Source organism: Pelophylax lessonae, assembly GCF_965119305.1.
Source record: "Pelophylax lessonae genome assembly, chromosome: 11".
Lineage (NCBI taxonomy): Eukaryota > Metazoa > Chordata > Amphibia > Anura > Ranidae > Pelophylax > Pelophylax lessonae.
Window position 1 is genome coordinate 56,430,979 of NC_138778.1, and position 60,948 is coordinate 56,491,926.

Consider the following 60,948-nt stretch of genomic DNA (forward strand, 5'->3'; position numbering starts at 1 on the left):
GTGACATCTCGGTCATGTGACACACAGGGATGACAATGATTGGTTGAACCTATTGCAGTAACTATGTGACTGCATTTACTCCCAGCTGCAAATAAAAGTCATTAAGGACCGGGCCTATTTCTGAAATTTGTTGTTTACAAGTTAAAATCAGTATTTTTTGCTAGAAAATTACTTAGAACCCACAAACATTATATATATATTTTTTAGCAGAGACCCTAGAGAATAAAACGGAGATCATTGCAATACTTTTTGTCACACTGTATTTGCGCAGCAGTCTTACAAACGCAATTTTTTCGTATAAAATACAGTCTTTTCAATAAAAAATAAGAAAACAGTAAAGTTAGCCCATTTTTTTCTATAATGTAAAAGATAATGTTACACCGAGTAGATTGATACTTAAAATGTCATGCTTCAAAATTGCACACGCTCGTGAAATGGTGACAAATTTTGGTACAAAAAAATCGCCATAGGCGATGTTTTAAACATTTCTACAGGTTACCAGTTTTAGAGTTATAGAAGAGGTCTAGTGGCAGAATTATTGCTCTTACTTTAGCATTTGTGGGGATACCTCACATGTGTGGTTTGAACACCGTTTACATATATACATACATATACTTGCGTATGTGTTTGCTTCTGCACGCGAGCTCAGGAGGGACAGGGCGCTTTAAATTTTATTTTGTCATTTATTTTACTTTTAATGTTTACACTGTCCATTTAAACGTTTTTTTTTTTTTATCACTTTTATTCCTATTATAAGGAATGTAAACATCCCTTGTAATAGAAATAAGCAGGACAGGTCCTCTTTAATGCGAGATCTGGGATCAAAAAGACCTCAGATCTCACATTTACACTTAAAAGCAATTTTAAAAATAATGTATTTTTTTTTTTTAATTCAAAAAATAAAAAAGAAATGTGGCCCTTTAAGGCTGTTGGGCGGAAGTGACATCGCTCTGGTCCTCCAAGGGCATAAAGTCGAGTTAGGGGCCATCCTGCCTTCACTCAACTTCCTGCCACAGCCATACGCCCACCCACAGCAGCCTGGTGCCAGCCAGCCAGCCACCCACAGACCCTGTACCAGCCAGCTAGCCACAGGCACTGTATCAGCCAGCCATCCATCCATCCACAGGCCCTGTACCAGCCAGCTAGCCACAGGAACTGTACCAGCCAGCCACCCACAGGCCCTGTACCAGCCAGCCACCCACAACCCCTGTGCCAGCCAACCACCCACCACAGGGTGCCAGCCAGCCACCCACCACAGGGTGCCAGACAGCCAGCTAACCCACCACAGGGTGCCAGGCAGCCAGCCAACCACCACAGAGTGCCAGCCAGCCAGCCAGCCACCCACCACATCTGTAGCTACAGATGACACCCAGGGGGATGGCGAAACGCGTCTAGCGAGCCAGAGCGCACAACGTCATTTCCGGTCGGTGGAACACACGCTGCAGGAGCATAAACCACCAGACCGTACACGCTGCATATCAGTCTTTTTATTGTAAGTGGATTTTCTTATATTCAATAAAATTATTTATACATACTTCACCATGGCAAGCTTAATTTCCTTATATCACTGAGGAGAAAATACAGCCAGCATTCCCTACTGGCAGCCTCCCACAGTCCTTCACAGGAACAGCAGTTGAGACACAGGCTCTGTGGACAGCTTTAAAGTGGCATAGCAACCCCGTAAAATCCAGACATCCCAAGTCTCCCGCAAGTCGCGGGAGACTCCCGCTTTCCGCCCTGAGCTCACGGACACCCGCGAGCTCAGGGCAATATCCCGGCTCTATCTGTGTGTGAGTCAGATGACTCATCGATGCAGGTAGAAGAGTGTGTCAGCAAGCCTGCACGGAGCCGAAGTAGATCCGGCTCACAGGCGGAGTGATATGAGTCATGCACTCCGCCTGTGGGAGGAGCTGCAGAGAGCAAGCAGAGGCTTTGCTCTCTAATACAGCCACATCTTATACTCCAGGAGGCATTTTGGCGCGCGGGGGGACCAATCATCGTGACACCCCACTCTGTGACAGACACAGTGACCTAACCTGAGAGCAGCACCAGAGAGCCAGCACCTGAGACCAGTACTAGCAAATGACCAGCACCTATGACCAGCACCTATGACACGCGCCAGTACCAGCACCAGTAACCAGCACCAGTAACCAGGCCAGTACCAGCAACAGTGACCAGCACCAGTGACCAGGCCAGTACCAGTACCAGCACCAGTGACCAGGCCAGTACCAGTGACCAGGCCAGTACCAGCACCAGTACTAGCACCAGTGACCAGCACCAGTGACCAGGCCAGTACCAGTACCAGCACCAGTGACCAGGCCAGCACCAGTGACCAGGCCAGTACCAGCACCAGTACTAGCACCAGTGACCAGACCAGTACCAGCACCAGTGACCAGGCCAGTACCAGCACCAGTGACCAGACCAGCACCAGCACCAGTGACCAGGCCAGTACCAGTGACCAGGCCAGTACCAGTGACCAGCACCAGTGACCAGGCCAGTACCAGCACCAGTGACCAGCACCAGTACCAGCACCAGTGACCAGGCCAGTACCAGTGACCAGCACCAGTGACCAGGCCAGTACCAGCACCAGTACTAGCACCAGTGACCAGCACCAGTGACCAGGCCAGTACCAGTACCAGCACCAGTGACCAGGCCAGCACCAGTGACCAGCACCAGTGACCAGGCCAGTACCAGCACCAGTACTAGCACCAGTGACCAGACCAGTACCAGCACCAGTGACCAGACCAGTACCAGCACTAGTGACCAGGCCAGTACCAGCACCAGTGACCAGACCAGCACCAGCACCAGTGACCAGACCAGCACCAGCACCAGTGACCAGGCCAGTACCAGCACCAGTGACCAGACCAGTACCAGCACCAGTGACCAGGCAAGTACCAGCACCAGTGACCAGGCCAGTACCAGCACCAGTGACCAGGCCAGTACCAGCACCAGTGACAAGGCCAGTACCAGCACCAGTGACCAGACCAGCACCAGTGACCAGACCAGTACCAGCACCAGTGACCAGGCCAGTACCAGCACCAGTGACCAGGCCAGTACCAGCACCAGTGACCAGACCAGCACCAGTGACCAGGCCAGTACCAGCACCAGTGACCAGGCCAGCACCAGTACCAGTACCAGCACCAGTGACCAGGCCAGTACCAGCACCAGTGACCAGACCAGCACCAGTGACCAGGCCAGTACCAGCACCAGTGACCAGGCCAGCACCAGTACCAGCACCAGTGACCAGGCCAGTACCAGCACCAGTGACCAGGCCAGTACCAGCACCAGTGACCAGGCCAGTACCAGCACCAGTGACCAGTACCAGCACCAGTGACCAGACCAGTACCAGCACCAGTGACCAGGCCAGTACCAGCACCAGTGACCAGGCCAACACCAGTGACCAGGCCAGTACCAGCACCAGTGACCAGGCCAGCACCAGTGACCAGGCCAGTACCAGCACCAGTGACCAGGCCAGCACCAGTGACCAGGCCAGTACCAGTGACCAGGCCAGTACCAGCACCAGTGACCAGTACCAGGACCAGCACCAGTGACCAGTACCAGCACCAGTGACCAGTACCAGTGACCAGCACTAGCACCAGTGACCAGCACTAGCACCAGTGACCAGCACCAGTACCAGCACCAGTGACCAGGGCCAGCACCAGCACCAGTGACCAGTACGAGCACCAGTACCAGCACCAGTACCAGCACCAGTGACCAGGTATACTGATTACATTTCATTTCATTATTCTCTGGTGGTGTTAAATTGGAAAGGGGGGGGGGGTGCGGCGCGTGCGTGGGGGGGGCGGCGGCGTGTGGGGGGGGGGCTCACCTCCCTGAAATGAGTTTTTGCAGGTTGGGATGTCTGTAAAATCTTTGTGTCATAAAGGCTTGAATTGCATATTGTTCAGGTGAGTAGGGAACCAAAGAGGGAGCACGAGCAGTTTCTTCAGATTGGAGCACTGAAGCACTTTTTGGCACAGTTGCACATATGAACAGTAGTACTAGTGTTCAGTCCACTGTCTTTTGCACTGCAGCGCAGCTACTAGATTTAATCATTGCAGACAGTGAGTGCACTACTGCAGCAGTTTATGGAAATGTTGTTTTGGGAAGCCTTTAGTTATTATTTTCCAGCACCAGCACCAGTGACCAGACCAGCACCAGCACCAGTGACCAGGCAAGTACCAGCACCAGTGACCAGCACCAGTGACCAGGCCAGTACCAGCACCAGTGACCAGACCAGTACCAGCACCAGTGACCAGGCAAGTACCAGCACCAGTGACCAGGCCAGTACCAGCACCAGTGACCAGGCCAGTACCAGCACCAGTGACAAGGCCAGTACCAGCACCAGTGACCAGACCAGCACCAGTGACCAGACCAGTACCAGCACCAGTGACCAGGCCAGTACCAGCACCAGTGACCAGGCCAGTACCAGCACCAGTGACCAGACCAGCACCAGTGACCAGGCCAGTACCAGCACCAGTGACCAGGCCAGCACCAGTACCAGTACCAGCACCAGTGACCAGGCCAGTACCAGCACCAGTGACCAGACCAGCACCAGTGACCAGGCCAGTACCAGCACCAGTGACCAGGCCAGCACCAGTACCAGTACCAGCACCAGTGACCAGGCCAGTACCAGCACCAGTGACCAGACCAGCACCAGTGACCAGGCCAGTACCAGCACCAGTGACCAGGCCAGCACCAGTACCAGCACCAGTGACCAGGCCAGTACCAGCACCAGTGACCAGGCCAGTACCAGCACCAGTGACCAGGCCAGTACCAGCACCAGTGACCAGTACCAGCACCAGTGACCAGACCAGTACCAGCACCAGTGACCAGGCCAGTACCAGCACCAGTGACCAGGCCAACACCAGTGACCAGGCCAGTACCAGCACCAGTGACCAGGCCAGCACCAGTGACCAGGCCAGTACCAGCACCAGTGACCAGGCCAGCACCAGTGACCAGGCCAGTACCAGTGACCAGGCCAGTACCAGCACCAGTGACCAGTACCAGGACCAGCACCAGTGACCAGTACCAGCACCAGTGACCAGTACCAGTGACCAGCACTAGCACCAGTGACCAGCACTAGCACCAGTGACCAGCACCAGTACCAGCACCAGTGACCAGGGCCAGCACCAGCACCAGTGACCAGTACGAGCACCAGTACCAGCACCAGTACCAGCACCAGTGACCAGGTATACTGATTACATTTCATTTCATTATTCTCTGGTGGTGTTAAATTGGAAAGGGGGGGGGTGCGGCGCGTGCGTGGGGGGGGCGGCGGCGTGTGGGGGGGGGCTCACCTCCCTGAAATGAGTTTTTGCAGGTTGGGATGTCTGTAAAATCTTTGTGTCATAAAGGCTTGAATTGCATATTGTTCAGGTGAGTAGGGAACCAAAGAGGGAGCACGAGCAGTTTCTTCAGATTGGAGCACTGAAGCACTTTTTGGCACAGTTGCACATATGAACAGTAGTACTAGTGTTCAGTCCACTGTCTTTTGCACTGCAGCGCAGCTACTAGATTTAATCATTGCAGACAGTGAGTGCACTACTGCAGCAGTTTATGGAAATGTTGTTTTGGGAAGCCTTTAGTTATTATTTTCCCAGCACTTTATTTTTCACAGTTGTCTATAGTTGTCTACTCTTCTAGGACGTGTTTGTTCACATGATGTGAAACTGATGTACCTGCAAGTGAAAGCTGTGCGGTTTTCCTATCAGTTTTCATGCAGGTAAGGTATGAAAAATTAGCCTTTCATGTTAAAAATGTTAATAAATAAACATTAACATGTTCAGTACCAGATTTGTGTCAAAAATTTTCTTTATTTTTCAAAACTTTAAATGTACCAAATATCGGCCAATACCGATACTCAGTGACTAGGGATGAGCTTCGAGTTCGAGTCAAGGCTAAGTTCGACTCGAACTTCGGCCATTTGTTTGTTCGTGGAATGACAAACAAATGTGCTTCTTCGCGGGAAATTCTAGTTTCCCATAATGCACTGCACGCGCGTCGCGCGTGCAGCGCGTTATGTGATTGGCCAAAGCATGCACCCTGACCTCATGCTTTGGCCAATCAAATGATCTCTGCCATTATTGCACAAAAGGTAGGCTGCCTTTAGCCAATCATGGCTTAGGGGCCAATTACACGCCCCACACTACATAAAGGCTGCTTGCACAGCCGCAACGTGTAGTGTCATTGTGTGGGCGATGAGACAGGGACAGGCACGCGATTGAGGCAGGGCAAGAGTAGTTTTTTTGGAGTTTGTAAAACAGTGCAGAGACATTGCTAGCAGTGTAGGGAGGGCTAGGTTTATGTGTGAGGTAGGGACAGATATCTTTCTTTACATCAGATATTGTTCATTGATCAGTTGTGGGACATTCTATAATCATCACAGACCTGTAGGGTTCTAGATCACTTCAGATATCAGTCAGTGTATTCATTGATCAGTTGTGGAACATTCTATAATATTCACAGACCTATAGGGTTCTAGATCACTTCAGATATCAGTCAGTGTATTTATTGATCAGTTGTGGAACATTCTATAATTATCACAGACCTATGGGTTCTAGATCACTTCATATATCAGTCAGTGTATTCATTGATGAGTTGTGGAACATTCTATAATTATCACAGACCTTTAGGGTTCTAGATCACTTCATATATCAGTCAGTGTATTTATTGATCAGTTGTGGAACATTCTATAATTATCACAGACCTATAGGGTTCTAGATCACTTCAGATATCAGTAAGTGTATTCATTGATCAGTTGTGGAACATTCTGTAATTACCACAGACCTATAGGGTTCTAGATCACTTCAGATATCAGTCAGTGTATTCATTGATCAGTTGTGGAACATTCTATAATTATCACAGACCTACAGGGTTCTATATCACTTCAGATATCAGTCAGTGTATTTATTGATCAGTTGTGGAACATTCTATAATATTCACAGACCTATAGGGTTCTAGATCACTTCAGATATCAGTCAGTGTATTTATTGATCAGTTGTGGAACATTCTATAATTATCACAGACCTATGGGTTCTAGATCACTTCATATATCAGTCAGTGTATTCATTGATCAGTTGTGGAACATTCTATAATTATCACAGACCTTTAGGGTTCTAGATCACTTCATATATCAGTCAGTGTATTTATTGATCAGTTGTGGAACATTCTATAATTATCACAGACCTATAGGGTTCTAGATCACTTCAGATATCAGTAAGTGTATTCATTGATCAGTTGTGGAACATTCTATAATTATCACAGACCTACAGGGTTCTATATTACTTCAGATATCAGTCAGTGTATTTATTGATCAGTTGTGGAACATTCTATAATTATCACAGACCTATGGGTTCTAGATCACTTCATATATCAGTCAGTGTATTCATTGATCAGTTGTGGAACATTCTATAATTATCACAGACCTTTAGGGTTCTAGATCACTTCAGATATCAGTCAGTGTATTTATTGATCAGTTGTGGAACATTCTATAATTATCACAGACCTATAGGGTTCTAGATCACTTCAGATATCAGACAGTGTATTCATTGATCAGTTGTGGAACATTCTATAATTATCACAGACCTATAGGGTTCTAGATCACTTCCGATATCAGTCAGTGTATTCATTGATCAGTTGTGGAACATTCTATAATATTCACAGACCGTTTTGATTATAGATCACTTCAGATATCTGTCAGCGTATTCATTGGTCAGTTGTGGAACATTCTATAATATTCACAGACCTATTTGATTATAGATCACTTCAGATATCAGTCAAAGTGGTCAGTTGTGGAACATTCTATAATATTCACAGACCTATTTGATTATAGATCACTTCAGATATCAGTCAGAGTATTCATTGGTCAGTTGTGGAACATTCTATAGGCATCACAGATCATCCATCTATAGGATTATAGATTACATCAGATATCAGTGAGAGTATTATTAATCGGTCTCTTGCATACATCTATAACCACCACAGTTCATCTATAGGGCTATCAATTACATCATATCAGGTCATGGAGTATCTATTGGTCAGTTGCGTATACCCTTTATTGATCTTAATCAACATCATGCCCGAAAGGCCGACAAGGAGAGGCCGACGCTCACAGGCCACGAAAAGTGGGCAAGCAGCCTCTATGTCCATTGTGAAAAGTGGTGGTCACAGTCATAGTGCATCCTCTGCAGGTGGATCATGCCCGTCCTTTATTTATGGTGCTGCCCGTGTTATTCAGACACAACATGTGGAAGAGTTGGTGGAGTGGATCAATAAGCCGTCCTCATCCTCTTCTTCCTCTGACACCCACACTCCTAGTAGTTTGCCTTCCACCACAACTGCCAAAGCGGCCCATTCCACAGGCTCCTTCTCCAGAGCTACTCCTTCAGTCGCCCCACCATCATGCGCGGAGGACTCACCTGAACTATTCGATTATAGTGTCAGTGACATGCTCCTTGAGGATGCGCAGTAATTTGAAAGCTGTGATGTTGGTTCCCAGGTTGATGAAGGGAATAAAGTGAGCCTAGAGAGAGGGGTTGACAATGTCTGAAAAGAAACCAGCAGTCATGTTGCCACACTGAAGCATATTGCCAAGTTGGTCCAACGATGAAGAGAGAGGGGATGATTAGGTCACTGACTGTACTTGGGTGCCTGACAGGATAGAGGTGGGAGGAGGAGGGGGGAGGAGGGGGAGGATGAGGAAGACATACAACTCCAACGAGGCAGGATGTGCTCCAGGGGCCGCCATAGCATTAGCCAACCTATTGCGTTACAGCACAGAGCTCCACAGGTGCAGGGTGCTGCAAAATCCCTGCGGACTCCAAAAAGTTCATTAGTGTGGGCTTTTTTCAGCATCTGTGCAGTAGACTGCAGCGTTGCTGTTTGCAACATCTGTCTAAAGCGGATCAAGCGTGGCCATAACACCAGCCGCTTGGGCACCACATGCTTGATAAGGCATATGATGACCTGCCATGCAGTCCATTGGCAACAGCACCTGAAAGAGGCACCGGATCAAAACAAGCATGCATCACCTTGCTCCTCATCTGCGATCTCTAACCCTCATAACTCACTATAACTCATGCCTTCTCAAATACCAGCATTGAGAGGGATGATGGTATAGCAATGAGTGGCACAGAGACTTGCACCCAATCTGCTAGCAGTACACAACCGCTTGATTTGAGCAGCAGGCAAATTTCATTACCCCAGTTGTTGAACTGCAGAAAGAAATACTGTCCCAGCCATCCACAAGCTCAGCGTCTTAATGCTAGCTTGGCCAAATTGCTAGCATTATAGTTGCTGCCTTTCCATCTGGTAGCCTCGGCTCCCTTTCTTGAATTTGGGGAATGTGCTGCACCACAGTGGCAGGTCCCAAAAAGGCATTTCTTTTTGCGTAAAGGCCATTCCGGCTCTCAACCGTCATGTGGAAGGTAGTGTGTTGGCCTCGTTGGACAAAGCGGTCAGCAGGAAGATGCACATTACTGCTGACTCTTGGTCCAGCGGGCATGGACAGGGGCATTGCATTTCTTTCACGGCGCACTGGGTAAATCTGCTGGCATCTGGGAAGGATGCAGGACAGGGTTCGGTGTTGCAGCTTGTTTTGCCACCATGCCTCCAAAAAGCTGGTGCTGGTTCTGCCACATCTGGCTACTCCACCACCTCATTCTCCTCCGCCTCCTCCTCCATGTCCTCTTCTGCTCAATTGTCCTCTGAAGCAGCAGTGCTCCCTAAGCGTTTAAGGGGCTACGCAAGCAGTCAGGCTAAAAGATGCCATGCTATGCTTCAGTTGGTCTGTCTAGGGGATAGGAGTCACACCGGTGCAGAGATTCTGTCAGCTCTGCAGGGGCAGGCTCAGAGATGGTTGACGCCATGACAGCTTGAGCCAGGAATGGTTGTATGCGATAATGGCACCAACCTTCTCTCTGCCCTCCGACAGGGACACTTGACACATGTTCCATGCTTGGCACATGTTCTGAATCTGGTGGTGCAGCGTTTCTTGAGCAGATACCTGTGCTTCCAAGATCTCCTGAGGCAGGCTAGGAAAGTCTGTGGCCATTTCCGCCGTTCGTTCAATGCCAGTGCTCGCTTATTTAACATTCAACGGGAATTCAAGCTGCCCACCAACCGCCTCATTTGTGACATGCCCACCAGGTGGAACTCAACGTTGGCAATGCTGCAGCGGCTTCACATGCAGCAGAGAGCCATCAATGTGTACCTGTGTGAGTATGGCACAAGGACAGGGTCAGGGGAGCTTGGTTTTTACTTTCGCCATGCCAGTGGCTTTTGATTAAGGATACATGCATCGTCCTATCACCATTTGAGGAGGCCACAAGGATGGTGAACCAGGACAATGCAAGCATCAGTGACACTATTGAGACAGAACATCGGGAAGAAGAGGAGGACTTCCTTTCCGCCCAAGGCCCCCTTTATGCAGATATCATTCCTGCAGGGCCACAAAACACACAGGAGGAAGAGGAGGAGGAGGAGGAGGATTTCGGCAGCATAGATGTAGAGGAAGAGGATAGCATACAGCAGTCTTCAAGGGATGGTTTGAATTCCCCAGAAACCACAGGAGTTGTACGTGGTTGGGGAGAGGTTGCTCCTGCTGACAATGTCATCCTTAGTGACCCAGAGGACTCAGAAGCTCATGCCTCCTCCATCTTACATTTCATGGGCTCCCTGATTCTGCAAAGCCTGCGAAAGGACCCAAGGATTCGTGCTATCAAGGAGAGGGATAATTACTGGTTGGCAACAGTTCTTGATCCTCATTAGAAGGGTAAAGTTGCAGAGCTCATCCTGCCTTCGCAGAGGGAGCAGAGGATGAAACATCTTGAGGAGGCCTTGAAAAAAAAATTGTGTACCGCCTTTCCAGACACTGGGAGGTCAACATTCTCTGGATATGTTTCAGAGGCATCGTTCAGCCAAAGGAGGAGCGGTGGAGAAGGCGGCCGGCTGACCGATGCCTTTAAACAGTTCTTTTGTCCTCAGCAGCACTCAGGGCATTTAGGTTTAAGCAACCATCGCCAGTGTCTCCATCATATGGTGCATGATTATCTAGGTGCAAGAGCAGACTTGGAGACCTTTCCAGCTGAGCATTCACTTGCTTACTGGGTCTTGAGGATGGACCACTGGCCAGAACTTGCTCAATATGCAATGGAGCTACTGGCCTGTCCTGCTTCCAGCGTGCTTTCCGAACGGACATACAGTGCTGCTGGAGGTTTTATGACGGACAAAAGAGTGCATCTTTCCACAGACTCTGTTGACCAGCTGACTTTTATCAAAATGAACCAGTCCTGGATCAGCAAGAGCTATCATGCCCCTGATGCTGATGTAACTGATTGAATTTGCTAGGGGTCTGCCATCCCTTGAAGACTGCATATGCTGCCTATCCTATTCCTCTACCTTTATTCTGCTAGCTTCCAACAATGTTTTTGGTTTAGGTCACCACCAACCCCCAAGGCCTAATTTTTCTGCCTGACAGATGCATACAATTTAAATGTCTTATGTCTTTTTTAACGGCAGGTCCTTGTGCCCTGCTAACTGTAAGGGGTTACGGTGTTCAGGCACCACCAACAGCAAAGGCCCAGTTTTTGGCACCTGTGTAGTACATGCAATTTCAAATTTGCATGGAATTCTTACCAGCAGCTCCTGTTCCTGCTCCCAGCAAGAGTAACTGCGAGGCCTTGGTTACAGTGTTCAGGCACCACCTACAGCAAAGGCCCAATTTTTGGCACTTGTATAGCGCATGCAATTACAAATTTGTATGGAATTCTTACCAGCAGGTCCCGTTCCTGCTCCCAGCAAGAGTAACTGCGAGGCCTTGGTTACGGTGTTCAGGCACCACCTATGGCAAAGGCCCAATTTTTGGCACTTGTATAGCACATGCAATTTCAAATTTGTATGGAATTCTTACCAGCAGGTCCCGTTCCTTCACCCAGCAAGAGTAACTGCAAGGCCTTGGTTACAGGGTTCAGGCACCACATACGGCAAAGGCCCAATTTTTGGCACTTGTATAACACATGCAATTTCAAATTTGCATGGAATTCTTACCAGCAGGTCCTGTTCCTGCTCCCAGCAAGTGTAACTGCGAGACCTTGGTTACAGTGTTCAGGCACCACCAACGGCAAAGGCCCAATTTTTGGCACTTGTATAGCACATGTAATTTCAAATTTGTATGGAATTCTACCATACAAATTTGAAAATTGCATGTGTATAGCACATGCAATTTCAAATTTGTATGGAATTCTTACCAGCGGGTCCCGTTCCTGCTCCCAGCAAGAATAACTGCGAGGCCTTGGTTACGGTGTTCAGGCACCACCTATGGCAAAGGCCCAATTTTTGGCACTTGTATAGCACATGCAATTTCAAATTTGTATGGAATTCTTACCAGCAGGTCCCGTTCCTGCACCCAGCAAGAGTAACTGCAAGGCCTTGGTTACAGGGTTCAGGCACCACATACGGCAAAGGCCCAATTTTTGGCACTTGTATAGCACATGCAATTTCAAATTTGCATGGAATTCTTACCAGCAGGTCCCGTTCCTGCTCCCAGCAAGTGTAACTGCGAGGCCTTGGTTACAGTGTTCAGGCACCACCAACAGCAAAGGCCCAATTTTTGGCACTTGTATAGCACATGCAATTTCAAATTTGTATGGAATTCTTACCAGCAGGTCCCGTTCCTGCACCCAGCAAGAGTAACTGTGAGGCCTTGGTTACGGTGTTCAGGCACCACCAACAGCAAAGGCTTAATTTTTGGCACCTGTATGACAAGTAAATGGGATTTCAAATTTGTATCGATTTTTTAGCAGCAGGGTTTGTTCCTGCGCCCAGCAAGAGGAACTGTGAGGGGTTACGGTGTTCAGGCACCACCAACAAGCAAGGCCTAATTTTTCTGCACTCGTATGACAAGTACATGCGATTTGAAATTTGTATGTATATTTGTATATGACATTTTTTGCTTTAGAAATGTCAGTATTGCTGCAGCAGGCTACATACATCGTAGAAATGCACTACTTTACAGGCACATTCAGGGGGCCCCCCAGGCACGATATTTGAATGAATTTCTAATTTTTTTAAAAAAAATAAGGAATGTTTGGTTGGAAAGACAAACCATCATTCCACAGAAAACGTGGACTTTCAAAGGCACATTGTAGAGTGAACCAACGCGACTCACAATTTCTTGAAAATTATAATTTTTATTACATAGAAAATGCATTAAAAAGTGATGGAAAAAGGGAACAACCCTCACTTGAAGAAAGTAGAACGAAAGAAAAAACAAACAACTAAAAAGCATTATCCAAAACAATCCTAAACCAAAGTGTGTTCGTTGGAACAAATGGTTTGGCGTATGGAGTAATACTTAACTGTTACAGAATTATGTCTGATCAACGGGTCGTCCCCCTCAGCTCAACTCAGCACTCTCTGGATTCTCAGGCGACACCCAGAGACACCAGGCGACCACCTTCCTCAGACAGGAGGAGAGACAGCCGCACTCTCCTTCCTGGGACTCTGCTCCCACCAAAGACACCTTGTCATGCACTTCCCCCAAACTTATACCCACTCCCAGAATCCTTTGCGGCAGAATCTGCCTTTTGGGGTAGTTACAAGCTGGGATGTGTCCCCTGATTGGGCTTCCAACACTGCCCTATGAGAAGCCTCTCACAGGAGCCAGTGGGGAGACTCCCCCTTCAGCAGGCACATCTGGAAACCATGACACCCTGACTAAAAGAAATCATGGCCCTGCTGTTAGGCAGACAAGGCCTACTATACATTTACCTAGCAACTACCTGTAGGGTGCTACATATATAAGCTGCGAAAGGGTTTAAATTGCACAGGTGTGATTGGGCCCCTAGAAAATAAATCTTACAATATTTTTATATATAATAGTGATCTTCTCTCATACATTATTGTGCATACTGCATAACATCGCATCAGTGTGTTTAGTAATGAGAATTTAATTGTTCTTTCTAAAATGTGTGTCTGTCCGGAATCAGACAGGAATGCTATTTTTTATTGTGCTTTACTTTACATTTACACCCATTGCTTTTGTTTTTGCACAAAAACCCAATAAAGAGTTCAAACATAAAAATCGCATCAGTGTGAGCTGATATTATTACAGATCCAAAGCACACAACGCTGCTTATCTCTGAGAGGTCGCACTGCATCTGGAACCAGCTTTGTATTTTTTGTATGGAGAGGAACTATAAATCCAAGCACGTACTTTCAGGCTTAGCTATGCTAACTCCTGTGGCATTTTTTGTATGCAGAGGAACTATAAATCCCAGCACGTACTTTCAAGCTCAGCTATGCTAAGTCCTGTGGCATTTTTTGTATGGAGAGGAACTATAAATCCCAGCATTCCCTTTCAGGCTTAGCTCAGCTAACTCCTGCCTGCGACTCTGCCCATTCAAACAGCACATAGGTACGCTCACATTTGTACAAGTAATGTGGGGGATAGCACTGTGTACATGTTTTTATTTGCCAATAAAATAAAATGTGGACTGCGGATGCTCACATTTGTAATAGTACTCTGGGGGATAGTACTGTGCACGGGTTTTTATTAGACAATAAAATAAAATAGGGACTGCGAATGCTCACATCCCGCTCTCCAAACTGTTGTGTTTAATTTTTGCTTCAGGAGCCGCGGGCGCCTGCACAGTAGCATAGATTGTCCTGCTAAAAAATCCAACCGCGGACACTTCCGCAGTAGCATACATTGTACTGCCGAGAACTCCAAATCTTTTGTGCACTGCTCAGTACTTCTCTGTGCATGGGCATTTGTTGGCGCACATGCACAGTATAGGCAACTTGCCGAGATCTCCGACCAGAGGTGACTTGGGTTGGAGATCTCGGCAAGCACCTACCCTGCCCCACCCTTCAGTTGGTATGCCCCTGACTCCACCTGTGTCCCCCGCCATCATGCAGACTGTGTCCCCATCTCATAGCCTGTGTCCCCGTCATCCAGCAGCCTGTGTCCCCTGTCGTCCTGCAGCCTGTGTCCCCATCTCGTAGCCTGTGTCCCCCGTCATCCTGCAGCCTGTGTCCCCCGTCGTCCTGCAGCCTGTGTCCCCCGTCGTCCTGCAGCCTGTGTCCCCATCTCGTAGCCTTTGTCCCCCGTCATCTCGTAGCCTTTGTCCCCCGTCATCCTGCAGCCTGTGTCCCCTGTCGTCCTGCAGCCTGTGTCCCCCATTGTCCTGCAGCCTGTGTCCCCCATCATCCTGCAACCTGTGTCCCCCATCGTCCTGCAGCCTGTGCATCATGCCGGCACATCTTGAAAGAGCTGCCACTCCTCTCAGCCAGCTATATCAAATGAGGGCTGTTCTTCTGATCAAATGTATATATATATATATATATATATATATATATATATATATATAAATATATAAATGTGAGGATTAAAATATATATGTATATTTTGTGTGTGTGTGTGTGTGTGTATATATATACACCAAAGTGTCAGGCACTGGTATTTATTTATTTAGGTTTTTTTTTTTTAATCAGTCCATTTTTATAGATAGATATAAAAATAAATAAATGGGAGGATTAAAAAAAAAAAAGCTGTATATATATATATATATATATATATATATATATATGTATTTATTTTTTATATTATATTAGCTGTAATATACATATATATATATATATATATATATATTTTTTTTTTTTTTTAATCTTCACAATTATTTATTTTTATATATATCTATAAAAATGGAAGGATTACAAAAAAAACCTAAATAAATACCAGTGCCTGACAGTTGAACATTTTGTGTGTATATATATATATATATGTGTGTGTGTGTGTATATATATATATATATATATATATATATATATATATACAAAAGTTTCAACTGCCAGGCACTGGTATTTAATAAGTATTTTTTTTTTTTTAAATCCTTCCATTTAAATAAGTAAACAAATATATAGCAGTGGCGTTAAACATGCTTGCTGCCGAAGATATATATATAAGCTCCAAATGTCGGGCGCAACATCTTGCCGAAAACTCCAACTATATACAGCAGCTACAAATGTCACATCTTGCCGAAAACTCCAACTCTCGTGCACAGTGTTCTCCACTGTGCACGGGCATTGACTCGCGGCCAGGGCATTGCATTGACTCGCGGCGAAAGTGACGCGGGTGGTTGGAGTTTTCGGCAAGTTGAAACTTTCGGCAGTACACCGTATTGTCTTGAGAGCTGAGCGATCTGTCTGCCAATCACATGATGTACAGAAGCTGACCTATCGCTTGTATCTTTCACATATCTGATGACAGACTCCTCCCCCACAGTCATGTGGTTCCGGGCGGTGGTATTGCTTCCGGGTATTGGTAGGAGTACACGTGCAGTGCTGAGAGTTCCGGATGGTATAGAGGCATGTCAGCGGTGTGATCAGCCCTGACTCTGTACACAGCAATCTGTTCCTGGACATCGGCCGCAACATGTCTGATCTAGATCTGATCAGAACTATCGATGACGATGAGGAGGTTCCGGAGGAGCCGGAGTCTGAGGAGGAGGGGGAGGAGGTAAGATCGGTGGGGGCGAGGAATGCTTTCCCTAGTAATGCGTGCAGTGCACAGGGCTCCAAAGTAAATCGATTGGAGAAAGAGGGGTACCTGGGTGGTGCAGAAGTGGGGGGTATGGGGGGCGCAGAGTTAAGAGTTGGAAAAGTGGGAGTTGTGGGGGCACAGAGGTGAGTGTTGAAGTGGAGGGTACAGGGGGCGCAAATGTGAGCATTGGAGAAATTGGGGGGCAGAAGTGAGCATTGGAGAAGTGGGGGGTACGGCGGCACAGAGGTGGGCGTTGGAGAAATGGGGGGGGGGAGAGGTGAGTGTTGAAGTGGGGGTACGGGGGCGCAGAGGTGAGCGTTGAAGTGGGGTACAGGGGCACAGAGGTGAGCGTTGGAGAAGTGGGGGTATGGGGGGTGCAGAAGTTAGCGTTGGAGAAGTGGGGGTATGGGGGCCACAGAGGTGAGCGTTGAAGTGGGGGTATGGGGGGCGCAGAGGTGAGCGTTGGAGAAGTGGGGGTATGGGGGCCACAGAGGTGAGCGTTGGAGAAATGGGGGTACGGGGGGGCAGAGGTGAGCATTGAAGTGTGGTTATGGGGGGCCACAGAGGTGAGCGTTGGAGAAATGGGGTTATGGGGGGGCAGAGGTGAGCGTTGAAGTGTGGTTATGGGGGGCCACAGAGGTGAGCGTTGGAGAAGTGGGGGTATGGGGGGGCAGAGGTGAGCGTTGAAGTGTGGTTATGGGGGGCCACAGAGGTGAGCGTTGGAGAAGTGGGGGTATGGGGGCCACAGAGGTGAGCGTTGAAGTGGGGGTACGTGGGGCGCAGAGGTGAGCGTTGGGAGAAGTGGGGTTTTGGGGGGCAGATGTGAGTGTGGGGGGTATGGCGGCACAGAGGTGAGCGTTGGAGAAATGGGGCGCGGAGAGGTGAGTGTTGAAGTGGGGGTACGGGGGCGCAGAGGTGAGCAATGGAGAAGTGGGGGTACAGGGGGCGCAGTGGTGAGCATTGGATTAGCGGGGGGGGTACGGGGGGCGCAGAGGTGAGTGTTGGAGAAGTGGGGTACAGGGGCGCAGAGGTGAGCGTTGAAGTGGGAGTTACGGGGGTGCAGAGGTGAGCGTTGAAGTGGGGGTTACGGGGGGCGCAGAGGTGAGCGTTGAAGTGGGGGTACGGGGGCGCAGAGGTGAGCATTGGGAGAAGTGGGGGTACGGGGGCGCAGAGGTGCGATTCATATTTTTGCGATTCGGCACTGCGTCAACTTAACGAATAATTGCGCGGTCATGCAACGCTGTACCCAAATAAAATTGATGTCCTTTTTTTCCCCACAAATAGAGCTTTGTTTTGGTGGTATTTGATCACCTCTGCGACCTCCTTTTTTTTTTTTTTTTTTTTTTTTTTTACCAATTCTGGAAAAAAAAACAACAATATTTTTCACATTCTGCTATATAACATTCCCAAAAAAAACATTTAAAAATCTAATTTTTTTTAAGATTTTAGGCCTATTTGTTTTCTGCTACATATTTTTGGTAAAAAAAAAAAAAAATCGCAATAAGTGTACTTTGATTGGTTTGTGCAAAAGTTATTGGGAAAGATTTGTCGTCGTCTTTTTTTTTTTTTTTTTTTTACTAGTAATGGTGGCGATCTGTGATTTTTCTGTGGGACTGCGACATTTAGGCGGACAGATCGGACCCCTGACTGACATTTTGGGGGTACCAGTGACATTACTAGAGTAATCAGTGCTAAAAATATGCACTGTTACTGTAATAGTGACACTGGCAGGGAAGGGGTTAACATTGTGGGTGATCAAGGGGTTAAATGTGAGCCTAGGGGAAGTGATTCTAACTGTGGGGGATGACCACAGAGACATGTGATCCTATATAGAAGGATCACAGGTTTTCTGTGATCATTCCAGGGAGAAGAATGGTCAGCTGTGTTTACAACAGCCGGCCGTCCTTCTCTCTCGGTTGGGAACGATCGCGGATGTCAGGCGGCAATCGGAGCCACCTGACCTGTTCATCGGCTTCCCCGCTGCCAACTGGGGCGTGGGGGGGCACGCTCGCTCCCTGCTCGCGACTGATAGCCCTACGTCGGTTTGCCTGGGGGAGCCACACTGCCACAGTAAATACATGGTGTGTGGTCAGCAACCGGTTAAAGCGGAGTTCCGGGCACAGATGTCATTTTTCAATAAGCATACCCCCGGGACAGTCAGGGCTAGCACATTCCACAATGGCTAGCCTCTGATCGGTCCCGGTTCGCACTTACCTTTTAGAAGAAATACTTAGTTATAAAATTTCTTCCACAGCGTTTCCATCTCTCTTGTGGGCAGCTGAAGCCGGCGCGGTCCTCTTCTCTGTCTTCTTCCGCGTCTTCTTCTCCCAGAATGCGACGGCACCGGCCCCTCTCGTCACTTCCGGTGCGGCGTCGCCCGGAAGTGACGAGCGGGGCCGGTGCCGTCGCATTGATTCCTGGGAGCTATGACGTTCAGCTCCCAGGAATCATCGTGAGGCAGGAAGTGACGGGGTGAGCCGCGGCTCCGAGGGAGGAAGTACCCTGAGGTGAGTATTTACGATCTACAATTACAAGGTGAGTTTTTAAAAAAAAAAAAAACCTAACTATCCAATTCCTTTTCAGGTTATCCAGAACTAGCGGACGGGCACAAAAAAAAAACATCGATTTTGTGCCCGGAACTCCGCTTTAAATCAAATCCACCCTGATACACGCTTACCTCACTTTTCTCCTGGCTGATTGGAAACACTTCTCCACAAGAACAATAAGGCGCCATTCACATCTGTGTGTTTCCAAATGCATGGCAAACAGCACTGGAAATGCACGCTATGAGCTGCACCAAAAATCGTGTTAAGAAATGCACCAAGCTCCACCCTAAAAGAAAAAAAAGTTCTGGAGCGTCTTTGGGGCGATTGTTGTATGTAGGGCAGCCCATTTAAGTGAATGGGCTGCCATATGCTTGTAAAGTGAAAATGCTCCAAAATGGTAATTTACCAAAACTATAGAATTGGGGTGGAGGAACTTGACTGGCCTTCAGAGTCCTGACCTCAACCCAATAGAACACCTCTGGAATGAATAAGAGCACAGACTGTGAGCCAGGCCTTCTCATCCAACATCAGTGCTTAACCTCACAAATGCTAAATACGGGGGTTATGGCAGCAGATAGCTTGCGTGCAGAAGTGAATACATGCGCAAGTTACGCCCACATATGTAAACGGTGTTCAAACCACATGTGAGGGATCACCGCGATCGGTAGAGCGAGAGCAATAATTCTATCCCTAGACCTCCTCTGTAACTCTTAAGCTGGTAACCTGTAGAAATTTTTCAAGTGTCCCCTATGTAGATTTTTAAGTATCAGTGTTTGTCGCCATTCCACGAGCGTGCGCAATTTTGAAGCATGACATGTTGGGTATCTAGTTATGTGGCATAACATTATCTTTCACTTTATAGAAAAGAATTGGGCTAACTTTACTGTTTTTAGTGTTTTTTTTTATTTTTTCCCCAAAAAATGTGTTTGAAAGACCGCTGCGCGAATACCGCGTGACAAAAAATATTGCAATGGCTGCCAATTTTTTTCTCCAGAGTCTTTGCTAAAAAAATATATGTAATGTTTGGAGGTTCTAAGTAAAATACTGATTTTAACTTGTAAATATCAAGTGTCAGAAATAGGCCTTAGGGCTCTTTCACACGGTCCGTCTCCGTAGGCGGATCCGTGCTGCTCAGCGGGGATCGATCCACCGATCCTTGCTGAGCCGGCGGATGACAGCTCCGTCTCCGCTTGCAGTCCGGAGAGGGAGGTGTCACAGCTCCCGCTGCTCTCTATGGGGGATCGGATGGAAAAATAGGGTTTCCATCCGTCCAGATTTCACGGACAGGATTGAAAACGGATGGCAGCGGAGGTGTCTCCGCTGACATCCGCTGCCCCATAGAGCTGCATGGAGGATCCGATCAGTTCCGCCTAAAAAACTGACAGGCGGATCTGATCGGATCACCCGTGTGAAAGAGCCCTTAGGTGGTTAAGCTCTCTAGCTCCACTTTAACTTCTGTTATGTAATGACAGCCCAGTGCATGAAAAGGCTGCTGTAGACCATGAAATTGTGTGAGCCTGGCTAAAGTGGGGTACAAACTAGTAGAAAATCTGCCGAAAATTCCCGTCCGAGGTAAAATCGTACGATTTTCGGCTAGTGTGTACACAACTTTCAGCAGCCAATGCTGACATTTTCAACGAAAAAAAACGGAGGGACAAACACCAAAATGTTTATCGTTCGTCCCCAGACGACCAATTTTCGTTTAATGTGTATGCAGTACGTCTGCGAAAAATCGGATACGAAAGACCGCTCATGATCTGAAGTTGCTGACGACCCGGAAGGTCCCAAAAAAAATAAAAATTCGGACGAGAAATTTAGTAAACATTATGCGCTGTCAACTAAAAACGGTTATGAACGCTGAGCATGAGAGAGAAAATTCGGAGAATATTCCGTCCGATTTTCGTCAAGTGTGTACGAGCCTTTATGCTGACGATTGTCTGCCCACCACCTGTCAGTCCTGGCTGCTGTTGAGTGAGGTGTGGTGGGTGGGCACAATAATCGGCTGCGCTCATGGCTTTTGCCAACTACGACCTTTTTTTCAGACACGGACACCTTTGTTGTGGCCTGTAGATTCTGCAGGCAGGAAACTCTTTAGCATGCCACACATATGATATCTGCAGGTGTATGACATCCCTAATATATAGTCATTAAAGTGGAGTTCCACCCATTTTAGTAACTTTAGATGTATGTAATCCCCTTTAAAACTACTTTTACCAATGGAAACTTTTTTTTTTTGCTATTTTCTTCTTTATTCATCCTCTCCTCACTTCTGGGTCCGGCCGCCGATCGGCAATTGCGTAATTCGGCGATTCGCAGGGGGTGCTGGGATGGCATGAATTCTCGCATTATTACACAGGAGCTGAGCTGTTTGTATTGAGGCCGTGCTCTGCCACGCCTCCGCCCCGCCTCCTCTCAGTGAGCTGTACTGTATGTATTGTATTGAGGCCGTGCTCCAGCCCGCCTCCTCTCAGTGAGCGAGAACTGAAAGCATTATATCCTCACTGAGAGGAGGCGGGGCAGAGCACAGCCTCAATACAATACATACAGTACAGCTCACTGAGAGGAGGCGAGGTGGAGCACGGCCTCAATACAATACAGCTCACTGAGAGGAGGCGGGGCAGAGCACAGCCTCAATACAATACATACAGTGCAGCTCACTGAGAGGAGGCGGGGCGGAGGCGTGGCAGAGCACGGCCTCAATACAATACATACAGTACAGCTCACTGAGAGGAGGCGAGGTGGAGCACGGCCTCAATACAAACAGCTCAGCTCCTGTGTAATCGAGATTTCATGCCATCCCAGCACCCCCTGCGAATCGCCGAATGACGTAATCGCCGATCGGCGGCCAGACCCGGAAGTGAGGAGAGGATGAATAAAGAAGAAACTAAGGTATTTACTAGCAAAAAAAAAAAAAAGTTTCCATTGGTAAAAGTAGTTTTAAAGGGGATTACATACATCTATGTAATCCCAAGTTATTAAAAATGGGTGGAACTCCACATTAAGTACGATAGCCAGTCACATAGCATTTTTTATAGGACAGGTTTCATTTTTAATAAAATAATGGGACGAGGTCATTGGTAAACATTGGTTGCTGTGAAGTGATATCTTGTAGACAGGGAGCTTTGTGGTTCCAGTGACCCCGGACTACTAAATACAGCAAACACTGAGAGCTGAAGGGTTCTGATGTTGTCATTGATTCCATTTTATAACAGGAGCAGCCAATTGTCCTCGGAAAGAAGAAGCAAGCCAACCATAAACGCAGCGAGGACTTCAACGCAGACTTTGTGTTCGCAGAGCGGGATGGACAGGGTGATGACAGCTGGGTGATGGATGATGTTATGAAGCAGCTTAAAAAGGTGCTAATAAAAGACATTCCTCATAGCATGTGTAGGTGATGAGGCCTTTCTATAGCTCCTCACTGCATTGATCTTCTTTCTAATCTAGAGAACTGCAACCAGCTTAGATGAGAAGATTGAGACGGTGAGAAAGAAGAGGAAGAACCAGGTCAGTACCTGTGCCTAGATTTGTATTGGCCTCCCAGGATCCGCATTCTGATGTCTTTCTATTTACAGGAAAAAGCAGAGAAAAACACTCAACAGTCAGAAAAAGAGGAAGACGTAGAGGAGGAGGAGGAGGAGAATGAAGAAAGCGAGGAGGAATTCTCATCTGAGGAGGAAACTGTTCTAACTAAAGCAGGTAATTCTTTACTGGCGCCTTTTCTCTAGCCTCACTTTTACAATTGAATGGCTGTTGGGTTAACCTTTTGCTCCTAAGGCCTTGTTCACACGGGGTTACTACAGCGTATACACATGTGAGAGCTTTGTTTGCCCACAAAGGGATGCACAGGTGATCCATAAATCCCTCTGCTGGCTGCCCGTGTGTGTGTATGTATGTATGTATGTATGTATGTGTATATATAATGTGTATATGTGTGTGTGTGTATATATTCAAGGAACACTTTTTAATCTTAATCAGATTATAGCATCAAGTCAATGAAACTCTTGGGATGTTCTTCTGGTCAGTTAAGTAGCAGAGGGGGGTTGTTAATCTGTTTCAGCTGCTTTGGTGTTAATAAAATTAACAGATGCACTAGATGGGCAACAATGAGACAACCTCCAAAACAGGAATGGTTTTACAGGTGGAGGCCACTGACATTTTTATCCCTAGTCATTTTTTCACTAGTTTTGCATTTGGCTAGGGTCAGTGTCACTACTGGTAGCATGAGGCGATATCTGGACCCTATAGAGGTTGCACAGGCAGTCCAACTCCTCCAGTATGGCACATCAACCTCTGCTATTGCTAGAAGGTTTACTGTGTCTCCTAGCACAGTCTTAAGAGCATGTAGGAGATTCCAGGAGACAGTTACTCTAGGAGAGCTGGACAGGGCCATAAAAGGTCCTTAACTCATCAGCAAGACCGGTATCTGCTCCTTTGTGCAAGAAGGAACAGGATGAGCACTGCCAGAGACCTACAAAATGACCTCCAGCAGGCCACTGGTGTGAATGTCTCTGACCAAACAATCAGAAACAGACTTCATGAGGGTGGCCTGAGGACCCTACGTCCAATGTGGGCCCTGTGCCTGGCACCGTGGAGCTTGAATTGGCATTTGCCATTAAACATCAGAATTGACAGGTCCGCCACTGGCACCCTGTGCTTTTCACTGATGAGAGCAGGTTCACCCTGAGTACATGTGACAGACGTGAAACAGTGTGGAGAAGACGTGGAGAATGTTATGCGCCTGTAACCTCAATCGGCATGACCGATTTGGTGGTGGGTGAGTGATGGTCTGGGGAGGTATATCCATGAAGGGACGCACAGACCTCTACAGGCTAGACAATGGCACCCTGACTGCCATTAGGTATAGGGATGAAATCCTCAAACCCATTATCAGACCCTACAAGTGGTGCAGTCCTGGGTTCCTCCTGGTGCAAGACAATGCCCGGCCTTATGCAGCCAGTTCCTGAAGGATGAAGAAATTCATACCATTGCATGGCCCCTATGCTCACCTGACCTAAATCCAATAGAACATCTCTGGGACATTGTATTGGTCAATCAGACGCAGCCAGGTTGCATCTCAGTTTGTTCAGGAGCTCAGTAACGCCCTGGTTCAGATCTCGGAGGACATACCCCAGGACACCATTTGTCATCTGATTAGGAGCATGTGCCGGCATTGTCAGGCATGCATACAAGCACATGGGGGCCATACAAATTACTGAGTACCATTTTAAATTGTTGCAATGAAATTTCAGCAAAATGGACTAACCTGCTGCATAATTTTTTCACTTTGATTTTTGGGGTGTCTTAGAATTCAGCCCCGTGTAGGATGATGATTTTCATTTCCATCAAGCGATGTGACATCCTTTCGTTCTTAACTCAATACCCAGTCCATATCAGTATGCCTATCCAGCATGATATTTTTCCCCAATGAGATCTAATGTGGTTTCAAAGTGTTCCTTTCATTATTTATAATTTATTATTTACTAAAGCAGGAGAGTCCAAAATTAGTCACACTTCTGCAGAGAAGCCACTCCGCTTCTAACCTCAGCTTGATAAATTAGGCTTTGGCAATAAAACCTGGAAGCTGATTGGTTTCTATGCAAAAATGTGACTGATTTTGCACTCTAGCTTTAGTAAATCAACCCCTTTGGGTTCAGTCTTTCCCCAGTTTGATGACAAACCATTTTTCCCATAAGACTCAAATAAATGAAACTTGCTTTCATCCCTAAAGTGAACTTTGGACCAGTTCTCCTCTGTTCACACAACATGCTGCTCAGCAAAGGTTGGTCTAGCCTTTGATTCTTTCTGCTAATGAGAGGTTTGGTCACTGCAGAGTAGGCTTTCAGTCCACATTCTCTTAAACGGCGAGGCACTGTATGACGAGACAGATCCTTAAGCCCCGTACACACGTAGCGATTGTTGGCCGTAAATATTCGGCCACCGGCCGATTGTCGGCTTGTTAGTATGATGCTTCCGACAACCGACTGCGACTTTTCGGCCGAACAGAATCTGGTGTGCAGGCATTAAAATTTTTGTTGGCCAACACCAGAACGGCCGATTGTTCCTCAGTCAGTACAGAATTCGGCCGACAAACAGCAGATGAGCAAGACTGGGCATGCTCAGAGAAGAAAAAACACACGGAAAGTTAACCATCACATGACATCACTTCTGCAGTCGGCTGTTGTTGGTCGACAAAATTTGTGTGCAGTCTTTAGCACTTTTCAACCGACAGGACAGCACCGGACAAAAGATGGCCGATCGTTCGGCCGACATTCGGTACGTGTGTACGGAGCTTTACTCAGCGCTGAAATGGCAACAATCACTCCTGCAGTGTTGAACCAATTTCTCCTTGAGATTCTCCGCATTATCCTGTCCTCTCTTGCATTTGTCTTTTGTGGACGACAGCCTTCTTGGGGGACTTGAATGAGTTTGTGATGTAAAGATGCAATATTCTTAGATATAGGGCTGAACAAAATTCGATGTATCATCGAATATCGTGCTGCAGGAGTGGGCGATATTCACATCCCCGGATCAGCCGATTTTGGGGACTCACAGTGATGGAAGGTAGAAGAATACAGCCCGACTGTCCCGCATGTGAAGTCCTTCAGCTCTCCTGACTGAGCGGTGAGCAGCGCGTCGTGAACAGCGGCACAGGGAACCAATCGCGCGTGCTTGCACACCTGATTGGTTCGTTTTGCCACTACTCACGACGGGATTGGTTCGCTGTGCCGCGCTCACCGCTCGGTCAGGAGAGCTGCAGGACGGACTTCACATGCGGGACGGATGTCGGCATTGTCGGGCTGTATTCTACCTTCTACCACAACTGTGGGTCCCGATTTCTCTGCTTGTAGATCTTCCCGTCCAATGGCAGGCACTGATTTCTGATGGTTCAAGTTCTCTCTCCGCTGTGCCAGTCTTTTATGTCTTTTTCTATTTGTCTCCGGCTCCCCGTCTGTCTCCTCCAATTTCTTCTGTCTTACCGTGTCATTCTGATTTACCTTCTCGCCGTACAATCGCACAGTTTACCATTTAGAATCGGAATTATTTGAGCATTGGGAGGGTGGGGATTGTGTGCAGTGTTAGCTCTGTAAAGTTGAACTAGCCCTTCAAGTGCAGAAATGAAACCTATTGCAGCTCACCGGTCTGTAGAGGTGGGGGAGGGCTACAATTGTTTTTTTACAATTTATTTTTCTTCATTTTCACCTGCTGATCATGCTAGGAACATACTTCTATTCCTAGAGTGACTACCGTACTGTATCTAGGAGGAGCAGCGTTGTCACTCTAGGAAGGAAGTATGTTAGGACTATATAACACCTCCCCCTCTCTGTAACATGGGGGGGGGGGTAGTCAATAGAGATAGCTGGGAACAATGCTGAATGATAACTTCCTATGCTCTTCCTCTGGGGACAGTTATCAGTTCACAAGACCACCTCATCATCACAATACTGCATTTTATTGTATAGTATATGTGTGTTTTAACCCTGTATTTAGCCTGGATTGACGGCTCTCTCAATATCGCAATATATATTGTTGGGGTAAAAAAAATATCGCAATGTACTTTTTTTCCAATATCGTGCAGCCCTACTTAGATATCAGATTTGGAAGGACAAACTTCTATTGCTATGGCTGAAAGGGTCATCCCTTTGGCCTTCATCTGGATAAGCTGCTGCCGGAGGGTTTCAGTCACTTTAGCATGGCTCACCATCTTGCAAAGTCAGTGGAAACTGAAAAGTTAGGCTGCCAGTTAAATAGGGTTTGTCAGATAATTAACCATTTATGGGGCGCCCACTGTGTATTTACGTCGGTACTTTGACGTTAAATACCGGGGTCTGCCATAACCCCGGGAAATTTTTTTATTTTTTTTAAACGGCGGGTGGCCCACTTTTACATAAGGGTGATTTCCCTCTCCCGCCGCTTCCCGGTGGTTTCCCTGCTTACTGGAGCCATCGGTAGCGGGAAAAACGATGGCTGTTTCTTTGCAACTTGAAGTTTTAGCTCCCTCCTATAAATTTTCTATAGGATTAAGGTCTGGAGACTGACTAGGCCTCTCTATGACCTTAATGTGCTTCTTGAGCCCCTCCTTTGTTGCCTTGGTGGTATGTGTGTGTTATATATACAGTGGGTACGGAAAGTATTCAGACCCCCTTAAATTTTTCACTCTTTGTTATATTGCAGCCATTTGCTAAAATCATTTAAGTTCATTCTTCTGCCTCATGAATGTACACATAGCACCCCATACTGACAGTAAAACACAGAATTGTTGACATTGTTGCAGATTTATTAAAAAAGAAAAACTGAAATATCACATGGTCCTAAGTATTCAGACCCTTTGCTGTGACACTCATATATTTAACTCAGGTGCTTTCCATTTCTTCTGATCATCCTTGAGATGGTTCTACACCTTCATTTGAGTCCAGCTGTGTTTGATTATACTGATTGGACTTGATTAGGAAAGCCACACACCTGTCTATATAAGACCTTCCAGATCACAATGCATGTCAGAGCAAATGAGAATCATGAGGTCAAAGGAACTGCCTGAAGAGCTCAGAGACAGAATTGTGGCAAGGCACAGATCTGGCCAAGGTTACAAAAAGATTTCTGCTGCACTTAAGGTTCCTAAGAGCACAGTGGCCTCCATAATCCTCAAATGGAAGACGTTTGGGACGACCAGAACCCTTCCTAGAGCTGGCCGTCCGGCCAAACTGAGCTATCGGGGGAGAAGAGCCTTGGTGAGAGAGGTAAAGAAGAACCCAAAGATCACTGTGGCTGAGCTCCAGAGATGCAGTCAGGAGATGGGAGAAAGTTGTAGAAAGTCAACCATCACTGCAGCCCTCCACCAGTTGGGGCTTTATGGCAGAGTGGCCCGACGGAAGCCTCTCCTCAGTGTAAGACACATGAAAGCCCGCATGGAGTTTGCTAAAAAACACCTGAAGAACTCCAAGATGGTGAGAAATAAGATTCTCTGGTCTGATGAGACCAAAATAGAACTTTTTGGCCTTAATTCTAAGCGGTATGTGTGGAGAAAACCAGGCACTGCTCATCACCTGTCCAATACAGTCCCAACAGTGAAGCATGGTGGTGGCAGCATCATGCTGTGGGGGTGTTTTTCAGCTGCAGGGACAGGACGACTGGTTGCAATCGAGGGAAAGATGAATGCGGCCAAGTACAGGGATATCCTGGACAAAAACCTTCTCCAGAGTGCTCTGGACCTCAGACTTGGCCGAAGGTTTACAGACAATGACCCTAAGCACACAGCAAAAATAACGAAGGAGTGGCTTCACAACAACTCCGTGACTGTTCTTGAATGGCCCAGCCAGAGCCCTGACTTAAACCCAATTGAGCATCTCTGGAGAGACCTAAAAATGGCTGTCCACCAACGTTTACCATCCAACCTGACAGAACTGGAGAGGATCTGCAAGGAGGAATGGCAGAGGATCCCCAAATCCAGGTGTGAAAGACTTGTTGCATCTTTCCCAAAAAGACTCCTGGCTGTATTAGATCAAAAGGGGGCTTCTACTAAATACTGAGAAAAGGGTCTGAATACTTAGGACCATGTGATATTTCAGTTTTTCTTTTTTAATAAATCTGCAACAATGTCAACAATTCTGTGTTTTTCTGTCAGTATGGGGTTCTATGTGTACATTCATGAGGAAGAAGAATGAACTTAAATGATTGTAGCAAATGGCTGCAATATAACAAAGAGTGAAAAATTTAAGGGGGTCTGAATACTTTCCGTACCCACTGTATATATGCACTTCTCTGGATCGAAAGAGGAGCCATATAAGTATTTATTGGGAGGCTGGGGGGCGCTTATCATGGAAGGTTTTTTTATCTGAAAGCTGAAACGTTCTGCCTATTTAGAGTCACTTTAAAGTTTGAAACTTGAAAACACATAGGTTTTAGCAGGAAGCAGATTGAGAATTTATATTTTTTGTGATGTTTTTTTTTTTTTTTTTTCTGGGTAAGATCATAGATAATACAACTAAAGGCAAACCTATTCTGGGAAATACAAATCTAGAACATTAATCAGGTCAGAAGGGTAACAATGCTAGAGTCAATAGAGTATACGGTAGTCTAGTACATGTGAGTAGACAGTGAGAACCAGAAGGTTGGTGCTATGGCAGGGGTTAGAAATCTTGGATCTCTTGAGATCGTTTATAACCACTTGAGCTCCGGAAGGTTTTACCCTCTTCATGACCAGGGCATTTGTTTGCTATTCAGCACTGCACTACTTTAGCAACTGCGCGGTCATTCAACACTGTATACAAATGACATTTTGTATAGGGATAATAGTGATCCTTACTGATCTACATCATAATATGCATTAGGAATAAGATTAATATCAAATAGTGTGTTCTATGAATTTGGTTTAAATGAAGCTAAAATGGACGCTTGCGTTTTTGTGATAAACAATTTTTCTGAGTAAACAACTTGTCGCAAACAGCATGTGTGACGGGAGTCCCTTTGGTTGGGGGGGCCCATGGAACACAGCTTCCCTTAGAGAGGTTTGCAAAATCCCTCTCAGCACCCTAGGCCCCTCTTATGTGGAAGTCATCCTGTGTCTATTAGGGACACAGGTTGACCAAGAAGCCCAGTCTGGCCTGCCCAGACCCGACTTCCACAGACTGATCGGCTATGAGAGCTCCATGCGCCCTGCCGGGACAAACTTACAAACTATGTGGAACTTTGTCAAGGAAGTTGCCATGATGGATTGACTCTTTAGGACTTGTTACCTGACTAACTCAGGCACAGACCGATTAGAGGTCTGGCACCTGGTTAGTCCACCTTTGGGTGGGAAGATATCTGACTGGACTCGCCGTCACTGGGAGTGAAAGGCAGGTACTTAATGGACACGGAGAACATGGTTTGGATTGCTTCAAGTGGGACATTAATATTTGTTTGCCATGTATCGCGAGAAATATGTGAGGATATTCCTGGCCTGTTTGATTCTGAACATGTTCATTGAAAGAGCTAATCACATTGGCCTCTGTTCCATGTTCTTCAGTGTCAGAGACGGACAGTTTGTCACTGGCGGTCTCTGAAGGTTCCAGAACAAGCTAAGTTGTCGGCTAGCTTTGTATGGGGGGGGGGGGGGGGGGGGAATGGCTGGAAAATCTGATATCTGTGTTCACGACTGAAAGAAGCCATATACTGACGAAAGCCCACAAACACAGTGTGGGTCGCGGTTCCGTTACAGCATGGATGGGGGATTTTTCCTAGCAGCTTGGGCACCCCAAAGTGTCATTTCTTAATGTGTGTTGTGTGATAAGAAGCCATGTTTAAGAGGGAGGCTCTGACGGAGCACATATAGAACAATCTATTGTGTGTGCTCTCCGTAATAATATATATTGCATAATAGAATATAGTTTGGAACTTTGTCTGTAAGTACTTATACAAGTTTCTTGCAAATTTGAGGAACTTGTGATAACAATCTCTATTTAATTGTATGTGATATATTTATTTTTTTTTATTTTTTTTTTTAGCATTCTTTTAGTGGTTTATTATTTTTATTATATAAATGAAAGACTGATGTTTTTGAAGAAGGAAAAAAACGGGTTTTATAACACAGTAAAAGAATTTAAATTTCTTCATAAATTTAGGCCAAAATGTATTCTGCTGCATGTCTTTGGTAAAAACAAAATCCCAATAAGTGTATATTGATTGGTTTGTGTGAAAATTATAGCATCTACAACCAATGGTGTATATGTACTAGAATTTTTATTTATTTAATACTAGTAATGGCGATAATCAATGACCTATAGTGGGACCGTGATAGTGTGGCGGGCAATTTGACACTGGATTGGAGCTGATGGACACCGACATCACCAGTAACATTAAAGCGTTAGTATACTTAAAAAGAAAAAAATCTCTGCAAGACAAAGGCATAATGAGCTAGTATGCATCGCATACTAGCTCATTATGAATTACTTACCTTAGAACGAAGCCCCGGACACCGCTGTGGGAGCTGACACAATCCCTCGGCGTCTCTTCCGGGTTCGGCGGCTCCGGCGCTGTGATTTGCCGGAGCCGCGATGACGTCACTCCCGCGCATGTGAGCGGGAGTCATTTTCCGGCAAGTTCCTGGCAAGGAACGCTGAAGGTCTGCCAGACCTTCAGAGCGCATGCGGCTGCATGCAGTGCAAATATCTCCTAAACCGTGCCGGTTTAGGAGATATTAATTGTACCTACAGGTAAGCCTTATTATAGGCTTACCTGTAGTTAAGTCGCAAAAAGCGGTATACTACCGCTTTAAGACTGCGTTCAGTTTATTCGGGGTTAATCAAGGGGCAATCAAAGAGTTAATTGCTTGTCTAACCATGTGTAAGGTGCTGCTTTTACTAGGAGATGTGGATGTTCTCTCTGCTTTGCAGGAAGAAAATTACAGCCACATTGCTGATCTGTATACAGAGCCCTGTGGTGTTGGTAAACACAGAGCACTGTACTGTGATTCGCTAAGCTGATCAGCAGGTCCCAGCCATAAATTGTGGACCGGGACCTGCTGACAGACTTGTTCTGTACGGAATGACCACACAGATGGGGGTAGTGCCCCCTACCCAGAAATGCTGGATCATGTACGTGATCCAGTGTAGAGTGGCCGCCCATCCACAGTAAGAAGGCAGTGGACGGTCCGCAACTAGAAAAGGTTGTATATAAGTGCACCCATCTTCATGAGTTGCTTTTTTTCTCATTTAGATACACTAAGAGTTAAAGAAAAGAAGAAGAAAAAAGGACTTGGGGTAAGATATTTGTATGACTGTGACCCAGCATTTCCTAAATTTCACCTAATCAAATTAAAGCAAAACAGTTTTTGTATTTTCTTTGATAGGGGACAGATTGAACATTGTTAGGTTGTTTGTGTCTTTATTGGAGAAATGTCCTCTTACTGCTTGTCATTGTAACCAGAATAGATGTTTGTGAAATCTGGCCAACGAGACCCCAGACAGCTATAAAAACCTAATCTGAGACTTCAACTGTGTTCATTGCTGTGTAAGAACTGACTTCAATAATTGTCTAAACTTCCACAAGCATGCTATCTACTGATCCGAAACCAGTTATCACCCCTTCCCACCTAGCCCCAGCTTTTCTTTAGAAGATTTTGAATGCTCAGTGCAGCAGGAAGGATCGGCCAACATGTGACCACTGTAATTCGCTGTCACAGTGGTCACAATAGCCAGGCCCGCCAGCTATTATTTGTTAGTAGAGACAGAGAGCTGTCTTTGACAGCTCGGTCTCTGCAGTGGGCATGCTCTCAGCACAGAGACATTGGCTGCCCAGTGACCCATATGTGCAGTGTGTGGGCATTGAAGCCCAACCCTTTGCCGCCGCACATGTGTGTTATGTGGGTGGCAATCCGAAGTGCGTGTGTGTGTGAATGGTCCCTTTATAATTACCAGTTAAATCGCCTTATTCATGTGTATCTGTTATTTTTTTTTTTTTTTTAGAACTCTGGGTTTTTTGAAGATGCTTCTCAGTTTGATGAAAGCTTGACTTTCCAGGACATGAATCTGTCTCGACCCCTGTTAAAGGTACTAGTATGCAACACACTGTAAAACTGAATATACAAATACAGCATTAAATACAGAATTGTACAGTACTTAGTTCTGAACCTTTTTTTTTTTTTCTGGTTCAATTTTGATTATGATCTGTTATTTTGCTATAGAATATTAGAGCTTATAAAAGCAGTGGCATACAAACAGGAGTAACGGATGTTACGGTAGCTAGCTTATTGCTTCTATAAAACCTTTCCGGTAGGTGAAGGGCATTGGTTGGGCACTTTGGGTACTCTAGGTTTAGGTACCAGGTCAGAGGCGTAACTAGAACCTTCAGGGCCCCGGTGCAAGAAACCATGAAGGCCCCCCCGGGGCCCTTCCCTTCAAGCCTGGGGCTCTTCCCACTAATCCTGGGGCCCTTTACTCTCGTTGCGGGGCCCTTTATTACGTTCCCACAGCGGGACCCTTTAACAAGTTCTGCAGTGGGCCCCCTTCATTTTTTTTTACAATGTCACTGACTAGGACTCTGTCCATTCAGAAAAGGGAGGAGCTGGTAAATTACATATTTACCGACTCCTTCCTGGTTCTCTATTGTGACACATCCCCTGCAGCAGCTGGCAGGAGAGGGGAGGGAGCACAGTGGGGTGGGGTAGCATAGTGTGTGTGTGGGGGGGGGGGGGGGACCGGGGGAGCACGCAGGGGCCCAGAGACAGCAGAACACAGAGAACTGGATAGGAGGGGTGGCGGGGGCAGCATACAGAGAAACCAATCTCCTCCATTTTCCTCCTGCAGCTACAGGAGGAAAGAGGAGGACAGCGATTTCTCTACATGCTGCCCCCACCACCCCTCCTTATCCAGGTGTACAGGGGAGCCGCATAGGCCCCTGGAGTATGGGGCCCGGTTGCAATTGCAACCTCTGAAACCCCTGTAGTTACATCCCTGTACCAGGTGTCTGCACCTCTACTAAGGAAATTATTGCTCTCTGTCTTGGGGACAAGTGACAACTCCAAAAATGTACAGTAAGTATAGTGTTTCCAATGGGAATACCTATTCTGCAGACACGCTTAATGGAATGTTTGCCTCACTTTGAAGAGCTTTCAGTTTCATTCCTGTTGTGTCTTTGGAACAAAAAGTGGCCTGAAACTGCCCCAGTGGGACAAGACGGCAGAAAATAAAATAAATTGACTGCAGTTTTAATCATTCCATACTCTAATGCTAAGAATAAAAGTGTAGATGATGTTGGTCTGGAGAAGTTGTACAGGATGGAAGCTCAGGGACCATTGCTATTGCCGCTGGGGCAAGACATGGTATGATAGCCCACTGTTGCGTAATATAACCTAGTGCAGGGATGGCAAACCTTGGCACCCCAGATGTTTTGAAACTACATTTGCCATAATGTAGTGTGCAGTGTAGGTGAGCATCATGGGAAATGTAGTTCCAAAACATCTGGGGTGCCAAGGTTTGCCATCACTAACCTAGTGGATTTACTAGAGGCCCAGTATGCTAATAAGTCTTCCTGCTTTTCGGTTGTACTTGCTTTATTTCTTAATCACAGTAAAAATAAAAGCTGCTGCTATATACTAAAGCGATTGCTAAAACTGAAATAGAAAACTATGTTCAATGCCATTGGTAGATAACCACTCGTGCAACAATTTTTTCTAATATTTTAGATACAGTAAAACCTTGGTTTGAGAGTAACTTGGTTTAAGAGCGCTTTGCAAGACAAGCAAAATTTTCAAATAAAATTTGACTTGATATACAAGCGATGTCTTGATATACAAGTAGCCTCAAGTCACAGCTGAGTATAAAAGAGAAGAGAGGCACCTCTAAGTGTAGCAATATGGTTCAATTTAATGAAGGTACCACATTTAGCAAATCACATGGTTGATGATTGGAACAGGCACATCCAATGATGCAGGCATCAGGGGTAAAGCTGTCCACATAGACCATCCTCCGCACCGCCATCTACGTCATCCCTTCCATGCTGCCCCTTGCTTTCAGATCGCTTTACTGCAGGGTGGTCTTCCCGGTCAGGATTACAGACTGGCAGACGGCGGTGCAGAAGATAGTCTATGTGGACAGCTTTACCCCGGATGCCTGCATACTTAGATGTGCCTGTTTTATTCAACCATGTGAGTTGCTAAATGTTGTACCTTCATTAAATGGAACCATTTTGCTACACTTAGAGGCGCCTCTCTTCTCTTTGATACTCTGTGGCTCCTGCTGGATTTTGCTTCCAATCCCCTTGTGGAAGGGGCTATTTGTGGATGGACATTTTATGGTTATATAACCTATCGCAATGCTATAATATTTTTATATGGACTATAAATTGAAGGATTTATGAATAAATGGTTGTGGAACGAATCATCTGAGTTTCCATTATTTCTTACGGGGAAATTTGCTTTGATATAAGAGTGCTTTGGATTACAAGCATGTTTCCGGTGTTCCGTGAAAAATCCATACCCGTGAGAAAACCATACCCTCGTCACTTCCGGTTCCGCTACGGAGGGTATGGATTTCTCACGGTAGTTAAACTTGCGGCGCTTACATTAAAACAGCTCCTCTGCAACATAAATCATCTCCGCTCTTCGCCCTGTCACTGCCCTCATCTCCGGTAATAAATATAAAAGCGGATCACGGAGCCGCGATCACCGTCACATTTACATCTCATACACCCACCGCCGCTTTTATATTTATTACCGGAGATGAGGGCAGTGACAGGGCGAAGAGCGGAGATGATTTACGTTTCAGATGAGTTGTTTTAATGTAAGCGCCGCAAGTTTTACATTAGAGACAGTGCCGTGAGAATTTCATGCCCACCGAGCATGCGCACTTGTCTAATTCTTTAATGTTCAATCACGTATCCGGGGCTCTGAGCATGCGCACTGCTGCGCTGCTCAGCTGTTTCAGCCCGGAAGTGACGAGGGTATGGTTTCTCCACGGGGTATGGTTTTTTAACGTTACACCGGAACGAATTATGCTCGCAATCCAAGGTTTTACTGTACATCACTTTTTTTTTTTTTTTTTTATTGAACTGAGCATTTTCCTTGAAATTTCATATTTCTGTCCTGACCAATTCCTTTTGAAGTTTCCATCTCCAGTTTCTCATCTTTACCTTCATTACCCAGTGATTCACTGACCTGGACAAGTATTCTGAAGATCACTGTCTGCATGCTTGTTTTTTGCCAGTTAGGGCCGGTTCACACTATAGCGATGCCAGACATTGCATGTGATTCGTACCGCAATGCTATGCAAATCACATGCGATGTCTGTACGATGCAAATTCAGCCATACTGATTTGTATGGCTCAATTCGCATCACATTCAGGCTAAAATTATGCAGGACCCTTTTTTTTTTTTTAGTCTGCATGCGATCGGATTCCTGTCCGAATTGACAGTTCGCACTGCGATATGCCAACTGATCTGGGAGTGTCATTAACTTTGTATTGACACTCCCAGCAGTTCGCATATGGCAGTGTGAACTGCCTGTGAGTCGGGTGCGATGTGGGGATTTGCAGGGTTCCCGCATCGCACCAATGTGGCCCTAGCATTACAAAGTTACGAATCAAGTATAAAGTTGACGGCTGTGTATATAAAGAAACCACAGTTTGTTCTCTTGATTAGCGTTCCTTTCTCGCATATAAAGTCTTAGCTAGACCTTAAAATGTTTCCATTGAGTTTGGTTTTCATGTCCAGCATCCACCTCTGCAAAGCATTCTGGGAATTGTTTTGAATATACTGGTGATTATGGAAGTTCTATGTCGTCTTCTGTTACAGGCAATTTCTGCTCTTAGCTTCACACAGCCAACTCCTATCCAGAAGGCCTGCATCCCTGTGGGATTGTTGGGAAGAGACATCTGTGCCTGTGCTGCTACTGGGACTGGTAAGCAGTGGATTCAGAGAGAATGAGGCTTATTAAAGTAAATGGGTCTTTTTATAATGGAATTCAATGTGGATTTTCACTTCGTGACCATATTTGTGCATTGTAACTATCACTTACAAAAGAAGCAACCAAAGTAACTATTGTGAGTGATAGTGACAATGCCAAATATAGTATCATGAGGGAGGTAAACGATGCAAATACCTATATCTAAGAGATCGTCCTTGCCCCCATCTATAACTGGCCTTCACAGCAAGGAGCACGTGGAAGGGCAAACGCATGAAGGACAAAACCAGCGAAAAATTCCCAGCTCAACTCAACAACCAGTCTGCTTATCAACCAAATGAACCTATCCAACAGTATGCGTTAAAAACGGGTTTAGTTAGCACACATTTGCAAACGCATGCGTAAGCTGCAAGGACCATTAACAGCACCCTGTATTACGTGCAGTCCTAACCCTTCTAAATGTATGAGTCTCCACAGTAGTAGCACATGCATTCTAATGGATAGAAAAGGTCCAGGTGGGCCTGGAGGTTTCCCAACCCTCCTTAAACGCGCAGAGGCACCCTGGACACCCAGCACATGGCACAATGGCAGCAAAGGTGTCCAGTGTGTCCCCTCAACAACTTTTACACCAGTAACAAAGAGATGGCCCCCTTCCCCCCATCTAGAACTGGCCTTCACAGCAAGGAGCACATGGAACGGCAAACGCATAAAAAAGACAAATACCTATTTCTCTTTCGTTCATTGACGGACACAGAGCTCCATAAATCATACCTATTGCCTCCTCCAAGAGTAGGACTAGGCAGAACAAAAAACACCTGGCTACGCCCATGGGCCATCCTCAGCTTGGTTGTATAACCCCCCTCTCTGCTCTAGGTAATCGGTTTTAATCTGTCTAGTCAGGAGTAAGGACCTAGGCCCCCGGCTAGGATTGCTGGTCCTAGCGTTTTTTTTTATCCTAGCATTTTTTTTTTTTTTTTTTCTCCTTCCTTACATCTTTTTAGTTTTTTCTCTCGGGAGATCTACGATCAACGACTGGGCGATGGGCTGGATAGTTTAGATCCAGTGGTAAACCCCCCCCCCCCCCCCCCCCCAGCCCAGCCCAGCCCAGCCAGTAAGTGCGTGCAAACCGCAGCTACACGCTGGGTCAGCTGCGACATAGCTTCACGGACAGAGGCTGGCCCACGAGTTAAACGTCTCGCAGGGTCGCATACGACTGGGCTTGGGTCTGAGTCGCAGCGGTCCCTTGGTCAACAGCTCCCTTACTTCGGTGGCGAGGTCTGGAGCATTACCCGTACCGCGGAAGGGTAAGTACAACTCGGCCCCCCGCCCCTTTTGGCAGTTTTTTGGGGTGGACCTTGGCAACCTCCAGGGACGGTTGGACCCATCCTTTAAAATTCCCTCAGTGAGCTGTGCTCCCCCCCCCCCCCCCCCCCGTCTGGACCTGGAGTCTGGTGGGGGTCCTAGGGCAGAGGATGCAGCTCCCCCCTTCTATCCCCACTCTGTAAGGGTCCTGGGATAATGTGTCCTGCCCTGGTAGTCTGGAGGGGTCCCAGTTTAGGAGATCCCTAGGTGCATGCCCCACTGTTTGCAGTGTGAGTGCTCAGCGGAGTCTCCCCTAACCTGTGTCCTACCTTCAGGAGGGGGTCCCCTTGCAGAGGGCACAGGGAAGATCCTGGCAGCATGCTGTAGATAATGGTGGCCATTTTCCCTTAGTCTGACTGGTCTCTGGTTGGCGGCCATGTTTGTGTAGCCTAATGATGTCACAGGGCCTTTTTCCCTTAGTCCGGGAGACGATGCCAAAGCTCCTCCTCTTCCTCCTAAGTTTCCTCTTCCTGTGCTCGGGACATATGAACAGGTGATGCTGGGTCTGAATTCTCTGCGCTCCCCTGATCGGTAGGGGGAGTCCTTGGGGGGTCCCTGTTCTCTCTCTCTCTGCTGATGGGTACACTGAGCTTTGAGGGGATCCTTTAGTGGTGCCAAAAGATCATTTTTTGTACTGCAAGGTCTTTGTTTCCTTATGGAGCCTCAGGGTCGCATCTCCCCCACTGACACCCTCATTGAGATGGCAGGTACCTCAGAACCCCAGCTTCCCATGGCTGCACTGACGGTAGTCCTGCAGTCCTAAGTGGCCAGTGGGCAAAGGCCCAGGAGAAAACGTCCCCCGCCTTTCCCTCCTCAGTCTGTCTCATCTGATTCTGAGCCTGATGCTGCCGTTGACGCGGCCCATCCAGGGGGGCTTAATATCACACCCCAGATCCATCTGATGGTGAGGATGATTCCTCCATGGTTGCAGCAGCGAATTTAAAAAGGTAGACGCACTTACACTACAGTGCGAGATACTTGGATTTGCGGCTGTCGGCTTGTAGTTTTAAAGGAACTACACATGGTGCTGTGTCATTTGTCTATCAGACTGTATCTGCTTACCCATATGGGATGCACGGGCAAGCAGATACACTGGTAGAGACCAGTGATCAGTAGATGCTTAACCTGTTAACGACCGCCTGCCGCAGATCTACTGTGGCAGGCAGCCGCTCCTGGGCGAATCGTCATACATATACGGCGCTCGCTCTCGGGAGTGTAGGGGGCGAGCACGTTCTCCCGCCCCGGCTCGGCAGTGGGGAAACCGATGCGTGTGTCAGGCGGTTCTGATTGCCGCCTAACACCCGTGATCGCTCCCCGCAGAGAGAGGACGGTCGGCTGTTGTAAACACAGCCGACCGTCCTTCTCCCTAAAATAATCACAGAGCTCATGTGATCCTTCTATATAGGATCACAGATCTGTTATTAATTTACAAGCCCAACCCCTATACAGTTAGAATCACTCCCCCCGGCCTAGGGTCACATTTAACCCCTTGATCACCTATACTGTTAACCCCTTCCCTGCCAATGGCATTATTACAGTAACAGTGCATATTTTTAGCACTGATTTCTGTAGTAATGTCACTGGTCCCCCCAAAAGTGTAAAAAATGTCAGTTAGGGGTCCAATCTGTCCGCCGCAATCCCGCAAAAAATCGCAGATCGCCGCCATGACTAATAAAAAAAAAAAAAACAATAAAAATGACAAATTTAGTAGACGCAATAACTTTTGCGCAAACCAATCAAAATACGCTTTTTGCGATTTTACCAAAAATATGTAGCAGAAAACAAATTGGTCTAAAATGTTAATTTTGGGGGGGGGGGATTTTATTTTTTTTTTTTCAAAATTGTCGCTCTTTTCTTTTCTTTTTTTTGTTTATAGCGCAAAAAATAAAAATCGCTCTGGTGATCAAATACCACCAAAAGAAATCTCTATTTGTGAGGAAAAAAGGAGCCAAATTTTGCTTGGGTACAGCGTCGCACGACCGCGCAATTGCCTGTTAAAGTAACGCAGTGCTGAATTGCAAAATGGGGCCTGGTCAGGAAGGGGGCAAAATCTTCGGTGGGGGGGGGGGCTGAAGTGGTTACAGCAATGCTTTTACAGGCTCCAAATAAAAAAAAAAAAATAAAATCATTTTTTTTTTTTTTTTTGAGCAGACTGAATCAGACCTGGAGGTAGCCATGTGTAAACTTACAGCCTGTCCTTAGGGGGTGAATGGACCATCTGATCAGCTTCGCCTGAAAAACTGACATGTGGACCTGATCGGACCTGCTGTGTGAAAGGGGCATTATAAGAAACTTCTGTTCTGCCTGTGGATTTTTTATTTATTTCTTACGGTGGTGGAATGCATATGAGTGGGTGGGAACACTCAAGCTTCCAGGTGGACAGGAACAGATTTTTATGGTAACGTGATCGCTGGAAGATAGCTGATTCAGCCTGCCAGGCGTTGCCTATAAATAAAATGCCTTTTGGGTGGACTGAGCCTTCAGGATGATGAGTGCCAAGTCCTGCTTCAAACCTAGCAACTGGTTTTTTTTTGTGATGACGGGTTTTGTGGGTTGAGGTATTCCTTGATTTTAATGCAATCTGTCATGAGGCAAAGCACCTGTATGGTAAGCTTTAGATAACTGCCATCCCAGCTCCTGCACTTTATTCGCATGACACTGAGTGCAATTTTTTATTTGCATAGTAATTCTGTGATTTTTCTCCGACAGGTAAAACGGCTGCATTCATGCTTCCAGTTCTGGAGCGTCTCATCTACAAGCCACGGGAAGCACCGGTCACCAGGGTCCTGGTTCTAGTCCCAACACGTGAGCTTGGCATTCAGGTGCATACAGTCACCAAACAACTGGCCCAGTTCTCAGAGGTTACCTGCTGCCTAACTGTGGGTGAGTGCACTGGGTATATTTCTTGAAACATGTAGCTTATTTCTTTAAAGTAGTTAGGCTTTAGTCTTGGCAGGCAGTGGATTAAGAAACTGCATGTTCCCTTTTATTAAATACCACTTGTGGCTCTTTTTATGGCATAATTGGTGAGGACCAATACTGTATTTAAAATGTTGCACATATATGATGGTGGGCATAGTAACGACAAATGACCCCCCCACTGTATTTTAACTACTTAAGCCCCAGCGCTATTTCGGACACTTTTTGTTTACAAGTTAAAATCAGTATTTTTTCCTAGAAAACTACTTAGAACCCCCAAACATTATATATATTTTTTTAGCAAAGACTCTGGAGAATAAAATGTCGGTCATTGCAATATTTTTTGTCACGCGGTATTTGCGCAGCAGTCTTTAAAACGCCATTTTTTTGGAAAATTTTTGAAAAATCGCATTTCGCTGCATTTAAAAAATACTAAACAGTAAAGTTAGCCCATTTTTTTTGTATATTGTGAAAGATGATGTCACGCCGAGTAAATAGATACCCAACATGTTACGGTTTAAAATTGCGCACACCCGTGGGATGGCAACAAACTACGGTCAATAGAGATCTCAATAGGCGACGCTTTAAATTTTTTAACGGTTCCCAGTTTAGAGTTAGAGTGTAGCTCTTTTTTTTAATTATTGCTCACGCTCTGGCGACCGCGGCGATGCCTCACATGTGTGGTTTTGAACAGCGATTTCATTCGCGGCTCGACTTCCGTATACGTTTTTTTTCGTACGCGAGCTAACGGTGACGGGGGTGGCTAAAATTTTTTTTTTTCCTATTTATTTTTTTTTTTAACTTTATTACTTCCATGTATGCAAAACTGCATTTTTGCATACAGCCGTTTTTTTAAATCTGCCGCCTTTTGCAGCACAGTAACCCGGAAGTGACGTCATGGATGCCGCCTCCGGGTTACGTTATCGGAGACCCGATCAAAGCCGTTTCCGGCTTTGATCGGGACTCCATCCAGCCGGCGGACGTGCCGGCTGGGTGCTCGGGGCTCCCGGTGGGACGGGAGCTCCGAACAAAGTCGCGGAAGGCGGCGGGGACGTCCCCTCCCGCTCACCCGGGTAACGATCGAGCGGCTCCCAAGCCGCATCGGTCGTTACCGACGGAAAGCCGACCGTTGGCTGTTAACCACGGTACCAGGATGGTGCTTCTAGCTAGAGGCATCATCCCGGTATAACCCCGCAAAGTCTGCCGACGTAGATCTACGTCAGTATGCGGTAAGTGGTAAATAAAGAACTCAGCTAAGCGCTGATTAAAGGTGTCTTGCTTTTACACTGGATTGAAGTTAATTTTTTATGTGTGCCTCTGGTAGGATGAATGCAGAGCAAGGATCTTCAGGTGACTGCACACACTTCACTTCTTCATTCTTTTGGCCTCAGGACCCTGAAATCCTCAAACCTAGGGAGGGGTTAACTGCTATGCAAATTGCATGGTTGTGCTCTGACCCACCGAAGTTGGCTGGTGAGCGCGCCTATCTCACTTACTGGTCTAAAAGGGTTTTGCCCTTGGCATAATCATAGATGCTGTGGTCGCAATTTGCACAATGGGGCGATCTGTGCTTAATTGGCCATGAGCTTTGAAGCCTCACTATTCCGAACCAGTGTCACATTTTACCAGCAGTTTGCGTTTCAAATTAATTCTCTAAGTATGCTGGGAATCCCCTTCAGTTTGCTTATATTGTCAGTAGTTTGCAGCTCTTGTCATGCTTTCTTTATATTAAATCTGTGTCTTCCCCCTATTTTCTTCTAGGTGGCTTGGATGTCAAGTCACAGGAAGCGGCCTTACGAGCTGGTCCTGATATCCTGATTGCCACCCCTGGGAGGCTTATTGACCATCTGCACAACTGCCCCTCATTCAGCCTCGGTGCCATTGAAGTGCTAATCTTGGATGAAGCAGATAGGTGAATATATGTGAACAAAGCATTTTGATTTTGCTTGTGCTAATCCTCCAAAAAAAAAAATAGTTTGAAATATTTTGAGTTTTGATCATTTTACGGCTCATGACAGGGAGAGGGTAATGCTCATTCAAGTATGTGCTGACCTCATGAAGACCACAAGAAAACCCAAAAAACCCCTCTTTATTTTTATATATATTTTTTTAAGACCAGCACTGTGGGGAAATATAGCACCCACGTATCATCCCCAGTTATTTTATACGAATAGTAAAATAACCTAACGTCTCAAAAGCGTTTTTATGTTGGTTGTGTTTCAACATGTAACAGATGAATAACTGGCTCATATGGACGGAGAATTAATTATTCTCTAAATTTCCTGTGTAGGATGCTGGATGAATACTTTGAAGAACAGATGAAAGAGATTATTAGACTTTGTTCCCACCAGCGGCAGACCCTGCTCTTCTCTGCAACTATGTCTGAAGAGGTGATGCTGTCATTTGTTTTTATCATGCTGTAATCTAAGACCTAAATTTAAAAAAATGGAATAAAGGGTTATTGGTGGAGCTGGAAAGCCTGATGTAACCCCTGTGTGTAATACATTATATTTCATATATCTCCCTGCCAAAGCAACAGGCAAAGAAGGAACTCTTTTTCAGTTGGCCACAAAAGGTGTGGAGAACTCAAGAGTCGTCGTAGTCATGTGTTCCCAAGAAGCTGTCAGGTCATTTAACTAAAATGACACTTTTGTGTGAACAGACTCTGGGCTTATTGGCTACAAATCCGATTTTATCTTTTAGGGTCCTTTCACACGGGCACTCCGTATGTCCGTTTTTCATCCCATTTTTTTGCGGATGAAAAACTGACCTAATGCATGTCAATGGGATTGCGGATGTCCAGGGATGGTCATCCGCTGACATCCGATTTGCGTCCTTTCCGATCAGTTCCGTTTTTTGGAACAGAAGAGAACCCTATTTTTCTTCCGTTTAAAAAAACGGATGTCAGCGGTGTCATCTGCTGACATCCGCAATCCTGTTGACATGCATTATCTCCGTTTATCATCCGCAAACGGATGGGATGATATACGGACCGGATGACACAAGTGTCATCCGTGTCCGTAAAAAAAAAAAAAAAGTGCCGGAGCGGATCAAAAAACGGTCCGCTCCGTGTGAAAGGACCCTTAGTAGTTTACTCTGAATATTGACTGATTGGCTATGGGTTATGACACTTTGCCCTTTGCTCTTTGACTTATTAAAAAGGAACTTGAGCAATCCAAACAAACAGTATTTTTTTTTTTTAACCACTTCCGGACAGCCCACCATGTATATACATCGCTACTTTGACATTAAATACTGGTTTTATGGAAGCAGATAGCTGCCAATGGCTGAGAGCGTTGACCAGAGTGTTCTGATGGGGGGGGGGGGCTGTTCACCTGTCAAAACACAATAGCTGAGCAGGGTAGATCGCTGTACTAACATCTGATTGTTAGTACAGCAGCTCCGACCTTAGCGGTCAGATTTTTTTTTTCATTCAGAAAAACTAGTAGTGTGTACGAGGCTTTAATCTCATGTTTATGTTCTGTTTATATTGCCCAGATTTCCCTGAAGACAATTTTAGGCTCCTCATTTTTGCATTCCTTTACAGGTTCAAGATTTGGCTGCTGTGTCTCTCCGCAATCCAGTGCGTGTCTTTGTAAATAGTAACACAGATGTGGCCCCATTCCTGCGCCAAGAATTTGTGAGAATCCGACCAAACCGTGAAGGGGATCGGGAAGCCATTGTGTGTGGTGTGTAAAGAACCTTTAAGTCATTAGACTGCTTTGACACATATGTCCTTTATTTGTTACGGCCAGGACTAACACAATTAAAAAAAAAAAAAAAACGGTTTTTGAAATTTGGTGAGCTGTCGGTTGTATTATATTATCATAGTCCAAATTTACAGCCAACACGTGCAGTAACCCCCTCTATGGAGCAAATCCGCTAAAACTGAGTTTTGGACATGCAGGTGACTCTCTATCAGTCAGTATAATTTTATTCAGAGCTAGAGAGTCTAAAGCATTATAGAAACATGAGAAGCAGTTTGCCTTCAGTTAGACTTCACACAGGGCATACAATACTGTACACCCCTTGCAGTGATGTGATTACCTGCATGGGGATGCACCTGCAGGGTGAGTTTAGGAACACGCATGCACCTACATGGATGTCGTATTGGGACACAGGCTGCACGCACACAGCCTCTATGTCCCAGTAGACATCAACGGAACTGCCTGCACAGGGATATACGGCAAAGAGTATAGTATGCCCTGTGTGAACAAGGACTAACACTGTCTCCTAGGTTCTACATACTCCCTGTTGTGTCTGCAGCATTTATCTCAACTACCAATTTCAGCACATCCCACACCCTTTTATTTATTTATTTTCTCTACTAATCGGTGGTTGCTGCCATGTTGGAAAGCCATACAAAATGACTTCAAATCATAAAAATCCATATCCACAAAAGTCCATGCAAGATGTCCAAAGGAGGTAATGATACTAAGGTGTAGCTACATGGCATTAGCGTGAGGAGACCACCACCAACACCAGATCACACTGGCTCTTACCCTCCAGCTTAGACCCTCATAACAAAGGTCAAATGTGCAGTGGACAGCAATCAAGATTACCTCATGAGGTTTCTCCAGCATCTCCACAAAGGCTTAATCTTATGAAGGGACAAAATGGACATCCCCCCATGGTGTAGAAATCCCAAACAGGTTTATTATTTAAAAAGAACAACACTCACATTCTAATTGTGTAATTGCTCATATCTGTGTATGACATCCAGTGTTTCCAACCGGCGACAAAATTATTTGATGACGAAACACGTAAGGAGGAGTTGCAGACGTGTGACGCTACTGCATGCTGAGGCGCAGCGACCATCTTGCTGGTTGGAAATGCTGGGTGTCATACACAGATGTGCGAGTTTACACCATTAGAATGTGTTCTTTTTTTATAGAATAAACCTGTTTGGAATTTCTGCACCATGAAGAGTGTCTCTTTTGTCCCTCCTTGAGATTTATAAAGCCTTTGTGGAGATGTTTGGGAAACCTGGAGAGGGAAAATTGATACTGGAGAAATCACAGGATTGCTGTTGACTGCGCATTTGACCTTTTTGTTATGAGGGTCTAAACTGGAGGGTAAGAGGCAGTGTGATCGGGTGTTGGTGGTCTCCTCACACTCATGCTACGTAACTACACCTTAGTATCATTCTGTTGGAAGAATTGGCTGAGTCGGGAATCTTTTATTAATGCAGCTGAAGTAATGTATATATGAACCTATAAATGTAGATAGAAATTACAGTTAGAGTGATGCTTTAGGATAACTTGATTCTATGTGTACTCATGTTGAAGGTTTCCATCCTCCCTTCCCCCTCTCCTGTAATACAAGGGGAGTTTGTATGTCTTTGATTCCTGCAGAGAAAACCTTGAGAGATAAGGAAGCGGGATGCTTACATTCTGAAGACCAACTTCCAGAACTAGTTCTGACCGGAGAGATAACCGCTAAAGGATGGGACACTTGAAGTAACCGTTACATTGCCATTTAAGAGAAGTGGACATTGATTGGATGGAAATGTACTGTTACACCTTGGACCAGCCCAGAACACACCTATACCTCATAAATATTCATCACTATAAAAAGTGCAAACCCCATTGTCTGGGGTAGATTTCTATGCACGAGACAGGCTGCTGACTGAACTCTGTATATATCTCCATGCGCATGTAAAATAAACAAATTCCTCTTGTTTTCCAAATCACCGGATTGGAGTTTTTCCTACACATTGCCTCCTCTGGACATCTCACATGGATTTTTGTGAATAAGGACTTTTATGATTTTTAGTCATTCTATTTTAGCACTGCACTTTAGCTCTTCTTCTTTATATTTGTTGTCCAGCAATATTGTGCTAGCAGCTTAAATTAGGTAGTGTTAAATTTGCTTATCTTTTACCTCGCGCAGCAGATTGATTTTGTACTGAACAAACACCATTACCTTAAATCTACATAATCGAGGTATTATAACCTACTATGACCTTTTTATTTTAGCTCTCCTGACCCGCACCTTCCAGGATCACGTGATGCTCTTTACACAAACCAAGAAACAAGCACACCGAATGCACATCCTATTGGGCCTGATGGGTCTGCGAGTTGGTGAGCTTCATGGAAATCTTTCACAGACACAGCGTCTGGAGGCACTCAGGTAACCAGATTCTTCCCTAAAGCGCTACTACACTGCACAGAAGTGCCATAAACCAAAAACACATTTTAATTTTTAATATTCAAAGTAAACTCACCCATCCATGTTTCTTTTGCTGAAAAATCACTTTGAGAAACACTCCCCTAGCATTTATGGCCATGGCCATTTTGAGTAAGGGCAGATAATTTATGTAGCATTTACTTTCTAGAATCCATCTGTCCCTGTCTCAGGCATGCAGGCAGGGGGGTGTGCTTAGTTGAGAGAACTTCACCCCTCCTGAAGACTCGTGGGATGTGTGACATTTTCCTAGGCATGGAAATCAGGAAGTAACTAAAGAAATGTAAAAAAAAAAAGTTTACAAAAAGTAAATGATATACTTTCCGACCTCAAAGTTCTGCTTTTCAGGACATGATCACCAAAACTAATCTTATCCACTTGCCGTAAATCACGTACCTGTATGTCATTTTGCTTAAGTGGTTGTACTGGGGTGATGCCTGCAGCAAATGCATACGTAAAGCCCCGTACACACGTACCGATCGGCCGTCTTTTGTCCAGGGCTGTCGGTGTCTGTTGAAAAGTACAAAAAACTGCACAAGAATTTTGTCCGCCGACTGCAGAAGTGATGTCATGTAATGGTTAACTTTCCCTGTGTTTTGTCTTTTCTGAGCATGCCCAGTCTTGCAAATCTGCTGTCTGTGGCCGAATTCTGTACTGACTGGCGAACAATCGGCCGTTCTGGTGTCGGCATACAAAAATTTGAATGCTTGCAAGACAGATTCTGTTCAGCCGAAAGTGCGCTGTTGGCTGTCGGCAGCATCATACTAACAAGCCGAAAATCAGCCGATCGGTCGTCGGCCGAAGCTTTTCGGCCGACAATCGGTACGTGTGTACGGGGCTTAACTCTCGCCCACAAAGGGAAGCAGTGTTCAAACCACACATGTGAGGTATCGCTGCAATCATTCGAGTGCGAGCCATAATTCTAGCACAAGACCTCCTCTGTAACTTGAAATGGGTAGCCATCAATTTTTAAAGCGTCATCTATGGAGATTTTTAAGTACCGTAGTTTGCTGCCATTCCAGGAGTGTGCGCAATTTTAAAGCGTGACATTTGGGTATCTATCTACTCAGCATAACATCATCTTTCACGTTATACAAAAAAATTGGGCTAACCAAGTTGTTTTGTTTTTTTATTGAAGTGTATTCTATTGTTCTATTGGATTTTGGTCAGGTGAGCGTGGGGGCCATTCAATGGTAACAATTCCTTCATCCTCCAGGAACTGGCGGCATACTCTCACCACATGAGGCCGGGCATTGTCGTGCACCAGGAGGAACCTAGGACCAACTGAACCAGTGTAGGGTCTGACAATGGGTCCAAGGATTTCATCCCAATACCTAATGGCAGTCAGGGTGCCATTGTCCAGCCTGTAGAGGTCTGTGCGTCCCTCCATGGATATGCCTCCCCAGACCATCACTGACCCACCACCCAACCAGTCGAGCTGAACGATGTTACAGGCAGCATAACGTTCTCCACAGCTTCTCCAGGTCATTTCACGCCTGTCACATGTGCTCAGGGTGAACCTGCTCTCATCTGTAAAAGCACACGGTGCCAGTGGCGGACCTGCCAATTCTGGTGTTCAATCGCAAATGCCAATTGATCGCCACAGGGCTGGGCATTGAGCACAGGGCCCACTAGAGGACGTCAGGCCCTCAGGCCACCCTCATGTAGTGAGTTTCTGATTGTTTGGTCAGTCATATTCACACCAATAGCCTGCTAAAGGTAATTTTGTAGGGATCTGGCAGTGTTCATCCTGTTCTCTCTTGAACAAAGGAGCAGATACCAGTCCTGCTGATGAGTTAAGGACCTTCTACGGCCCTGTCCAGCTCTCCTAGAGTAACTGCCTGTCTCCTTGAATCTCCTCCATGCTCCTCAGACTGTGCTGGGAGACACAGCAAACCTGGCAATTGCATGTATTATTGTGCCATCCTTTAGGAGTTGGACTGGCTGTGAAACCTCTATAGGGTCCAGGTAGTGACACTGACCCTAGCCAAATGCAAAACTAGTGAAAAACAGTCAAAAAAGAGTAGTAGGGAGAAAAATGTCAGTGCCCTCCCCTTGTAAAACCATTCCTGTTTAAGGGTCGTCTCATTCTTGCCCATCTAGTGACCTGTTGTTAATTTTATTAACACCAGAGCAGCTGAAACTGATTAACAACCCCCTCCACTACTTAACTGACCAGATCAATATCCCAGTAGTTTTTACTTGATGCTATACTCTGATTACAAAGTGTTCCTTTAATTTTTTAAACAGTGTATAATGTTTGGTGGTTCTAAGTAATTTTCTAGCAAAAAATTCTGATATTTAACTTGTACGCAACAAGTGTCCGAAATAGGCCTGGCCTTCAAGAGGTAAAAACCGTTGGGAAGATATGCAATTTGCCCTTTACTCCTATTTTGCAGACGATTTAAAGATGAGCAGATCGATATTCTGGTGGCTACAGATGTGGCAGCACGAGGGTTGGATATTCAAGGAGTTAAAACGGTGAGCTGAATGCAGAGCAACTGTATATCTTCAGAATAGATAAAACTACTTTTTTTTTTTTTTTTTTATTAATTCTGTGGGCCTTTTACACTTATTCAAAACAAGTGGAACATCCTTTAACCGCTTCCCACACATATAGGTTTTGTCAAAATTTTGGAAATTGTTCTTGTGTTCATTGAGATATTGATTAAAATCCTGCTTTTCAAAAGGGGTGTACTCATTTAAGCTGACAATTGAATGCTATCTGAGTGAAGTGTAAATACTCGATATTACCAACCACTGCACTCACTGTGTTGCACGTATCCATACAAAAACCTATAGGAAAATAAAATCTTGCACTCTCCTTAATAAATTTAAAAACAAAATTAGTGCAGCGCTAACAGATATGGTATACCCATACAGTGTATATGATAAATGAAGAAAAATACACATAAATGAAGTGATAAACGGTGGTCAACAGTGAAGATAATATTTTAAATGAATAAACCTAGATCAAAAAAGTCCATAAGTGATCCAATAACGGTACAAGTCCCAGAAAGGTGATGTCAGAGCGGGAGGCTTGAATCCCAAGATGAGGTAGAAATACACCCGTGATAGTACAATACAAAGTGGCAGCTTACCAGAAGCTGAGGCCTCCAACTTAATGGAACGGCCAAATACGCTTAGATGTAAGACCCAGTGTATCGCATCTTTCAGGGATCAGGAAGTCAAGAACGCTCTGCTGCACCTAACAAGGCTTAGGACTCCAGGCAGCCCGCAACATTCTGGGTGACCGGCGAGCTCTGCCCTCTCTTGCACAGGAGATAAACCGCTGCACAAATATCAAACATAATAAATTGCAAGAACAGTTTTATTCCCCAGGGCGTCTGCTTAAAAAAAAAAAAAAAAAAAAATATTCATACTATGTCTCATACAACATCTGTTACTCATTCAGGTAATTAATCTAACTATGCCCGCCACAATGAAGCACTACGTTCACAGGGTTGGCCGTACAGCCCGTGCTGGCAAGGCTGGGCGATCTGTTTCTCTGGTTGGTGAAGAAGAAAGGAAAATAATGAAGGACATTGTTAAGAAAGCACAGGCCCCCGTGAAGGCCAGAGTCCTTCCACAAGGTGAGTCTGGCTGTTGAAAGGCCTTTTCAGACAATTCAGCTGAATGATGGAGACTCTCGTAATGTATGTAACCTTATGGGTGTTTCCTATCAGATGTGATCTCTAAGTTTCGGGACAAGATAAAGAACATGGAAAAGGAGATTTATGCAGTGCTACAGCTGGAAAAAGAAGAGAAAGAGATGCAGAAGTCAGAGTCTCAGGTGGGGGAGAACTTATTTGTACTGATCTGTTTTTTTTTTTTTTTACCCTGATTGTGGCAAAATCTAATCTGTGCTCTATGCTTCCTGCACTGTTATTATTTATGATGTTCCCAACTCAGTGGACTACACACGTCTCCCTACTATGTTATGGAGAATGAGGGGGGAAGTGTCCAGTAGTCTTTTTTAGAATTCTCCATGACATGGGGGGGGGGGGGGGGGCAAGAGATTTTCTGTAGTTCTAAACCCATTTCTGCTCTAGGGTGGCAGTGTTGCTTTTCCATAGGTACAGTATGGTGAGTGTTAACCTAGGACAGGAAGTGTTACTGGCAGGACCACCAGGTAAAGATAAAGTGGTGGGTAAAGTCTGACAAAAGAAAACAAATGCAGTCACCACATTGAAGGACTGGAAAGATGAAGTATACCACATTTTTTGTTCTTGGGTTTAGATACACTTTAAGTGTGTGATTACATATCCTGAACTGAACATGCATCTTACGGCTATTTGGAACAGCAGCTCTAATTACTGTTACATGAATAGCCCCGTTTCTATGCTTGGGATTTCTTTGGTTTCTCTCAAAGTCGCAAGTGATTTGAATTTTTGTATGCTTTTCAGATCAAGTCAGCACAAGAGAGACTTCAAGAAGGAAATAAACCTGAGGGTATGGAGAGAAGCTGGTTCCAGACCAAGGAAGAGAGGAGGAAAGAAAAGTGTAGGTGGAGAAATGGGCCTACAGTGGGGGTTAGAAAAAAAAAAATTAAAATTGTAGCCTGTCTTCGGACTTTAATTGGCCTTGGGTGTAAAATGTTTGTATTGGCAGTGGTAATTGTTGGGTTATAATTTAATTTTTTTTTAAGTGTTTACCTGCCAAAAAGAATTGTATTGTTGTCACGATAGTTGGGAGATTTACCTTGCCTTTCCAGATAACATGGTCGTTTTAGTGAACTGGCTTTCCTCTAAAGCCAGGGCTCGACAAATCCCAGGTCGCCACGACGACCAGAAATTGCTTCCAGGCTCCCGCCAGCCCATCCACTGCTGGCACCGGGCGCGTGCAACTCCCGGCGCCCTGGACATAAAGCGCCGGACAGCCGAATCGGCTTCAACCAGTGGTCATTGTGGAGGGGGAACCCAGGATGGCTGCACCAACTTTCGGCACTGGGCTCTGCTCCGGCCAGCTGCACCTGCCTTCTGCCCTGCCGGGCGCCCCCACCTGCCTCAGCGATGTCCTCCGCATTCCAGTCATTGGTTGCTGGGACCAATGACACTGGAGGGGAGGAAAATAGTCCTAGAGCTGCGGCTTCTCCACCTCCCAGCTCTGCCCCTTAACTCCGGCTCCCAGCTTCAGACACTGGCTTGCAGCTGCTTCTGAGTCCCCTTGGTAAATCAACCTATGGGCAGGGGTGCTAATATAAGGGGATTGTGAGCTAGGGGGGGGGGGGGGGGTTGCTGACTGCTGCTGATCAGCATTACCTCCTATTAGATCTGAGTCCCTTTACATTAGCACCCCCCATATATTATATCCGAGTCCCCTTTAGCGATCGATTGGCCATCTGTCTCCAAAAACAAAGCCCCGTCAGTCAAAAAAAAAAAACTGGCTCCCAACTGTTTTTTAGCTGGCTGCTAGATTAAAGGCAAATTTGTCAAGCCATGTGCTAAGCAACACAACTTCAACTCCCTACCCCAGCCCCTAATTGGATATTGAAGGAGCTGCAACATCTGGATGACATTTCCCTCTGCTCATTGTTCTCCATTCTTCTGCATGATCCTTATTGGCACATGCAACACACATGATTGTCCCTGCTAGTCTACAATGTTGTTGGACACGGCACATGATTGGCCGGTGACGCCACTGTTGCATTCACACTCTGCTCTGGATATTCAACACATTCAAGTGTGCCATCCATTCATATTGCTGTGCCTCTATGGTGACTCCCATGCACATGCAAATTTACTACTACTTTAAAACTAAATCAGATTCAGCTGCTTACATTAGATTAATTTAAAATACATTTAGGGAGTCATTTATAATGGAGAGCGGATATCCCAATCCAGTCTCCTTTTTTCATTTTCAATAATTTTTATTGAGTTTTCAGAAAAGGTATTACAGTGCATAATGAGCCAACTCGGCTCAACCGTATAAATTGAAGGCAGTATAGAACATAGGAAACATAAAACATGAAATACGCATATACAGATATTGGTAACAGCAGGAGTCAGAGGAACATAACAGGAGCAATAGTAGATCGACCAAGTTAAAGTAGGTACAGAGCCCCCGCTCCATAACACTAAGGAGCGGACGGTCCGGGTCCCCCCCCCCCCCTCCGGATGCCCCTACGGGAACACACTGCACCCTCGGGGGGAGGCAGCCCCCAACCCCCACCCTCAATCCAGTGTACCTAACTAGGGGATGTGACATCCTGCTATCAGTGCACTGACAGAAAAAAAGGAAGAGAGGAAATACAAGACAGAAAAGAGGGATCCAAAGAGCAAAGAAAGACAGAGACGTATCAAGGAGGTGACAGGGGGCGGGGAAAGAGAGCAATAGCGGCTGGGTAGAAGGGCAGGGTCGACATCCAGTTCCAGCACCCCCCAAGGGGAGGAGCCCCCAGAGCTTGCGGTCCGAAGGGACCAAGGCGCCGAAACCCCCCCCCCCCTAAGAGGGGCTGGCCAAATATTGGATCCAAGGGTCTTATCAAACAAGGTCTTATCAAACAATTTCATCTCATCATTCAGTAATGCTACCATTTGTTCAATCCAGTTTCTTTTTATATACCACTGTGCTAAGCACACCACAGTCCATCTTCATTATAAAATCGGTCCACAGTGTGTAGCCTGCGATGCCCCCGCAAAGTCCTATCCACAGAGCACATTTGTAAAACGCATTATGATTACCATAAGAATTCAGACCCTTGAAAATTAGGCTCAGGTGTCTCTAATTTCTCTAGATTGTTGCTGAGATGTTTCTACACCTTGATTAGAGTCCACCTGTGGTAAATTAAATTGATTGGACATGATTTTGAAAGGCACACACCTTCTCTATAAAAGGCCTCACAGCTGACAATGTGTACTATATCAAAACAAAAGCCATGAGGTCAAAGGAACTGCCTGTGGAGTTCAGAAACAGGATTATTACAAGGCACAGATCTAGGGAAGGCTACAAAAACATTTCTGCACTGAAGGTTCCCAAGAGCACAGTGGCCTCCAGAATTCTCAAGTGGAAGAAGTTTGGCACAAGGATTTAAAAATGAAAAGCTGGTTGCCTAGCCAAACTGAGCTATTGGGGGAGAAGGACCTTCGAGAGGTGACCAAGAACCCGATTGTTCCTCTGATTGAGCTCCAGAGATCCTGTGTGGAGATGGAACAAAGTTCCAGAAGTACAACCATTACTGCAGCCCTCCACCGATTTGGGCTTTATTGCAGAGTGGCTAGACTAAAACCTCTCCCCAAAACGCGTGCAAGCCCACTTGATGATTGAAAAATGCTTTTTTATGCAGTGTGGTGTTTAAAGCTGAGGTGCTTATTTCTTTTTTATTTTTCATTCTGCCAGTATCCCATGCTCTTCAGGAATTTGATTTGGCACTGCGAGGAAAAAAGAAGAGGAAGAAATTTGTGGCAGATGTTAAAAAGAAAGACATGACGGTAAGACAGAACAAAAGGACTGCTCAGTTTCCTCAATTCTATCTTTGCTTTTCTGTGACCTGTATTTTCTCTTTACAGGCTGAAGAACGCTCTCAGTTTGAAGTCTTGAAGGCTCAGATGTATGCGGAGCGTGTGGCCAAGAGAGACCGCAAACCCAAGAGAGCTCGGGCAATGCCTGAGGAGGTTGAACCCGCAGGTAAGTGGTGAAAATAGTTACCTATTGTAACTGAAAGATGCTTGTCGTGACCAAAAGCAAACTAGCTGTCATTGCTGAGATTGCCTTTGAAAATGCTAGTTGGCTGCCTCTCATGCTTCAGTATTTTTCCCCCTTCCCTCTCTCTCCGCTGGCTTCTTGATCATACTGAAAGTGACCATACTATGTACATCCCTGGCAAACGATGTGAGAAGCGCTATCCGAATATGGGTGGTGAACATAAAAACCTACAAAGCTATAGAAAGCCAATAGTGAGTCTGAATGTTTTATTATACAAGAAAAGTCATTGATGTAAAAAGATTAAAATAACGATACCAAGCCGGCATGGACAGATGGGAAAAGGACAAGGTCTGCTGGGTCCGGTGGGCAAGACGGAGAGGACCATTGCAGTGTAGCAAACAGCCGTTGTAACAGAGCCACAAACGTTCGGGAGTGCCAAGCTGAATTCCGCCGGCGCTCCTGCGTGACGCGACATTGGGCAGAAGTGCCGAACCGGAACAGGAAGCCAATCCAACCAGCCGGGAACGCAAGGGAGAACGTTGCTGTTATAACACGTTTTGCGCACATGCGCTTTGTCAAGACCTTTGGTGACGTCACGCGGGAGTGCTCGACTCCCGAACGTCCATGGCTCTGTTATAGTGGCTGGTTGCTACATTGCAGTGGCCCTCTCTATCTTGCCCACCGGACCCAGCAGACATTGACCTTTTCACATCTGTCCATGCCGACTTGGTATCGTTGTTTTAACCTTTAACATCAATGACTTTTCTTGTTTATAATAGAACATTCAGACTCACTATTGGCTTCCTATATCTTTGGATGTTTTTAGGTTCACCACCCATATCCGAATAGTGCTGCTCACATTGTTTGCCTGCTATATAGTTACTGTATGTACTAATCCTGACAGCTGCAACGGATTGGTTCGGGGACCATGAACAGTGCTGCTTTCCATAGAGCTTAGCGCTTGGGACATCTTGCGGTTTACAAATACTGTACATCCCAGCCTGTGTAGTTGGGGGTTCATAAACACTTAAGTGGTTGGTGGACGGATCAGATCTTATGTCTACCAGCCCAATAGAAGCCTATGGATGTTGAATAAAAAAGCCAGCAGAAGGATGTAAAAAAAATGCTGCAGTTCTAGGCGCAAGATCTAATTAGTATTTGGATTTGGAAGGGGAGAATGGGCTATAGCTGCTTTGTGTAGGGTGGACAAAAGTCTAAGATTGGCTATAGACAGAGCGATGGTTTCAGGAAATCTCTCCTGTGGAGCCATTGTGTTTCATAGGTCCCATTTTTTTTTTTTTTTTTTTTTTTTTAGCAATTTAGAATAGGAGTCATCTAAGATGCTGAACATCTTTTTGTTGATAATCGGTGGTCACCAAGTCTTTCACTGCTGCAAATGAGACCATGGGTTTCTTCCAGGCCTTGGCTATGGTACGCTTAGCCGCAAGACACAAACATGTGGCTAGTTTCTGTTGGTAGAAAAATAGACCCTGGACAGGGCAGTGCAATAGGACCAGCTTTGCATCCTTGCAGATGGGTAACAGAAATTAGGTATGCAGGTGTCCAAAAATCCCAGACTGAAATCTGGATAGGCACCGGCATGTTGGCCACAGCTCCTATAATATTACTATACAAAGGATTTGCATGTGCTATGGAACAGTACCATGGCTGGAAGCCAGTACCATCTTAAGACTTTATATACGGTCTCCAGGGTTGTCGTATTCAATGAGCATTTTTGCAGTAGTAGACTAGGCTCAGATAAACTGAAGTTACGGGTATGAAGGTAAAAGTGAGCGGAATCTGAAGACAGCCTATGCAGTATAGTACTTCTCCCCTTCCCTCACAGGTGCGCTTTTAAAACCGTATGTCATAAGTGCTGGGGTTAAAAGGCTACAAAAAGAATGAATTTAAAGCCACAACGTTCTTTGCCATTTTTTGAATAGTTGGGAAGGATCAGAAACCCTGTCAGGTTTTTATTGCCAGATGTGTCTCCACTAGTGATGGAGAGCTTCACCCTTCTCTATTTGCCCTGGTGACCACTGGAGTGAAAGTGATGGGAAATCCAAACTTTTTTTTGTTGTCACCGGAACTGGAGTAGAAGGCAACTCTTCTGGGTGACCACCAGGGTGGATAAAAATCAATGAATATTATTATTTATTTATTTTTTTTTTTATTTAAATCCGATTTATTGTATTTTAATAATAAAATGTTTTGAGTAAAAATCTGTCAAAGGATAGTTTTTTTATTGAAGATACATTAATAATTTATTTTATTCAGCATGAAATGGAGCTTGGTTATGTAGCATGAGGCTGTAGATCCTGCAATATTTACGTTTTTGGTAAACTCGTTCAATAAATTCAAGCTCTGCAAGCTGAGATAACATGCCCTGCATTGAGGCATTCACACAGTTTCACAGTACCCATGAGATAAAACAAAGTTCAGGAATATTCCTTTATCCCATCGTTTTGCAAATCTATGTACACTACAAACTGTATGATTGAATCGGTTCTAATACTGCTGTTTTACTTACCTGACAGCTTATAATTCTAACTAGGAAACCTTCATTTTGTTTGCAAATATTAAAGATTCTAACTACCAGCAAGAATGAGTCCTTACATTTTAAAGAGCACCTGTCCTTTCAGATCCATCATGGCGGCGCCTGTTAGCGGGCATCCACTCACCTGCTGCCACCACGTCCCTCACCTTGTGTCACTGCCGCATCACCAGCCGTCCCATTAAAGTGAATGGGACTGTCGGTGAGTCAACAGTGGGTCAGAGGAGGAGCGGCTGCGGGACAGAGATGAGTTTTTCTTAAAAGTTCTGATTTAAATCAAGCCTTTTTATTAGTCATTTAAATCGACTTGATTAAAATCAAATCCATCCTGGTGACCAATAAGAGGGGATTTTCCTTTCTGTGAAGAGATTTCCTCTATCTGTTGTGTCCAGAGAACATGACGTGAAGGGAAATCTCCCCAATGAGGACACAGATGCAAATACAAAAACTGACAGTTCTTACCTCTCACTACTCTACAAGTTAAAACATGTCACCCTGTAATAAAAGTAAGGGTACATTACTCTAATTTTAGAGCCCTCTACTTTTTGTTTTTCAGCCAAACCTTCAAAACCAAAGAAACAAAAGAAACGCACAGTGTTTGACGAGGAACTTACGAACACAAGTCGCAAAGCGCTGAAAAAATACAGAGCTGGGTAAGTCACTTCTCATTCATCCACCCTGTGATGAGAAAATAGTGGTTCATGAAGGCACGTGCAGCAGCCTGAGCGTTTATTATTCATATAGGCACAATTCATCTCCCTGTGGCAGAGGCTGGTAGAAGGAACTGCACTATTAAAAATGCATCCAAACCACAGCAGTTTTAACAAGATTAAAAAAAAATCTACAATATTGTTGGACATGGCATTGAACAAGAACTCCATAATGGCCAGCGTTCCCATTAAAACACTACAGTATGCATTTCTTTCTTGACCAGTACAGTAGGTTATGCAGAGGAGCGTGTTCAGTTTTTTGACTGCTGTACTACCCAGCAGTAGAATATGCTGGGGATTTTTTACGGTTTGTGAATTATCTTGCACTTTAACCCTCAGCTACGCGAAACTTGCAGGTACTTCATATGGCCATTGGAAAGCATTGTAGGGTGAACGCTTTGAAGCGTCGTGACCACAAACCGTACAAGCCGCATTTTAGAATCTTTTAAGTTCATATTTTATGTGCAATTATAAAGTGGAAATCTTCTGTTTGTGCTCCTATAGATCTAACTTGTAGTTTGTGTCAATATTGTGTGGTTTGAGGTTCTTTGTCTTCTTGCAGCCCATCTTTTGAAGACAGAAAACATCTGGGAATTCAGCAGCGCAGGAAAGGAAATTTTAAATCTAAGTCACGGTAGGTTGGGAAATAACAAATTGTAATCTTTGATGTTTTTGCTCTTTATTTATGGAAAGGTATTTTAATCTTCTATGAGGGAACAGCATTCTTTTTGAGATTAATGAACCCCAATGAAAGGGGCATTAATGTGCATGAGAATTTGATACTAGAGCTACATGTGATTTACCCTCAACTGATGCCCATTTACAGGTTTTATCACTTCAGTGCCTAACTGTATTAAGATGATTTTGCAGTTTTTCTATTACCTTTGTGGCAATGTACAGTGATGGATGCACACCCCCATTAATACATATTAACACCCAATTCTGATCAACAGATAACAATTGATTACTTATTTTTCAGATCTGTACACTGTGCCATAGAACTTCTGTTTAGAGGCAGTATTAAAGTGAACCGGTTATTAAAAAGAAATACAAAATTGGTATCCATTAACAGCGTCACTAGGTGACTTAAAAAAAAAGAAAAGAAAAAAACCTCGGACAATTTGACAATTTCTCATTTTTAGTGTCTCTTCAAAGTTTGAAGTAAATTTTTGGAATGGCTCTAACTTCGACCTCTTGCGGTGCCAGCTGTTGGTAGACTGTTTAATTTAATTCGCCAACAAACTTTTATATACCTGGTGCTGGATATGTCCGTCATTATCCTTTCCTTTGAAAGCGGTCGGGTGACACTCTGAGACTGGTGGTGTTCAGTCCCAGCTGTCGCTGACGGCTTTGGTCCTCCCAAATGCTGGAGAACCAATCAAAGTGGCTCCCAATCATGTGATCACTATTGTTAGCCAATGTATGACATGGTGATCATATGCAGCCTGGAGGCTTCTTGACAAAATGAGGCTGGCCATACACTATACAATTTTCTTGTTCAACTTTCCTTTAGATTTACCAAAACCATATAATATAAGTTCAAACCTGAACACTTTCAATTTGTATGCAATCAGGCAGGCCCTTGCACTACATAGTTGAAGGTAAATCTAAAGGAAATTGAATAAGAAAATTGTATGGTGTATGGCCAGCCTAAGCTTTCATCCTGCAGATACCAGTGCAGCCTGATGGTGAGTGTTTATCTGTCCAATCTTGTAATTGTCTGATACAATTACATAGATTGAAAATGGACACAAGTCCATCCAGTTTAAACCAATTACAGTAATCTATCCCTTTTTTTTTTTTTTTTTTAAACCTTTTGTCAGCCTATAATAAAATAAACCCATTGTGCCACTGTCCACTTTTGTTACACCTGAGGGTAAAAACTTAGTAGTTCTGAGGTGGATAGTCTTTAAATTGTTTTCCTAATCAAATGTATTTTTTTGTCTCAGGTATCGCAGGAAGTGATGTGCTCATGTTCTGATTTCTGCTGTACATTCTACAAAAAGACTTTACCCTATCTGAACTAAATATTTGTTGTATCTGGAGGTCAAGCACAGTCCCAACACATCAGAGTAGTCTGGTACAAAGGATGTATGCACGGATTCTGGTCAGCAATTAAGTAGTGAAAACCGAACAGCCCCAGAGCTCCATGCTTTTAAAAAAACAAGTGGCCAATTACAATGCATATTTCCTTGATGGGTTTCCTAGAAGCCAGAAGATGGTACCATGATCACAGCAACCAGTGGATGAAAGAACTCCATATTGTATTTTTTTTTTCCAATGTGAACTCATTTTTATTAAAAAAAAAATAAGTTGGAAATTCTTGCACGAGTTTCATTAGCAAGGACATTATCTCTGCTGCATTAATACATTATGCATAGCCTTCTTTTCCTTATTACTATCTCTGAATACAGATTGAGCAAAGATGGTTGACTGATGTTGTCACAAATGGTGTAGACTACAGGGTTGCTGCCTGTGATCCAAATCCATACTCCAAACCATGCATGAAAAAGTGAATTTATAATTGAGTTGTCAGTTACTGCAGTACCTAATAGGCTTGTGTAGATCTTTAATCATCAAACTGATTCGTCCTGCTGCAGGATGCATACTATAAGGAAATTCTGACTTGGTGTGTCACCAAGAAATTAATATACAACCATTGACTTACTGAAGGAGTGGTGAGCACTGAGCTACTTGATTAGCTGCTTCCTGTCTGCTGGAGCATATATGAACTGAAATTGGAAGTGATGGATGTTCCCTGAGTTCCTCCTGCTTTCCACACTAAAGCAAGTTACTGTGCTCCCCACATGTACTTTAACCACTTAAGCCCCGGAAGATTTTACCCCCTTCCTGACCAGGGGGTATTTTGCGATTCTGCACTGCGTGACTTTAACGGACAATTGCGCGGTCGTGCGACGCCGTACCTAAACGAATTTGATGTCCTTTTTTTTCCACAAACAGAGCTTTCTTTTGGTGGTATTTGATCACCTGTGCGATTTTTGATCATGCACTATAAACAAAAAAGAGCGTAAATTTTGCAAAAATTACAATATTTTTCACATTTTTTTTATATGAAATTCCCCCCCAAAAAAATGTAAAAATCAAAATTTTT

The 60,948-nt window shown here is 45.3% G+C and overlaps 1 protein-coding gene across 1 annotated transcript; it reads left to right on the plus strand.

The window, feature by feature from the left end:
- The first annotated feature begins 16,299 nt into the window (after positions 1–16,299).
- DDX27 (DEAD-box helicase 27) lies at positions 16,300–60,185 on the plus strand. Its single transcript, XM_082271325.1, has 21 exons — positions 16,300–16,519; positions 22,305–22,445; positions 22,534–22,593; positions 22,662–22,785; positions 31,780–31,823; positions 32,529–32,612; positions 36,353–36,458; positions 40,533–40,706; positions 42,504–42,654; positions 43,033–43,132; positions 44,290–44,431; positions 46,721–46,874; positions 49,328–49,409; positions 50,344–50,521; positions 50,615–50,721; positions 51,335–51,431; positions 54,267–54,358; positions 54,437–54,554; positions 57,683–57,779; positions 58,399–58,470; positions 59,786–60,185. Exons 1-21 carry the CDS (start codon positions 16,436–16,438, stop codon positions 59,799–59,801), a joined length of 2,223 nt encoding a protein of 740 aa, XP_082127451.1. The 5' UTR covers positions 16,300–16,435; the 3' UTR covers positions 59,802–60,185.
- The last annotated feature ends 763 nt before the right edge of the window (positions 60,186–60,948 follow it).

What these genes read in the sequence shown, in the direction of transcription:
- DDX27 (XM_082271325.1), top strand. Translation starts at nt 16,436, where the DNA reads ATGTCTGATCTAGATCTGATCAGAACTATCGATGACGATGAGGAGGTT. An exon ending in AGAAGAAAAAAGGACTTGGG is followed by an intron (nt 31,824 to 32,528) that starts GTAAGATATTTG and finishes TTTTTTTTTTAG; the next exon opens with AACTCTGGGTTTTTTGAAGA. An exon ending in TACCTGCTGCCTAACTGTGG is followed by an intron (nt 40,707 to 42,503) that starts GTGAGTGCACTG and finishes ATTTTCTTCTAG; the next exon opens with GTGGCTTGGATGTCAAGTCA.